The following is a 70,410-nucleotide window of genomic DNA, read 5'->3' as shown; positions in this document are numbered from 1 at the left end:
CAGGCCTGGTGAAATCTGAACTTGTGCGCGGAACATAATTTATACGGCCAATGGCTTGTACAAACTGGCAAGCTGGTGAGGCCTCACCTTTCTCCAATGGAGTTCTCCTTCACCTGGATGTTCCTATCTCCCCTGTTCCTCTCTGCTCACCTGGGCTCTGCAGTCACAGCCTGGGGGATCGGGTCCCATCCATTTGGAATGAGAGAGGCAGGATTGCGAGTGAGGGGGGGGGAGGGGGTCAAGCACCCAGACCCATTGGTTACAGAGACTTAGGACCCTGTGCCTGCACCTCCTGACTCACGGCTGGTGGCCCTCTCCCCACCCCCAGCTTTGCCCCAGCTCCAGGCTTCCCTCTCCTGGACCGCCCAGCCACCTCTTCTCCCGCTTAGCCCAGCCCCGATGTAACCCAAGGTAGGTTCCGTCTCTTTCCTGAAGTCTCCAGCCAAGTCCTGCTAAATGTCAGCCCCACACAACATGATGCCTGCTGGGCCCTCACTGCTTCTCTTGCGGGGGGGTTGGAACAATCCTAGCTCCATTCGGCTCTCCAGGGAAATGTCACTTCTTCAGAGCAGCCTGATCTCAGCCCTTCAGAGCTAGTCATCCTGTTTGACTTTTTCCCCACAGCACTTCCCAACGTCTTAACATCTTGCTTCCTTGTGTGTTTGTTCTTTTCTTGCCTCACTCTACTGGAAAGCCAGGCAAGAAGGCAACTTGATGCCTTGTTCACTACATTGGTCCCAGTGCCTAGAACGATGCCGGTTTGCCGAAGGATTAGAGATGCTCAGGGCAGCAAAGCGGGCGGAACAGATGCTGGAGCGGTGCAGATCCAGGACTTGGCTTGGGGTTCTCACCTCCACGCCATGGGTGACCCCGGGGAAGGTCCAGCAGCCTCCCTGGGGCTGGACGGCGGCAGCCCTTCTTCCTGTGATTCCAGAGCCCCGGGTGTGGTGGGTACGTTTGGGGCTCTCAGACTTGGCCAACAGACGTGCCTTGGCAGCCGGTGCCGCGCACGCAGGGCACAGGTGCGCCCGGGGCTGCAAGGCTCTTTATGGAGCCACTGGAGCAGGCTTCGTTAGTGAGGAGAGGAAAGGGAAACAAAGGGCAACCTTCCCAATTATTAATAAGGCAGCAGCCCCATCCATCTTAATGAGACAGGGCGGAAAAAACCAGCGGCTGGGCAGTCAGTACACAATGGGATACAATAGAGACCTTGCTTTCTTTTTCAAAAGGAGGACAGAAAGAGACACAGACAGAAGGGAACAAGCAGCCCAGACTGGAACGCTGATCCAAACGTGCACCTCCGCGCCCCTCGTGGAAGGAGTCCCCTGTGCTGCAGCCACAGCTGTCGGAAAAGTGCCGAGGGTGCCATGGTCCTCTGCTGGGCGGGATGAGGCAGCCTCTCTGGCAAGTGGGCGTGGAGCGGCACCCAGCCTAGCGAGGGCCTTCGATCCCTGGGTGCACGTGGCCCAGTGCGGACCAGTGGCACAGGACCTGTCACCTAACGCGGGGCTCTTTTTGATGCGTTAATCTTTTCAGTCAGTAGCCCCCCTCCTCCTACCCCTACCCCACCCCGGCCACTGTGTCGTGTCAAAGATTTTCTGAGCCCCGGACCTGGGTCCTTCTACTTGTCAGCTGAGTGACTTTGGGCAAATTGCTTAATGTCTCACCCTCAGTTTCTTCAGAACTAACTTACCTCCCAGACTTGCTGAGGTTCTACTGCGCTCATCTGTGTATAAACGATTGTCAAAGTGTCTGACACTAAGAAGGCATTGAGTAGATCTTCACCGAGTCAGAACCTGAATCTCATCTCAGCTGGCGGACAGGCAAATGAGGTCTCCAGGAGGCAGGGCTACCTTGAGAGTGGATCTGCCTCATGTTCGCCCTGATCGCTCCCCACCCAGCACGGAGTAGCTAAATGAATGACCAAAAGGCCAGAACTATAATAACTTCATCAAGACAAGATGCTGATCAAGGGTTGGTCATGCCCTGAAAGGTGGGGAATCGTCCTTCCTTCTGGAGAATGTTCCCTGGCGTCTGGAGGCCCCACCAGCCCTGGGGGTCCCTCCCCCTCTACAGCAGGTCCCCCAGGCTGTGAGGTCCAGCTTGAGCACTGGCCGTGCTATTCTCCTTCTGCTTGAAATTCTCCAGCTGTAGGAGACTGTGGGAAGGAAGAAGGAAAGCAGCACACATGGGCATCAGAACCCGGACAAGTGGGCGGCGCAGAGGCTGGCCTGGAGCCCAAAGCACTCAGGTGGGGCTGCAGAGAAGCTGGTCTCTCTAGTCACGTCTACTTAGGTCAAGGTGTCCTGGGTGGGATATGGAAAGCATTTCGATGTGGGGGGAAGGGGAGGGAAGAGGGGCAGTTGGGGGGTCTGGTGACAGGCTGCAGAGTGTCCCGGGGCTGTGCCCGGCAGGGGGCCTACAGGCAGGGCAGGAAGTTCCTGGGGAGGACGGGCCCCAGCACTCACACGCGGCCGTCCTCCAGAGGAGCCAAGGCTAGATCCCAATTAGAGCCAGGATTCCTGCAGTGATGGCTGTGCGCTGCCAGCACCCTCATTAGCTTGGCAGGAAATCCCTCCAGCCTCGCAGGATCCCACCACATGCCCAGACACACTCCCCGATGTCCGAACCCCTGGCTCTCCGCCTCCCCTCTCTTGTTGGGTGACACCCCACTGGTCCAGCATTTCCTCAGAACAAACACCCCCAGGACTCCGCAGGAAACGCAGGTCCTCCCTGTGGTGCTCAGGGCAGAGTTCTCACCAGCCCTCCCCTCCCGGGACACAGTCCAGTCCAAATGGGAAAGGAAAGGTGTGTTTCGCGTGGCAAGTTATTACAGGATGAATTCCTGCAGCCTGGAAAGGGCAGCTGTCAAGTGCTCTCCTCATATGACAGGCATATGACCTTCCAAGGCTCCCCTCTTGGCCCCTTCCCATGGGTGGGTCACCTCGGGCAGAGCTTGTGCCATGCCTGACAGTGGCCAGGAGGGTGGAGGGGACCGAGGCAAGCTTGCTGGGAGGGAGCTCAGAGGCCCCGCATCCCTCAGGGACCACTGCATGACTCCCGAGCCTGCTTCAAACCCTCCTCTGCTCCTGCCCAGAGTTAGAGCAGGTGGACGAAGCTCAGAGTCTCTTCCTTAGGGGATGCAGAACGCAACGGAAAGATATCCAGACTAGCCCTGGGATGCCCCGGAGGGCAGGCAGTCCACACAAAGCAGATGGGGGTGGCGAGAGGTCTTGGGGGGCAGTGAGGAGGCCACGTGCACAAGAGTGAGCAAGGATGCACAGCAAGAACCTTGCACGTAGTAGGAGCTCATTAAATACCTGTTGATTGATTGCTGCCCCCAGAGTTCTCACACCAGACTTCACTTCTGTGTGGTCTGGAAGATGCAGATATGACTCTATATGCATCGTGAACTGGACAATGGGGGCAATTATCCAGAAAATGTGAGCCATCACTCACCCCATCCCACACGAAATCTTTTGCAATAATTACCTGGCATTTCAAATGAAGCAGGATTTTTAAAAACCTATGTCATCGGGACTAATATTAGAGACTCACGTTGTTCCTTTTGCTGAGAAAAATAGTTATGCTGGTCTCTTTGCCTATCCTTTTTACTTTAAAGTTAATATCTATACTTTCACTTTTTATTCCCCCAAAGTGATATATGATCATTGTAGACATTTTAGAAAATGATGAAAAGCCAAAAGAAGATAGTTTAAATCACCTTTGATTCCAACAACCAGAGACAATGAACATTTCAGTGTAGTTATTTTCAGTTTTTTAGCTGTCGTTTTTCCTTCTTTCCTTCTCTCCCTCCTTTCTTTTTTTAAATTGAAGTATAGTTGATTGACAATATTATGTTAGTTTCAGGTGTACAGCAAAATGATTCGTTTTTTCTTCAGATTATATTCCATTATAGATTATTACAAGATATTGGGTATAATTCTCTGTGCTCTACAGTACATCTTTGTTGCTTATCTATTTTATATACAGTACTTTGTATCACTCCCTTCTTTCTCTTCTTTCCAGTCTTTCGGCAAAATTTGAATCATACTGTAGATAGGTTTGTATCCTATATTCTCCTCATTCATTCATTCGTTCATTCATCATTAGTTCATTTGTTCATTCAGCAAGTCTCTCTTTCTTGAGCGCTTTCTAGGGACCAAGGCACTGTTCTGTGAGATGCAGTTGTGAACAAAACTGATACAAATCTCTGCCCTTGGGAAGCGTTGGTGATGGTAGGGAGGGAGACAGACAATAAAATCAATGAGAAAAATATGTGGGTGTTAGAAGAGCATAAGAGGTGGGTAGGAAAATGAAGCAGGAAAAGGGGGTGCTCGCGGTGGAGAGGCTGGGTGCAATTTAAATAGAGAAGACCTGCCTGAGCAGGTGATTGCCTGAGCAGGTGATGTCTGGGCTGAACTGGCAGGACATATTCCCTCCTGAGATGTCCCATTTTCAATACCTAAGCTTTGGGTGCTTGGAATGACTTTTTCAGGTGCACCAAAAAATCTAGGCAAAATTCTTGTATCTTCCATATTGATAAATGCAGAAGCGAAGAAGAAAAATGCAAAGAGAAGTGCTCAAAGCTTATGGCCGAGTCGTGCATCTTTCCCAGGGGGGATCAGAGCATGTCCACGGCAGAGAAGAGAAGGAGCTGGAAGAAAGCAGGGCTGGTGAGGGCGACGCCGTAGCACCCACTCCGCACTGCCAACGAGGTGGCTCTCTCGTCTCCCCATTTGGACACAGTTGTTATAGGAATAAAAAAAAAAAATCACATCAGCGGGGACTTCCCTGGGGGTCCAGTGGCTAAGACTCCAAGCTTCCAATGCAAGGGGCACGGGTTCGATCCCTGGTCAGGGTACTAAGATGCCGCATGCCGCGCGGCAAGGCCAAAAAACTACAAAAAACAAAACAAAACAAAGTCACCTCAAAACAGCTGTATCGCTGGTGGTGGCTTTGCTTTTTTCACATTGATCTTTTCACACCGATCTTTTTCACACTGATCTTTGTTAGTTATAATCATCACTAATATTTGCCCTGGGCTTTTGGGTTTTCTGGTGTTTTCGGAGTTCCTAACGCAGTATGAGATGCAAAGTAAAGGAGGCATGGCCAGAGTTTTCTTTCTACATAAAATTTCAAGGTTTGAAGGGGTCTAGAGCCTAAATCGCCCAACTGCCTCACAAATTAAGGCCCTGCGGCTCAGAGAGACCGAGAGGTAGGTCCCTCTGCTTGGTCAGGCTGGAAAACTAGACTCCTAACATCACAGAGTTGATGTTATTACAGCACCATTCCCTTCCAGAAGCCAAGCTGGTTTTTCCTAAATAAAACTCGCAATACTTAAGATTGTTCTGGAGTTAACCACTGGTACCAGGCCTCTCAAATTAGACAGAGAATCTGCCTTGCCTGTGTTCAGGGTGGCAGCGCGGCCACCTGTCTCAGGAGCAGCGTGGCTCTGACCAGGATGGGGATGGGCCTGGCTGGCTGGCGTCAGCTGCTGGGCTCTTTCTCGGCCACTGGGATGCTTTGAGAGTGAGTCCCAGGAAGTAGCCTGGGCTGGTGCCCATTAGCCAACCCCTTCTGAAGCCCTGAATATGGACTTTGTCTGGCGGCCTCCATTCTGCTCCGAATGGACTAAAGCCAATCATTTGGCAAAAATCAGCTCAGTGGCCGCCATTGTTCTTAAAGAGGCAGAGCTGAAAGGGCTGTGGGCTAATGTATTCTATTGTGCCCCTTGGGCTGGCCTCTGAGTGTGGGGAGAGGGCTGCATTCCACAGACGCCCCTCCCCCAGCGCCGGAGCTGCTCAGGCAGCCTTTGGGGCCATGGGTGCCTCACCTCCCAGGGAAAATCAGTGGGGGGAGGCACCCCATCTGGAACCCCTCGGGTGGAAAGAAAGGGTCTTGAGAGCAGCCAGGAGCCCAGGAAGCAAGCCAGGGATGGGAGTGGAAAGGTGGGGAGTTTCCACTGAACCAGGCACATCACGCTGGTGGTCCAGCCCTGTCTCCCTCACCCCCGCTCTGCAGGGCACAGTCACCAATCAAGCAGCCCCTTCTCCTCTGCAATACATTTCCCATCAAGAACATTCCACCTCCGAGGACAAGAGGGGTCACCGGATTTGTTTTGAGCTGCCTACAGATCTCTGGTTCCAAGGTCAGTTATGCCCGAAGCAAGAGAAATATGATGTGTGAAAGATAAGGAGGGAAGGGCTCGGAGACAGAGAGCCTGGGCTGACACATTTATCATATATGCCCTTTTAAGCACAGAGAAGGGGTCTGTGTGAGTCTGGGGAGACTACCTCTGGTTCCCTGTGTTTTTGCAAAGCTGGGCCTCCATCCCAGGCTTCCCCTCACCTTGGAGGGCTAGAAAGGACCTCAGCCAGGGGAAGAAGGAGGCAAGGCAGGGTGTGGTCTGCTGGTTTAGGTCTTTCCTAACAAGACAGAGGTTTGGAAGTGTGATTCCTCTGGACTTCAGCACCACCGGGTTCTTCCTCCCTGCCGCCCCCTTTAATCTTTTACAAGTGTATCTTGTGACAGCAACCCCTCAAACTTTGGGGGTGGTATCGGGAGGCTGAGAGCCTCCTTGTTTAGGGTAGTCGGGGGTGGACAAAATGATGGGGTGGGGGGAGAGAGAGAGAGAGAGAGAGAGTTGTCTCCCAGCCTGACAGAACGATGGACCTGAGGAAGATGGGGTCTCTGTGTGCTGCAAACCACAGTGGGGGTGAGGTGGGGTTCCGGGGGGCTTGTTCTTGGGCCGAGTTCCTAGCATGTCCGCTGGTTTCCCTAAGTTGCTGGGCAATAAGTGGGCAGATGCAGCTCCAGCATAAAGCATGTTGTCCTGACGGAGTGTGACGGCCCATCACCCACGCTCTTCCTACCACCACTCCCCCCAACTTTGCTCTGCGTGCACTGGCCCCCTCAGCCGTCTCTGATGTGTGTCCTTCTTTCCCATCTCTACGGTTTTAGGAGTCTGGGGATACATCTTAGAAGACCTCTCTTCCCCACAGGACCCAGCTCAGGCAAAGCTTATGTCAGGAGAAAAGAGAGGATGGAATTAACCCCCAATCTGAAATCCCCACTGATTATGAGGAGGCAATTTCCTTGCAGTGGAGATGGAAATAAAACCCCAAATCTGGGACTGTGGGTGAGTTAAAATTATGCAGGATGCAGAGCATGTCATCCTCCAGAAAGAATATTTTATTCTCCTGTCAAGGCGCCAATGATGATGGCAATAAAAGAAAACATAAGTGATAGTGGTAAGGATTATGTGGCAATTCAGGAAGTGGTCGGTTATATATTTATGGACCGAAGTGGCTGGAAAACTTTTCACACCCAAGGAGTTCATGCAGAACTTGGAAAGCACTCCAAGGCTGAGAGGCTGTACTTGGGAAGTTGTTACTGATGGAGCTTATACTGTGTTTTAAGCAGTTTGGTTAATAGACTACAGTTAAAAATCAAGAACAAAGGGGTTTGATGGACAAATTATGCTTTCCTGGGGGTTGGGGATTATGGCTTTCTTGCAACACTATAAGTGTTAGAAGGACCCATAAAAGGCCATGCTTGTCTAGGGACAGATATTTAATATGATACAGCCTAGAGCTGCTGGAAGATTACAGAAGCCTCCAGATGCGCAGCTGCTTATATTGCAGCGCATGGGGAAGAAAGCGGGGTCTGTTTGCCCCTGGCTGCTGCAGTCAGCCTCAGAGGTGCCAAGGGGCAGCGCTTCTGTGCTGCCTGCCCTTTGCTTGGTAGCACCCCTGCAGCGCTGCGTCCTTTAGAAAAAAGAGTTGCCTGTCCACCCTTTCGGTCTGTGAACTTGATTTCATTGTTGAAGGATTGTCTGAATGCTCTGTACTTGGGGTGGCTGACGAGCCTCTCTGTGACTTAGTCTCCTCTTCTGAAAAGTGGGGATCCATAAGCCCCTTCCAGTTGATTGCTAAATCGAGGAATGCAGAGCAATGCGGGTGCCCGTGTGTGACAAATCCACTGACACCTAGAAATAGGTTGTTTTTGCAGCCATAGGAATTGAAACAGGAGAAAGGCAAAGCAACTTCCTAGCCTTGGATGAGTTTCTTAGGATGGTACTTCTCAGTCTTAAATATGCATAATATGCATATTGGAACCTTGTTAAAATGCACATTCTGATTGAATACATCCGGGGTGGGGCCTGAGATTCTGCATTTCTCACAAGATCCCAGAAGCTACTGATGCTGCTGGTCTGGGGACCACACTGTGAATAGTAATGTCCCAGGAAACAGTAAAAATTAGAATGTTCAGCCTTCGAGCTTCCTGTCTGCTGTGAGAGCCTCTAAATGAGAGACCTGTATCACTTAGGTTTGTTTCTAGCTGTATGAACGAGAAAACCCAAATGACTTTGGATTTCAACAAGTGAGGCAGAGAGATTGTAGGTCCCGCCCAACAGGAATTCCAGGGTACGCCACTCAGGTCATTGCTTATGATCCAGGTTCTTTCCGTCTTTCTGTCCCTCCACTCTAGTGTGTGGGCCTTTATCCTCATGCTTGTGGTCTCATGGTTGCAAGATGGCTGCTGTACTTCTTGGTATCACATCTGAATTCCAGGCAGGCAGAAGAGTGGAGGGAGGGTCAAGGTGCATGCCTTCTAAAGTTATCTGGGTTTTTTGGTTTTTTTTTTCCCCCACTGCCCAGCTTGTGGGATCTTAGTTCCCCAACCAGGGATCGAACCCAGGCCCCCTGCAGTGGAAGCATGGAGTCCTAACCACTGGACCACCGGGGAATTTCCTAAGGCTGTCTGTTTTAAAATGCTTTCCAGGGTGCCCCAGTTACCAACCTGCACTTACTTCTTACTGCTCAGAGCTGGGTCATAGGACCCATCTCATTCAGGGATCCCGTGTCTACATCATGGCAGGCAGTGGGCTAAGTATGGAAGATACAAGGACCAAAAGGATATAGCTTTTGTCCTCAAGAAGCTTCTGGAGGAGCTCCAGCCATGTAAACAAGTAAAGAGTATTTGAGGAGGGCTGCTTGGATAGCCATGGTGCACAGGGACAGAGGACTGCCCTGGCTACTTCTAGCAGGGGGACCCTGGGGAGTGGCCAGCCAAGAGAAGATGGGGAGCTGAGTCTTGGGTACCGACTTGGGGGACAGCTGGCCTGATGCATTCTGGGAATGGTACATCTTCTCACGCCTCTACGGGAACCATCGCAGTGCTGGGATGAAGCTGGCACGCCTGTAGGGCTGCACAGGTGGTTTCTGTCTGGCATACAATCTGATCAGTTGTGCCATACTGGGTTTTAAATATTTTTAATATCCCCCCTGGAAAGACCACGTAACTCTCAAGATGTTCAGGCCCTGAAGGGGACCATAGACAGAACTCCTGCCTTACATGCTGGACCAGCTCTCACACAGCCCTCTTTCTCTCTCTCTCCGGGGTGTAGTGAGCCCCCCTTCTTTGCATGGCTCCCAGTCTTTTCTCCCCTAGAGCATTTCTTCTGGGCATCCACATGCTGCCAGGTCGGCCACACATGCTTTGTTGGCAGCTGCCTGCACAGAGCACTGTAGTCTCCTTGGCAACCCAGGACAGGCTGGGTCACCCCTCCTTGCAGCAGTTCCAAAGCCCCCACTTCTGACCCCTGCAGGCACCCGCTACTCCATCCCACTCTTCTCTGGTTCTAGGACTCACAGGAAGACACCTCATGTACCTGCCCATGCTGCAGACCTATCTCTCCATCGCTCCCTCTTTCAAAACCGCACTGCTGGTGGCGGTCCCACCACTCTGAGCCTCCGGGTCTTCTTCCGAAAAATGGGAATAACGAACCGCTGTGCCAGCTCAGAGGCTTCTTGTGAGGTCCAAAGGCGATAATGCGGGTAGACTGCAAACTGGGAAAGACTGAAGAATAGCAGCTCACTACTGGGGCTAGGGGATAGGGGCCGGGGGGGCAGTGTGCCTGAGCTCAGGGGAGCAGGGCCTCTAGGACGCGATGTGTTATTTAGGTGGAGGGAGACTGGGAGAAGAGAGCCCCCCCAGCCGCGGATGGAGATCAGGGGGTGCGCGCCTTCAAAGCGCATGTGTGGTCACCACACCTGATGGGCGCTCGCTCATCCTCTCCCCGCACCTCGTTTATACCAAACCCATGAGAAAGGCGGCTCGCGGCTCCTTGGGGAATGTGTCCCCGTTGGCCGTCCCCACCCCATCCCCGGAAGCAATCCCAGCGATTTACGGGCCTCCGAAGCCTGTGTCACTTCACTTTCACTGCCCAGATCACCAGAGGGGGGCGTTCCTAAAGACCCATTTTCCCTGCTCTGTGATGTCCAAGCAAAGCCCGGAGCTCTGAGCCAGAACCTGGCACTAGGTCCCACCCTGCAGAGCCCTCTCCAGCTTCTCTTTGCCCCTCCTCCACTCCCAGGTGCTGTCAGAGGCTCCCAGGAACCGCGGCCTTCTGGGTACCAGACCCTGTTTTTAACAGGGTTGTGTTAGGATCAGTGTCCCTGCAGGATTTGCAGGAAGTTCTGTTCTCCTCCGGAAATCGGCCAGTACATTCACCAACTCGCCCACCTCCCATGCCCATCTGCAACTGAGCAGCCTACTTGGTGCAGGCCCTGGAGAGAGGTGAGTTGGATACGTGTCTGTCCCCAAGGCCGGATGTGAGGATCAGAAAGATGCAGGAGAAAGGCTCAACCTGCCATTGCTGGCTCTGAGGATGGAGGAGGGGACCAGAAGCCAAGGTATGTGGGTAGCCTCCAGAAGCTGGAAAAGGCAGAAAATCCCAGAGCCTCCCGAAGGGACACAGCCCTGCCACTGCCTTGATTGTAGCCCAGAGAGGCTTCTGACCTCCCAAGCTGTAAGATGATAATACATCTTACAAAAGTCCCACACTCTCTTTACAGTCTTTGTATAAGGCGCTGAGGATCAGTTCCTCTGCAGAAAGAGAGAACCATGTGAGTTATTCATTCTTACTTACTGCCTTCGTTCTCAGGAAACACAGTGTAAGATTGATGCTCAAGGGCATACCTCTCTTAGCCTGGGTCTTTCACACATCTGCCTCTCTCTACTGCATATTTATGCATTTATTGGGGTGCAGAGCCGTATTGAGCACTGTATGCCTGGCACCACGCTAGATGCTGGGGATGCAAGGATAAAGGAGACAAAATAAGATCCTGACCCTCCAAGAGCTGCCAGTTGTGTAAAAGACACCCCAAAGCAAGCAGTTATAAAAGGTCAACAGGAGGAGAGAGCAGTTAATCCGACTCGGGTGGAGGAGGGAGGTGATGGGCTGAGAGGGGGTCAGACAAGGCTGCTGGGGGGAAGCAATGCTAGAAGGATGAACAGGTGGGTTTGCCACATAAAATACAGGATGCCGATTTCAATTTAAATTTCAGATATACAAGAAATAATGTATAGTGTAAGTATATCCCATGCAATATTTGGGATATTTAGTATATTTAGTATAATTATTTATACTAAAAAAATTTTTTTTCTTGTTCATCTGAAATTCAAATTTTACGGGGGTATCCTATATTTTCATTTGCTAAATCTGGGAAGTTTATGAGCTGGAGTTTGTACGAAGGTGAAGGAGGGTGTTACTGACAAAACAACACGTGTAAGAGGGAGGGACTGGAGAGACACTGGAGGGCAAGATCCTGATATTCTGCTGGAGTCTGGGCTTTTTACTGTGGACAATCAAAAAGTCTGTGAGGGTTTTAATCAGAGAACCAGCCCATTAGAGATTTTAAGAAGTTATGTTAAAAATGTGTGTTTTAGTTCCTTCTTTTCTGGAAGGTGGTATATGAATTCTACAATGTATATATCTATAAATAAGGTAGTATATTCATAAATGAATACAAATTGCCAAGCCCAGTCTGACAATGCCTCTTCTGGGGAGTGAGAGGGCAGGTCTATCTGAGCAGTGGGGCAGGCAGGGGCTGTGTGTCCGTGGCCTTGAGGTAGATTAGGGTGGGCACTGATGCTTGGGTGGCCTAGGGAGGAGAAATTACAGGGAGCAGAATTTCCCTTCAGGAAAGGAAGAACATTCTAATGAAGTTGCCTGAACCTGGTGGCTGTGTCCCCAAGAAGTGAAAGGGTCCAGTGGTGATGGCTTGGTGCTCAGCCAGCCCCTATCAAGAATGGTGCAGAGGTTCGGGGACTTCCCTGGTGGCGCAGTGGTTAAGAATCCGCCTGCCAATGCAGGGGACATGGGTTCGAGCCCTGGTCCGGGAAGATCCCACATGCAGCGGAGCAACTAAGCCCGTGCACCACAAATACTGAGCCTGTGCTCTAGAGCCCGCGAGCCACAGCTACTGAAGCCCGCGCGCCTAGAGCCCATGCTCTGCAACAAGAGAAGCCACTGCAATGAGAAGCCCGCGCACCGCAACAAGGAGTAGCCCCCGCTCGCCGCAACTAGAGGAAGCCCGTGCGCAGCAGCGAAGACCCAGCACAGACATAGATAAATAAATAAATAAATTTATTTTTTTTTAAAAAATGGTGCAGAGGTTCACCAATACTGTATTGGACACTTAAGAATGCATTTGGAGGGTAGCTCTTATGTTAGGGGTTCTTAGCACAGTAAAAAATGAATAAAAAGAAAGATGCAGAGGGGTGCTTGCCCGGGAGGAGGTGGGCCTGGACTATGCCTTTAACTCCAAATGTTTATGATTCTTCCCAGACATTCCCAACCCCAGACAGCAGGTCAGGCCAATTCTTGAGTCAGAGGGGATTGGGAACCTCTGGGCATTTGCACCTCCACAGAGGCGGAGCGGAAAAGAAGCCTTAACCACTTGTCCAAGCTTTCTGGACAAGAAGCTTGTCCAAGTGAGAACATTTCTGTGCTTTGTGGTGTCTTGTATGGAATGCCATTTTAAACGTTGCAGACTGTAGAACACAGTTAGGACTGTGTGCCTCCCTGACACTGGATGTTGAGAATCCACATATTTTATTTCCTGAGGTAGCAGGGCAGGCATTAATAGCCCTGATTTACAGATGAGAACTCAGTGCAGAGAGTCAAGTGTGAGTCATCTGGCCTGTAAGGAGCAGAACTGGGGCCATACTCCGTATATCCAGGGTCAGAATGCAGTCCCATCACCACCCAGCCACAGGCAGGAGACCCTCCGCCCTGCACTCCCGCTCCAGGATGATGGAGAGGACGCTGAGTGTACCTCTGGAGAGTGTCATCAAAATCACTGACGATATGATAATGAAACAGAATGGGAGAAACCGGCCGGAAAGGTCCACCCCGCAACCCTTGTTTTTTTTGGAAGAGGGCAGGAAGGAGCTCTGTGTGTAGGCGCCGGGGAGGCCCCGCAGTGACCCTGCGTGGCCTGACATTCAGCTTTGGGTGACCCGGGAGACTGAAGAATGCCTCCTTAAGCTGGGGATATGAAGCAACAGGGAACACACTTCCACTTTTTTGAAACGAAAAACACACGTTTAAAGGTGTATTTTGCCCCTGTTCATTCAAGGAGGAAAGATGTGCCTGGCTCACAACTCCCATACTGGAGACCCCTGGTTTCTGAGAGCTCTGTCATGTCAATAACATGTTTAAAGAACCTTTGTTCTAGAACTTTCTCCTCCACACACACACATTCTTGCCATTAGGGCAAGGGAGACTGGGCTTTGAAGTGCAAAGTTTTGACAATATGACAAAGCACACACACAAACCCAACAGCTGCATGCACCTCTAAAATATGAAGTCTTCAGGCTGTTCTGCCTGGTGCTGTTCTGGGGGAGGGGGAGGGGGAAGGAGGAGGAGAAAGAAGAAATTGTGTTTATTCTTAAAAAGCAGTAGGGGGCTTCCCTGGTGGCGCAGTGGTTGAGAATCTGCCTGCCAATGCAGGGGACACGGGTTCGAGCCCTGGTCTGGGAAGATCCCACATGCCGCGGAGCAACTGGGCCCGTGAGCCACAATTACTGAGCCTGCGCGTCTGGAGCCTGTGCTCCGCAACAGGAGAGGCCGCGATAGTGAGAGGCCCGCGCACCGCGATGAAGAGTGGTCCCCGCTTGCCACAACTAGAGAAAGCCCTCGCACAGAAACGAAGACCCAACACAGCCATAAATAAATAAATAAATAAATAAATTAATTAATTAAAAAGACCACTTAAATTGTTTAAAAAAAAAAAAAAGCAGTAGGTCAACTTAGGGTAAATGTTCAGGTATCAAAAACAATAGCTAAGGTGTTTAAAATTTATTAGTTTAACAAACTTGCTAAATTACATTATTCAATTTAATGTAAAATTTATTAAATGATAGCTGTTCCACTTTTTTTTTAGGATTTATAATATTTGTACTGTTTCAGTAAATTTTCACCAGAGTTGTCTGCTCAGAGCTAATCATTTATTCAATTTTCCACTTACCCTCTGAATTTCTGGATTTAGAAATCATTACATCTCTTGTTATATATGAGATGACCTTATAAAAATTAGTGCTAGCTTCCTCCTCAATTTCAAGAAAATCAAGACATTTTCTTTAAAAACATTTTAAAAGATTACCTGGGCAGTCATGCTCAGTGCAGTTCCAAACTCCACGGACACTGATTGGTGGTGGGCAGTCATTCTCCAAAATCCTAGGTGTGAGTTAAAGTCTGTCAGTGGGACTGAGACTTGAGCCTTTCCTTTCCAGCTGGGCCTTGAGAGGAGCCAGAAATGTACTGAGTTTAGGATTCTGGGGTCTTACACCCACACTCCCTGTATTTCTCAGGACAATCATGTCCCTGGCTTGCCCCTAGAGGCCTCTCGCTAAGGCCATTTGCGGGTGATCAATGGGAAACAACCAGACCTAGGCTAGGCCCTCCCATGAACGGATTTGTGAGATTTACTCCTGACTCGAGATCCCCCCGCCCCAGGACTGGTGGAGGTGTAGTCACTTGGACTAGTTTCCAGAATTTTCATGGTGGGCAGACCCAAGTCCTCCCACCATTTGGGGAAACAGTGCAAACATGAGTGAGAGCTGGGCAAAGCCTGGATCCAGAGGTGACAGGATGTTATCTGCTAACACAACTCTTTGCAATGAGTGCGTAAACAGACACATTTGTCTTGGGACTGAGCGCCTGCCTGGAGGAGAGAAAAGGACCCCTACCAAACTGCATTTTTCTCTAACTGCCCCTTGAATTGAGTCACAGTTGCCTGGTTTCCTGAGGTCTATTCTCTGTCTGTGAGGAATGTCTTCCCCAGCTTCTGGGGCTAAGCATTACCAATTGTTTAGGGATTAACCCTTTGCCACCCAAAGTCTTGCTCTCCCGCCATCTCTTTGCCTCCACGCTGCCCCTCTTGTTTTCATGCACCTTTCATTAGCTTAGAAATGACAGAGAAGTTGACCATCGGCAGTTGCTTCCTGTGTGCACAGTGGAGTCACCATCTTGTTAGGGGCACCAGGGCTTTAAGAAAATAGCCTCGCCTCTTTAGAAACTCTAGTCGTTTGACTTGGAATCTGTCCATCAAGAAATTTGGTCTGCAGAATCCAAAGCAAGGTCCCCAGAGCTTTACAAACAAGCTGGCCCAGCAAGGCAGCGCCTTCTCCGGTGTCTGCCTTCAGCTCGGAGCTCTGTGGCCATCTGCCACCTGGGGTGGTGCCACACTGCTCAGATGTGGTCTGCAGCATTCTTGGCCGCCCTCCACCCCACATTTCAGGACACAAGCAGTGTGGAGACCCAGTTAACCTCAGGAACTGCTGTTGCTGTCTTCTGCCCCTGGGGTCAGTCGTGGTCACACTTCAGATCCCTGAAGTTTCAGCCTCCCTCTCAGGGTCCCGTTTGAAACATACAAAGAATCCCCAGGAACTCTGAGGTGGCAGTGGCAGAGGGACTTCATTTCCCGGGGGGCTGGATGGGAAGGGTGGGTTGTTTCTGCTAAGACTTCCCTCTTGCCTCCTGCTTTAACGGAACCCTTGGTTTTTGACTTGAGGTTCCTGGGCCAGCTCTGAATGTAGCATGTGTGCCTGAGTGATGGACTTGATATTTACACAAGCCACGCTGATAAGTGCACATGTGTTTTTAATGTTTTGGCTTTCTAGACCACAAACATGTCAATGTGCATATGCATGCACACACAGACGTGCTCTTGGGCTGGGCCTTGAGTAGGGCTCTTTTTTTTCTTCTTCTTTTTCTTTTTTTAAACTGTTCTCCCAAAGTTTACACCTTTGTTAGCACCCTTTCCTGCCACACTGCCTTCGGGTTGTCGGAGGGCCATCATCCGGTTATCCCACCTGGAAAGGCGCTGCCTTTTTAAGCCAGCAAACAGCCCGACGACACCTTCGCTTGGCCCTTGCGGGAGCCGAGCCCCACTGGCTGGGGATTAAAAAGCAGACCTCCCTCGCCGCAGCCTTCCTGAGCCCCGTCTGTCGGAAACGGCCCATCTTCGTCTGCAGCCACAGAGAACAACACCGAGGAGGTGGGCTGCTGCGTAAAGTTAGGGGAAAGTGTTTAAAAAAAAAAAGTCTTGATTATCTCATGGACTTGCAAGTACTCTTAAGGTTCCTTACTTTGCTGCCATCCGACTCAAGTTAACAGCAGCATTAAACATCGTCTTTACCCACCGCACGCTTCTCTTCGTCCCCAGTCTCTCTTCCTTTTTTTTTTTTTTTTTTCTTTCTTCTTTTTCTCGTCCCCCCCCCCCCTTCTTCCTTCCTTTATTTATTTTTTGGTTTTGTTTTTTAAGGGGTGTTGACCTGCGCTGAGTTCTAGGGAGCCGACCCCTCCCGCCCGCGAGCCGATTGGCCGGCCACGCGGGTGACTGACGGGCGGGCCCGGAGCGCTCGCGGCGGCCGGCGCTGATTGGCCGGCGCGGCTCGGAGGGCTCGGCCGCGGGAGCGCCGGACACTCGGGTCCCGCCGCCTCGGGAGCCGGGCAGCACTCGGGCCGCGCGCTCGCCTCCCCGCGCGAGCTCCCCAGGGTCGCCCCGCCAGCGCCGGGCGCGGGTGCGGACGGCGCCTTTTGTGCCCGGGGGCTCCTGGAAGTTCGCGGCGGGACGCGCGCGGGGAGGCGGCCGAGGACGCCCCGCGTCGCAGGGGCCGGGGCGCCGAGCATGGGCGGCGGGCGCTGGGCCGCGGCGGGCGCGCTGCTGGCGCTGGCCGCCGGGCTCCTGGCCGCGGGCTCGGCCAGCGAGTACGACTACGTGAGCTTCCAGTCGGACGTCGGCGCGTACCAGAGCGGGCGCTTCTACACCAAGCCGCCGCAGTGCGTGGACATCCCGGTGGACCTGCGGCTGTGCCACACCGTGGGCTACAAGAGGATGGTGCTGCCCAACCTGCTGGAGCACGAGACCATGGCCGAGGTGAAGCAGCAGGCCAGCAGCTGGGTGCCCCTGCTCAACAAGAACTGCCACATCGGCACCCAGGTCTTCCTCTGCTCGCTCTTCGCGCCCGTCTGCCTGGACCGGCCCATCTACCCGTGCCGCTGGCTCTGCGAGGCCGTGCGAGACTCGTGCGAGCCCGTCATGCAGTTCTTCGGCTTCTACTGGCCCGAGATGCTCAAGTGCGACAAGTTCCCCGAGGGCGACGTCTGCATCGCCATGACCCCGCCCAACGCCACCGAGGCCTCCAAGCCCCAAGGTGAGGCGGGGGGTTCCCGGGGCTGTCCGCGCTGCGCCCCGGGACTGGGGATGTGCTCTCGGCCGTGCCCGACCGCCTTGAGAGCTACCGGCCCTTCCGAGGTGGTGCCCGGCGGGGCGAGCCCCGCGCGCACCCGGTCCGGGTCCTGGAGCCGCTGTCCTGGGATCCAGTCAACGCTGAAACAAAGCCTTAGCTCTGGCTCCCAAGAGAGCTCTTCTGCCCCCCGCGAGGGAACCGAGTCCCTATCGGAGTTTTGAACCCCCCAGACGGGATGCGCTGGGGAAACAAAAAAAACAACCCAAACCCCAAATCTGGGAAGCTCAGAAAGGCCGAGCAAATGCTAAGGTGCAGCTTTGTTTATTTTCTTAGGCTTGAGGAGGATTTTTTTTTTTTTTTTTTTTTAAACGCTTTCCTTAGCTAGTCATTCAGCCAAGTAGCTCCAGGACTGGTGCAGAACTGGCCGAGCAAAAAAGTTTAGAAATTGCGAGGCTTTCTGTTTCTCTACCCCTTTCAGTTAACAGCTTCGGGAAGGTTTGGGCGGGGGCGGGATGGAAAGGCTCTTCTCCCTCATTCTTGCATACCCCCTGCTTCTCTCATTTACACAAATCCTCAGGTAATTAGAAAGATAAAATTGTCATTAGCTCATGGCTCAGCTCCCCTTGGGGAGCGAGACTCCGCAGATTGGAGGCTTTCCTAACAGCCCCTGGGATGAGCCGGAGTTTCTTCTCTGAAACCCCTCCCCCTTAAAGGGCAGTTCTTGTGGCGGGGGAGGAAAAACCATCCCGGGGAGGCAACAAAACGGAACAAAACAAGTTAACAAGCAAAGAAACCAAAACAAAACCCCACAGAACAAACAAGCCAACGAAAACAACCCAGCACTGTGGCCTGACTTTTAGAGGAGTGAATTCAACCCCAAATTCTTCGGAAGCGGAGTTGAGGCTCACAGAGGTGGAGGTCGTCAGGGATGGGGAGCCGTACCCAGGGCGCTGAGCAGAGCGGTCCGCATCCCAGGGGCTTTTGAGGAACGGGTTTAGGGTGGCGGGAACCTGCTAATTGCTGACTCAGCACATCTCCAAGGGATGCCAAAGCACAAATGTCCCCCGAGGGGCGTACTCCCCAGAGTGAGGGCGGGGTAGTCCCGGGAAAGGGCACCCCAAACTTTGAATGCCCTGGCTTATTGCAGGGAAGGAGGAGATGGCCCAGAGGGGCGGGTGTGGGGTGGCAGGTGGCGGGTGGGCAGGGTAGCGGCCCGCCTTCAGGGGCAAGGTCTGGGTCCCACGGCTCCCCGCTTCCTGGGGGTCCGCAGAGTTCACCTTCGGGGAGGTGCAACCCTTTGAGAACGGGAGCTGAGCCGTTACCTGGAGCGGACAAAGCGCGTTGTGTTCTGTCCGGGTGGACCCCACGGGATTTTCCTTCTTCCCGTCCTCACTGGCGGCGGGCAGACTAGCCCAGCCCTGCCCCCGGAGGCCGCGGCCAGCTCTGCTGAGGCCGAGTCCACCCTCACAGTGTCCCTTTCTGGTACCATCAGCGACAGAACCCTTCTGAGGCGGAAGCCCTTACGACGGGAAGGTAGGGGTGCTGGCTGGGCTGCCTACTTATGAAGGGACGAGAATCCTCCAGCTCGACGCCCCAAAGGCAGGGGTGGCGGAATGGTGGTAGGGAGACCAAATACGTGCTGTCTTCTTGGAGCCTTTGACTCCTTGGCTGCTGTCCCACTTGGCTGCTCCCAAAGTCTGCCCTTTGTACCATCTCCTCTCCTCCCTCCATCCCAGGAGTGCTCAGGTAGTCACCGTCCTGAGACCAGCTGCACACAGAGAACAGTTACGACGGGACCAGTCCCGTGTGGGACTTGGGACTCGGTTCTCCCCGCCGTGTTTTTGGTGACAGGCTCTGCGGGAGGCTCCGCTCCTGCCCAGGACTGCGGCCCCTCAGTGGGAGGGACCCCCTCTAGGAGTCAGTCCTCTGGGGCTGCGTGGCCACTGACTGTCAGCTGAGCCCAGAGGTGGGAGGGCTGTGTGTGTGTGCGTGTGTGTGTGCGTGTGTGTGTGCGTGTGTGTGTGTGTGTGTGTGTGTGTGTAGGGTAGGTGGAGACGGACCAAACTCCTGGTCCTCGTAACCTTACAGCTAGCTGGTGGCTCCAGAATCAGAACTGGTACTTTTGGAGGAGACGAAGTATACATGCCCTACTTTTATTCTTTATTTCTTTTTATTCTGTTAAATTAAAATGGAATTTTCAAAGCAGCGGCATATCTCTGCATGCTGCAGGCTGCTTCCTGTTCATATACTTGGACAAGCACCGTTTTGGGGTATTGGGCAGACTTTTGGGGCCGCATGTTATTAAAGATAAACTTGATAATGAGAATGAGTCAGAAGACACTCCCCTACACCCCCAAAAGGCTGATGCCCAAGCTGCTTCAGCATCTGTTATGAGAGAGGAAAAAGTGTTTGTTTGTTTGTTTTCAGGGAAGTTATTTCTAAATCTTGCACTTGCATTAGATCTGTACATTCCCAGGCCGATAAATTATCGTTCCTCCTCCCAGCCAGGTTTTACTGATTCAAGCTCTGCGAACGAGCACATACTTTTAGTTTTATTTTGTTGTTGATTAGGCATGTTGTGCGTTAAAACAGCCTGGCTGTCTTAGTCACAGATTGCAGAGGCCACGGTGCGCTCATCCTTCCCGGGAGCCTTCCTTAGGGTCCCTTCCCCGTATTGAAGAGCTGACCAGGGAAGACCTGTGTGTGTGTGTGTGTGTCCTGTGTGGGGTGTGTGCCGTGTGCATGTGTGTGCATTGAATTTTAAAAATCCACTTACTCTTGATTCCAGTGTTGGACTTTCTCCTCCCCTCCCTTAAATATTGATGAAACACAAAACCTTTTGGTTTTTGGTTCTTTTGCTTTAAACATTATTTTAAATACACCTTAAAACAGCCATTTAGTTCTGCCTCTCCGATGGATGACTGGGTGGATTTCTCCTGCTCGGGCCGCCTGCAGGGCCCCCCAGCACAATCCAGAGAGGCCACAGATTAATGTCGCCCTACACAGTCTAGAGCTGCTCCACAGTCGGCTATGAGAAAAGTCGAGGTGGGTGGGGGAAAGCCATGCGAACACACAGAGCCCACCCCAGCCAGCTCCTGCCCGCCTGGGAGACGCTGAGGGCCAAATGTAGCTGATGGGACTGAGAACAACGCCCCTGTGGTGTCCAGAGCCCGGGGCCGCCAGTCGGATCGGGGAACTCAGAGTGTCCAGACAAGGTGATGTGAGTGAGCAAGCGGGGACCCGGTGTTTGTATTCGGATAGTCCTGCCTTGCTAGTTGTTTGGTCAAGGTCACAGTCATAGAACTTTGCAACGTGATAACTTCCACTTTAAGAAAATAACCCAAACAAGGAAAGCCCCAGAGCACAGTCCACAGTCCCGAAGTAGGTACCACGGTCCTTCCCATATTGCGGGATTTCCTTTCCGTTCTTCTCCCCGTGGAAGCAAGAACCATGATGCAAAATTCTGGGTGAGTTTTTCCCTTTTGTCAGAAACACGACCTCTGGAATCCGATCTTAAGTTCTGGCTGAAAAGCAAATTTCCAGCATCCGGGCCAAAAGATAGCCCCACGGTCTCCTGCTTGGGGTGTGGCTGTGGTTCTTGCTGCAGGACTCTGGATGGAGTGCGGCCCTGGGCACAGAGTAAAGGTGGGACAGGGATCTGTCAGTAAAGACTAAGGTGTACGGCCTCTGCTGCGCCTCGCAGGGACCCTGCTTGGAAGTGGGGGGGGGGGGTCGCGCATCACCTCCCCGGCGCTGGGGACCTGCTGCGTCCTGGGGGCAGCACTGGCCCCGGAGGGCTGTACAGCTCCCTCCTCATCCACCGTGGGAGGCTCTGCCTGTTTCTCTGAGCCATAGAAGTGCTCGAAGGTGAAGGAGTTGCCACCAGAGGAGCCACGAAGAGGGAGGGGGAGGAGGAGGATGAAGAGCCTGAGTCGGAGCGAAGGTTACTCAGCGCCCCGTCCTCCCTGGGGGTGACTGGCCCCCAGCGTGGCCGGGCATGGCCTCCAGTGCTGTGCCGAGGTGGAGGGCCCTTAGAACGTGCTTGTGCTTTCCTGCATCATGGATAAAACTCCACGTGGTCTGGTAGATGATGGAGGTGACGGTGGGATGGTGGTGGTGGTGACAAGCCGCCTTCCCTTCTGGGCCGCTCTCTCCCTGCCCTTCCACGGAGCCCCCTTACCTCCCAGGGGCCCCTCCAGCATCGGCAGCATTTGGCTGGGAGGACCCACTGGCCCTGGCCTCCGAGGCCTCCCCCTCCCCCGGGGCTCAGCTGCCCCCAGTGGCCCCCATGCCTGCAGCACACACATCTCCTCTTCAAAGCCCTTCACAGTGTGAAAACGCCTCCAGAGGGTCTCTCCCATGTCCCACCAAGTCCTTCCCTTTGGCAGCAGGGCTGGTGCCGTTCCCAGCCCCCACCAGCTGCTCCTGCTTCCCGCCCCCCGGCAGGAGCTCACTGCAATAGCCCTTCTGGGGAGGGGTGTTCAGGGCCTGCGGTTGGAGTTTGTGAGTCTGGCTGATTTTCTTTCTTGGCTCCTAGAGAGCTGGTCAGATGGATCGGCCGTCTTGTGGGGAGTTTGGGAACAGGAAGGGGGCAGGAATCGGAGGGGGGTATTTCAAGGAGAGGGGAGAAAGAACAGGGGACAAACGACTGGGGTAGAAGTGTTCGGTTACAAGTCAGCTTTTCCTAGGGACCCACCACATCCCATCAAGCCATGACTCATAGGACCCACCCCATCCAGCCCCATATCATGTTGGTTTTAATAGTTGTACCATATTCAACAGCTCTAGTCCCCAAATTTTCAAGAAACTATGCATCTGTTTTGGTCTCTAGGACTCGTCTTTTCTCAAGTTGCCCCATCAGAAATTCCAGAAGACCTTTAACTCCTTTCAGCGTGGTCCCTGGGCTGATCTCGGCCCCAGGGGCGGATCCTCTCTGCGTTCCACCGCAGTCACTCAGCTCCTGTTCTCCCCTTGCCCTTCCTAGGCACGACGGTGTGTCCTCCCTGTGACAACGAGCTGAAATCTGAAGCCATAATCGAGCATCTCTGTGCCAGCGAGTTTGGTAAGAAAGCGTCCCTGGCCGCCTCCGGGAGGTTGGGCATCCTTGGTTCCTCCCGGTCTGCATCCCTGGTGCAGAGCCTGTTGGAGCATCTTTTTGGAGATGTGTATTCTCTCCCTCCATCCTCCCTGGACGGCTGCTGTTCAGGCAGATGGAAGACCAGATAGGGTGGGGAACCGGCCGGTTTTTATGAAAGTCAAACTTGGCTTCTGTTCTTCCGTGTGTGGGATCACTGGGCAGGTTTGGGGGGACCTTCTCGAGGAGTGGAGGGAGGCAGGCTTGGGGAGAGCTGTAGCGGGGCTGGGGGAAACCAGGCGGCTTGGGCTGGCCTCTCGGCACAGCTCTTCTTCCACCCGCCCCTAGGTGTCAGCACCACTCTGCCCAGGATCTGGGAGGGGAGCATCCTTGCTCTTAGGGCATTGCCGGGGAGGGCGGGTAGTGGGTGCAGTGGCTCTCAGGTCCTTCCAGGCCAGGAAACTGACAATCCCACAGTGAGGGGTTTTCCCTCCCTTCTTCGCAAATCACTCTGGGCTGAAAGGGAATTCTGGATCTGCACTTGCAGCCCTAGGAGAAGGGCTGGATGTGGCCCCGGGGGCTGATCTCAGGGAGCCTTTCAGGGACAGTCCCTGGTAGTCTGCCCCGCAGAAGACCGAGCTTCAGAAACCTTGGGAGGCTGTCCTCTGGAAAAGTAGACGTGAACTGCATCCTTTTGAAGGGCCGACTCCCTCCAGCCTGCCTCTATTTTATATGGATGCTGAGAAGTGACTGCAGCCAGACCTGCTTTGCCAAGGACAGGTTCTCACGATTCTGGCCATTGTGTCCCCGAGGCTGGATTTCTTACAGAAATTTCCCAGGGAAAGCATGATGGTAGGTAACGTGAGTCTTTATGTCCATCCAGGGCTACCTCCTCTGGGTTTTCACTAACCAAGCATAATAAAGTACCTGAAAGGGCCTCGTGCTGGCGAAGTACCGTGTTGGAGAGCCGCACACGTGTATGTGCACACATGTAAGCTGAAGGAAATGGTACATGTGACAGGTGTAGTCTCAGGGTATTTGTCATTGTGACTGAAGGCGGGAATTGGCGAATTCTGACCCTTTGCCATGGAGAGCTTCTTGAGAACGCACACGTTTTTAGTGCCCTATTTCTGTATTAAGTATCTCTCCCTGCCTTCTTGGTTCTTGGTGAATGACCTCCGGGACGATTTCGTCTGCCAAGCATTCCGCTGCTTGTGTTTGAGTCACATCCTTTGTTCTGGTTGCTATTTTAAATGAACTCAAATAAATTGTAGAGGGACCTGCAGCAATGTTCGCAAACTCGGATGACCCTTCCGTCTGGCGGCGGTGACACTTGCCTGTTGAGGCTCACACCCTTGCTCCATCAAGGGGAGCCCAACGCCCGGCGAGGCTGGCGGGTCTCCGCGGCAGAGTCTGCGCGGCCCCAGCCTGTCCGGGTCACAAGCTTTCCTTCCGCAAACAGCGTGAGATTCCTTCCCAAAGAGGCATTTGGGCATCGAGAAAAAGGCCAGAAATAAAATCTCTCAGAAGTCCTGATGAGAAGCCTTTTGCTGCATGATTGGGGGGGGTGGCAGGAAGAATCTGCTCCGGTGTGGCTGTCATCCCGAAGCATCCTTCCTTGCGGGGGGCCGGGGGCAGTGTGGCTAATACTCAGGGGCCGCCTTTAGATTTCACTGACCCTCTTCCGATAGTGTAAATCACCACACTCACTTTTAGAAGTCGACTCCCTGACGTTTCAGCAAATCCAGGGAATCGTATTAGAGCCCACTCTGAAAGGTAATATATTAGCTGATGTTTTACGTTCAGATGACTTCTCCCGGGACTGCGTGTGCAGAGGACGCGACTCAGATTGTGTGTCCAATCATTGACTGAGCCACGCGTCCAGTCGGTCACTCAACATTTTTTGAGTGCAGAGCTCTGTGCTAGATATCGTGTCCTCAAATACGGACCTAGAATAGATGAAAATTTCATTAAAGAAATTTCTTCACCCCGACCAAACACGAATCGGTGATTTCCTAGAGAATCGTGGCATCATAGAACTCACCGCCTGAAGGGGGCGCTGTGGAGACTCCAGGCGAAGGATGTTCGGCAGCCGTGAGAAGAGAACTTGCATCTTCCCGCTCAGATTCTCAGTAACCCACCAACCTGCATTTGTTGGGGGCTTTAGTGGCAACTCGTTAAACTAGAGCCATTCGTTAGACATGGGCTGAAGAAGCAAACCCTGGGAAAGAATTTGAGTGTGAAGGTTGACCTTTGGGTGAAGGGGAAAGGTCTGGAGGGGGCTGAGGTAACCCACCTGGGGAGGGACATCCTCTCCCCGCGGCAGTGGCTCCCTGCTCCCTACGTGCAGGCGCCAGGGGTGTATCTTATTTTAATAACCAGTCAGGGCCTGGGCAATCTGATTAGCGCCCGGAGATTATCTCCTTGAGTTCCTAGAACTTTTGAATTCTCCTGGATCCTCCAGGTCATCCTATCAAGTCCACTTATTTCACAAATAAGGCGTCTGACTTGCCCCACTGGAGTTCTTTTACTCGCTGCCACACTGCCTTCCCCCCTTAAGAGAAGATGAACAGCCGCTGGGCTCCATCCTGGAGGCATTTATCTCCTCCGTGCTTGGGTGTCCTGGACGCCAGCCTTCTCTATCTGGATGCAGGAGAGACTTTTATGGGTTTTCTGTGTGTCATGGTCTCATAAGGCAGTAAATAGGATTTTTTTTTCATCTCTCTCTCTCTCTCTGCAGGGGCTGAGCTCAGCTCTGCCCTTCTCGGCACCCTGGAGAATGCAGCCTTGTTGAGAAACTTGTTTCCTAGCTCAGCTCATTTCAAGTAAGGGAGGTAGTCAGCCACGCTGATGGGATTCAGTTAAGAGACAAAGAAATGCAGCAGGGCAAGCTGACACACAACAGAGAAGAAAAAGAATGCTTTACTCCCTACTCTAGGGATCAAACTTTGCTTTAAGTGGCCCTGACATCCCCTGTGGGAAGACATCAGGTTATTGGAAGGCTCCCTGGGAGCTCCAGGAACAAGAGGTGCTTTCCTTCTGGGTCAGCACACCCTCGCCCTCTCCTGCCAGTGCGTCCTTAGACCCCTGCCGCCCCCGTGGAGCTGGGCCTGCCCGGCCCATCACCGGCTCCCCGGGCGGCGCATTTTTTTAATAAATTTATTTATTTATTTATTTTTGGCCGTGTTGGGTCTTCGTTGCTGCGCGCGGGCTTTCTCCTGGTTGCGGCGAGCGGGGGCTACCCTTCTATGCGGTGCATGGGCTTTTCATTGCGGTGGCTTCTCTTGTTGCGGAGCATGGGCTCTAGGTGCACGGGATCAGTAGTTGTGGCTCGCGGGCTCTAGAGCGCAGGCTCAGTAGTTGTGGCGCATGGGCTTAGTTGCTCCGCAACATGTGGGATCTTCCCGGACCAGTGCTCGAACCCTGGTCCCCTGCATTGGCAGGTGGATTCTTAACCACTGCGCCGGGCGGTGCATTTTTAACTCTCAGGCAGGTCTGCTTGGTTCTCTCCACCCCTGCACTGTACCTCCTCAGTTCAGAGCACATATTCCCCCCCCAGCAGGGAAAAGCCTCAGTAGAAACACCTGTGGGCTGATGCTCAGGAATGCAGCTGGATCAGCCTGGATCAAGCACCAGATGTGTGACGGCCAAAAGTTAGATGGTGCAAAGTCTCTGGATTCAACATGGCGGCCAGGCGGCCTGCTGTGCTTCGATGAGGACGACCGGCCCTGCTGCTTGTTTTCTCTCTGCCTGTCCTGCTCCATGACAACACGGTGCTGCTGTTCTCCCTTCGACAGGTCCATATATTATGTGCAAGCTGCCACACTAATAATCCTGCTGTTAACAACTCAGCACCCATAACTGTCTTTCCTTCAGCTCAGCTTATCCCAGTGATGGGGGATCTGATTTATAACGGCTGTGAGGTTAGGATCCTGCCTCTGGCCACTCTCTCTAGCTTCTGGATCTGTAAACACCCTTAAGCTTTCCTGGTAGAAATGTGTGGAATAATATACTTCTGCTAAGACAGTTCAGAGCTTCCTCTTGTACTGGCTTCTCCTTTTTTTTTGAGAGTTCAGGTGGCCACTTCTTTAGCCCAGTATTTCCTGGTTGTGGAAAAAGATTTCTTGGCCCTCAGAAATTTTCCTTGCCTTCTGGAAGCATTTTTTTCCTCCATTTATATGTTTCCTCATAAAGAGTAAAACTGTACATTGCAACGCTAAACTGAGTCAAAGAGGAAAGAGAAAAAAATTGGCTCTCACCATTAGCGTTTGGGAGTATTTCCTAGAAGAAACATTCTCGGCGGTTTCTGGACCTTCACTAATTTGTTCTCGCTCTGGCTCACTCTGCTTTCAAGGTGTTTTGGCTGGGCTGCTGTTTGGAGGTGCATTGTTTGATTTCTTGCATAAAGGAGGCTCAGCCTTTCCAAACTAAACCTTGGGTTTCCTCCCACAGAGGAGGAGATGGTAGATGCCAGCACGGTAATTGCAACATCTGTAAGCTGCTGGAGAGCAGAATCTGTCTCTGATACCATATTTTACCTAACGTTAAGACACCCATTGATTGCGAGATGCACCATCCATCACGTGAGATGCCCCGCCCACAGAGAAAACATACTTCACATTAAAATGTGAAGAGAATCTGTGTCTTAGAATGAACATAACAAGGCCTGTGTGTAGTTCAATCGTCCTTGGTATGGTGTCTTATCCGTGGTAGGCATAAAATAAATGTTCGTTGGACGTGTGTGTGAATGACAGGGCATGGTAGGGAGATGGAAATTGGCCTTTTTTTTTTTTTTTTTGAGTGGTTTAATTTCCAGTTTATTTTCTGTTAAAGTAACTACAACCTGGTTTTATGTTGTATCATCTTAAAATTCACAAAGGTGAATAATATAGGAATTTTTAAATCCAAATATATTATAATAGAAAGTACACATCTGAGTACAAATCCTAGGTTTTCTACAGTGTGCCTGGAAATGCCTTTCCTTAATGTTCACAATTGTTAAATGGGAACAAGTACATTTATATCACAAGATTGGGTTGTATTTAAGTGAGAAAAACAATGTAAAAATTATTTAATATTAAAATGTTCCCAGATGACTGGAAATTGGGATAATTTAGACTTACTTTTTAACTTATTGTACGGGTAGTCTTTTTTTGACCTAACCATTGTATATCCTCTTTCTTCACTATTATCCCATTCCACTAGTACTTATGGAAAACCGGTGAATAGACAAAGGATATTATTCTGGCAGTAGATGCACCTTGTAAGCAAAAAGTAACAGAGCATTGGTTTTATTTTGTTTTCCAGTTTTCTTTTTTTTTTTTAAATGAAGTATAGTTGATTTACAATGTTGTGTTAATTTTGGCTGTACAGCAAAATGATTCAGTTATATATATACATTTTTTAATATTGTTTTCCATTATGGTTTATTATAGGATATTAAATATAGCTCTCTGTGCTATACAATAGGACCTTGTTGTTTTGGCCTTCCTTTTTTATAAAAGGAGAAAACTTCTTTCCAAATGAGTATGTGCAACTTGTTTATTAAATTCGAGGGAAACTGCATCCCTGTTTTGGGTGACTGAGTGTATATATTAAAAAAAAAAGAAAAGCCCTAATATCTAGAAATCTAGTTCAGTCGAAGTAAAATTAAATAGACATGGAAGAAGGAACTGTAATCCCGGGGTGGAGTTGGTAGGCTGAAAACAACTGGTTTTTATTGTCACTGAAGGTCTGTAAAATACACAGCCCATCCACAGATCTGGAAATAGTTGGAAGGAGCCGTATGGCATTTCACATTCAAGGAAACACCGGGTCAGAGCTTTAAGTGCCCTGGAAATGCCACTCCCAGCTCGTGGCCTGTGGCCCATCCTGCATCCTTCGCCCATGATGGGGGTGGCTTGTTCTGTGCAGAGACCACTGCTGAACCCTTGAGGGTCTTTGAAGCCCTCCAGTGGGCTGGGTGGGTCATGGTGGCGATTCCACGGCCTCCCAGTGGAGAGCTGGGGGCCTGGCTGCGGGGGAATCAAGCCCCGGGCAGTTTGGGCCGAGATCCCATGGGGACCACTCTGCACTCTGAAGCCATGTTGAGGCACCGCGAGGAAAAGCTGGGAAAAGAGCCAAATTTCCCCCTCTGCTGAGCGCTCTCTGCACATTTAATTCTCTCTTGGCTGTACCTGGCAGGAAGATTCTTAGATAAGGCAAATGTCAATAGCAACGCTTTTCTTTAGCATATTTGGCTCTGAGAAAGTATATTGAACTGAGAAAGGACCCAGAAACCCAGGATCCTCGGGTGGAGGCGGCACCCCTGGAGCTGAGTTCATTTCTCCCTCTGCCCCTATACGTACGCCGGGCAACACTGGGAAATCTCAGAACCTCTCCAGGCCTCAGTTTCCCTGCGAGGTGACACTAATACCCAGCATCAGTTTTGGTGGAGCAGATGAGCCGGTGTAAGGAACCCGGCCCTGGGCCCCGCACACCCGCTGGACTCGCTAGCTCTTCATCCCGGGGGTCTGGGCAAGCACGGGGTGGCCCAGCCCTCTGTCCCCAGCGGACGAGGCCGCCCTTCACTAAAGGAGCAGGGTGTGCAGCTCCAAGGCTCTCGGTTGGCACCTCTCTCGAGCCGAATCCTGTTTCCAGCCCTTCCCTGTCTCACATCCTGCTGGAGTCGTTGCTTTCTTTGACCCAAGACACGTGGGGGGGGATTGTGACTGCTCCCTCTTTGTCGATGAGTCCAGCTCCGGAGAGGTTATTCCTTGGGACGGTCAGTTGCCAGACTGCGTGGTTTGGGCGCCCTTTGACGCGCCCTCCAACCTGCCATCCCGTGATTCTCCTGTTGAGCGGCCCCGCCTCACTGCCTTCCCCTCCTTTTTAAAAAAAACTTATTGTGATGAAATATACATGACATAAGATGTACCCTTTTAATCCTTTTTAGGTGTACAGCTCAGTGACATTAAGTGCATTCACGCTGTTGTGCCGCCATCGGCACCATCCATCTTTGGTTATTTTTCTTCACCCCAGACTGAAACCCTGTACCCAAACGCTAACTGCCCTTCTCCCTCCCCCCAGTTCCCAGGAACTCCCACTGTACGCTCTGTCTCTAAGACTTTGACTATTCCAGGTACCGCGTGTAAGTGGAAGCCTGCACTGTTTGTCCTTTTGTGTCTGGCTTATTTCACTTAGCATCATGTCCTCCTTATCATTTGATGTGTATATAAACGGTCATGGAGAAGGGGAGCCAAGGGAAGGATTTACCCTCAAGTTCACCTCTGTTCCCTGGAGCCTTTCTGGGGGTGGGTGGAGAAGGAGGGGGGTAGAGGATGAGCTGAGACAAGGGGGGGCTGCTCACCCATTTCTTCGGGTGCTGCCTTGCTCCTCCGTACCCCTTTGTCATTCTGAAGATCTGCTGAGCTGGATGGGACCTCAAAGATCAGCCAATCCAGGGCGCTCAGCTTGCAGATGGAGGAAAATAAGATTCAGATAAAGGAGTTAGTCATCAGATTGCCCAAGGCCACTCTCTGCCTTGCATCCCTTACCATTTTTGTTCCCAGGAGCTCTTAGCTGGGTAGCCAGTCTGGATTGCACACCCTTCCTCCTTCATGTCCCCTCATGCCCATCACGTTCCCATCCTGCCAGGAATGGGAGAGGAAGCTCTCTGGGAAGGGGCACTGGGTGCTCTCAGAGTTTGCCGGGTATAAATGGACTGATGTTTGTGCCTGACACAGGGAAAGAGCTTGGCGATCATTGGTTTCTTTGTGGAGAGGCAGGCGGTGCTGTTGACTAGAAAGAACATAGGCTTCAGGCCAGACAGACTTGGATGAAATCCCATCCTTATAAGCTGAGCGACCACGAGAAAGTCTCTTAACCTCTCTGAGCCTGTCTCTATCACCTGTGGATGGTGATTCCTGTGTGACTGTGTTGGGAGGAGAATTGGGTCAGTCAAGCATGTTCAGTTCCTGGAACATGGTGCCTGCTCCAGCCATAACCATTATTATCTCTTCTTTTATTGGAAAGAATTGTTTCAGGATGGAAATTGGCCTCAGTAGGGGGATTCAAGCACTAGTAAAACCAGCTTGCTTGGCACAAAATGTTAGGAAATGGAATGGAATGTCCTGATGAATTTCTGGTTAGTAGAGGATTAAACTGGAGAAATCTTTTACAAACCCCACTGGGGAAAACTTTAAAAGGTTGATGTGGCTTCAAGGTGCTGAAGTTCACAAAACCAAAACCAAACAAAAAGCAACCCTATAAATACTAGAAGTTAGACAGTCCAGGCTTTAGTGAAATGACACCCTAAAGTCACTGTGAAAACTGGAAGTCATCGGACAATGATGACCGCAGAATATGTAGAGCTTGGATTGAGTATTTGCTCATTCTAGGACACGCCCACTGAACTTTGTTCTTTTGTTTTTGAGTGATTTTTAGAAATCTTATTCCTGATATGAGTTTTTCTGCTCATAATTTATTGGGTCTAAGAGAGACTTTAGAGTCCTCCGTGTTGTCCCCTTCTCCCAAGCACTGTCTCTGGGGCAGTTTTCACGTTTTTTCCAGCAGCTGTGATATTTGTGATACGCACGCCCGTGAGCCAAAGAAATAGGCCATATTCAGAAGCAAGTGAGCATTTAAGTATTGGCAGACTTCTTCCAGTTTTTCAGGAATGAGCCAGAAGCTCCAATCTGTATTTATTTTTCAAAGGAGAGCAAATGGCCAAAGAGATGTCAGGCCCTCGCCCTGCCCCAGCCTGCTTGGAGCAGCCAATTAAACATGCATTAGCTTTGGAAGGCTTCTCAAAGCCCTATAGATTGCACTTGAAATCTTTGTTTAGTCTTTCAGGAACACTGTCACATGGATGATTTATCAAAGAAAGTTGTTTATCTGGCAGTAAAATAAACTCCGGGCCTGTTCAGACGAAGATTTCCCGTGAATTTCTACCAAGGTAAACACTGGTAACTGGCAGATTGCAAATTCTGTGTGAAAGCCAGACGCATACAATAAATATTTGAGCTACAGATTTGCTGTGTCAGAGGCCCGGCCTGTCACCAGCACTGTCACTCCCGCCGTGCCCCGGAGGACCTGGCCCTGCAGCCGGGCCGGTGGGCTGCCAGGCCCAAGGACTGGCAGGGCCCCTGTGTGCCGGAGCTGCCCCTGCTGCGTGGGCCTCTCTGGGCTCGAGTGCCACTTAATGTGGCACCGGGAGCTTCCTGGTTCAGAGGGGGCAAGCCTCAGTCCGGCTTCCCTCTGCATCACACCGACAGCCCGTCCAGAAGTGGCCACCTTAGTTTTCTTTGCAAATAGACATTTGTTGAAGCAAATTGGCAGGAGGCTGGGGCGTGTTGAATGATTTGGGAGCCGGGGCCGGGGCATGGTGGTCGGGGGTGAAATCACCTTGAAGATTCTGCTGAGCTTGAAGGATGGGGGCAGAGGGCTGAGATGCTTTCCCAGGGTCTCTGGCTCTGCTCGTTGGGGGTTGTGAGAGCTCCATTTAGGAATAAAGGGGGCAGATCCAGCCCTGTGAGGGCGGCACAGGCATGTGTGCCCAGGACCTGTCTGAGTCAGGGAGGGAATGAACGGATGAATGGTGATGATGGAATGAGAGGAAACAGAGCCTTCTAGGTCTTTCTAAGGGAGATAGTGCAGCGGCTGTTTATAGTGACTTTTCAGGGAGGGGCTGCTGAGTTACATACTGCTTGTTCTCAGACAGCCCTGGAGTCTGGAGCTTCTGGATCACCCTGGCCTTGGGGTCCTCATGGAAGGCTGAGTTTGAAGGTGTTTGTGGGTACCACCTGTTACTTAGGCACCATCCTGGGTCCTGCTCATCCTGATTTCCTTGGTGGGTCAGGGAGGGGAAGCAAGGACCCTAGAAGAGATGATGTCACCTGCGAGGGTTTGGGGGTTGGGGTCAGGGCTCACATTTGAGGATTGAGAGGAAATGGTGTTGGTCTTTCACGGCTGGAGGAGCCGTGGGTGTGTAAGGTCCGGCTGTCCTGACAGCTCCTTAGGGATTTATGTGCGGGTAATGGATGCTTACTGGCCTGTGGGTATTTAGGGGAATAAAGGAGTATTTCTTTAGGGCAGGAATTAAGGGGAATCCTTTACAACGGATTCTGAAAGGATGTCTGTGAGTTGGAAGGAGATGCCAGAATAGTACTTTGGCAGAGGGGAAAAATTAGGAACCAGCTTCCCTAAACGATGCTCTCTCTCATTCAGGCAGGATAACCAGAGGGGTTTTCTCTCTCCTGTTTTCTCCAACCTTTCCGTCAGCATTTTCCCCGGGACGTTTCCTTCTGGGAGTTCCTCAGACTTGTTCTCTGCTCTTTGTGAGCCCTTTGAAAATGAGTTCACACTGGTGTGTCTTTCACTGCAAATCCAACTGGCTTCTGGAGACGGCTTTAGGGCTGAAGGAAGTCCCTACCTCCGTGGCTATGGCCGCAGAGCTAGAATCGGGGCCTGGAATAAACACGTGAAACCCTTCAGGCTCCACTGGGGCCTCTTGGACCCAGGTCTGTGTCTGTGGCAGGGACGGCCTGTGTTCCTTCCTGTGGTCTCAGCTCCCCATCAGGTCCTGAACAGATCTGAGGACCTGGAAGATGAGGCAGGCCGGAGCCAGGCTTGTCAGTCCCTGTTCTCTTGCTTTAGTGCTGGGTTCCAACTCTCAGGCCTGTAGGAGGTCAGGGTCTCCTGCGGGGGCTGGATACATCCAGGGCGGCTCCCTAGAGGAGATGAAGGTTAAGGGAGAAAGTCAAGGAAGGCATCCTGGTGTCAGGAGGTGAGGGCTGGGAAAGGAGTTAAGACTCGAAACAAATAGTACTTTAAAAAAAATTTTTTTTTTAATTTATTTTATTGAAGTATAGTTGATTTACAATGTTGTGTTAATTTCTGCTGTATAGCAAAGTGACTCAGTTGTACATATATATACGTTCTTTTTCATATTCTTTTCCAGTATGGTTTATCATAGGATATTGAATACAGTTCCCTGTGCTATACAGTAGGACCTTGTTGTTTATCCATTCTCTACATAATAGTTTGCATCTGCTAATCTCAAACTCCCACTCCATCCCTCCCCCACCCCCTCCCCCTTGGCAATGACAAGTCTGTTCTCTGTGTCTGTGAGTCTGTTTCTGTTTCATGGATACGTTCATTTGTGTCATATTTTAGATTACACGTATAAGTGAGATCATATGGTATCAAATAGTACTTCTTAAATTGACAAAACCTGATTCGGGTAAATCAGCACAGGTAGAGAAGGTCATCTGTTGGTTCTGGCAGCTGACTCGACGTCCTGTTAGGACTCGCTTCGGCCGAAACCCGGGGACTCAAGGGCTGAGTTGAGGTGTGAGGAAGGAGGTGGTCTTTCTGATTCCAGCTTCCCCGCCGGTAGGATGCTGGGGCCCCAGAGGGTGCAGCAGCTGGAGTGAGCAGGTGTGTTACAGGGGTGACCCAACCAGCACGGCTGTGGGTCCGAGTCAGGGATCCTGCCGGCGGGGCATGGCTGCAGGGGGAGTGTGGCAGTCTGCTCTGGGCAACTGAGCCTACAAAGACAGCCTCTAACTTCATGTCACCTACAGCTGTTTCCACGAAAGGGAGGGGGCTGACTAGAGAGAGTCATGGCCTGGCCTTTGTTCTGAGATGCGGAGGCTCAGATGCCCACAGCGTGCCAGGTGCCAGCGAGCACCCAGCCTCTAGGGTGACAGCTCCTTTACTCTTGACATGCATTCGTTTAAAAACAGGCATATGACGTGTGCGTTTTCTTTTGAAAAGTCTAACCATCGCAGAAGGTGTGCGCTCTTGCACAGATTTGATCCTACAGACCATTGTTGGGCTTCTGCTGAGGACATGGCCCTGCTTATACTTTTAAGCTACGTATGCTGACTTTGGGATCGACAGACATCCAGAGGCAGGAGTGTTTGTATTGTTTCTTCCCAGAGCCTGGGAGGAGGGGAGTCCCCACGGTCAAAGGCAAAGAGAGCGGCTGTCTCCTCTCTGCAGGTGCTCTGCCCTTGGCGAGGAAGGTCAGACCTCAGGCAGAAGATAGCTTTTACCTGTGCACATCAGGGGAGCTTTTTAGTAGGGGCAGTTCCATCCATCCTTTTGTGTGCAGCCTTTCCAACTGCATTCTCAGTGAGAAGGCCTGCACTGAGCTGCCTTGAGGAGGCGAGCGGCCCACGTTATCAGGCCTCCATCCAAACGTGGTGGAGGTGGAGGCGGGGGTGGGGTGTTCGGGGGGCGGGGTGTCTCTAGGTGACCTCATAGGAGGACCAGGGCACCTCACCCTCCCTCTTCCTGGAGCCAGCTTGAGGCCAAAGCTTCATGTGGGGGCTTCCCCATGGGGCTTCTGTTCTGCCTCTCGGGACCTGGCACCCACCAGTTCTGTGCCAGGCCATATGGTGTTCCCTGCCCTTGAGAGGGAAGCGAGTGGTTGACCCAGCGCCGCATTTGCGTTAGAGATGTCATAAATGCCGGCGGAACTGAAGGCTGTATCACGTGCACACTCAGGAGCAGTGAGTGCTCACGCCAGTGGTCGTGCAGGATGACCGGGGTGTGCTTCCTACCTTCAGAAGGCTTACCGTCTGGAGGGGACAGAGGGGAGCAAACAGGCAAGTATAAGATCACATCACCAACGCTGAAATCCCTGTTAACAGGTAAGCACTGGGGCCATGGGAGCACAGGCGAGGGAGCAGGTCTTCCCGGGGAGGGGTCGGGACAGCTCCAGACAGGAGGCGCCTTGTGCTGTCCACTGAAGGATTGGTTGGAGTTTCTCACCAAAAAGATGGACATAGGAAGAATATTCTAAGTGGTGGACCCCTCAGAGACCAGGACACATAGGCATGACGTCATCTGTATATGGGGGAGTGGTGATTCTCTTTGTGGACGGCTTATAAGGCGTATGGGGGCGGGTATCTAGAAATGAGATTGACAGCGTAGGCCAAAGTCAGCTCAGGGCCTTGAATGCCATGCTGAAGAAAGGAACATTTGTCTTATTGGCAATGAGGGGCGTCAGGAGCCTATTTTAAAGTGAAGGGCTTGGATGGAGAGCGGAGAGAGGAGGGGGAGGGGGAGGGGGAGGAGGCGGGGGGGAGGAGGGGGAGGAGGCGGGGGGAGGAGGGGGAGGAGGAAGGGGAGGAGGGGAGAAGAGGAAGGGGGAGGAGGAGGAGGAGGGAGAGGAGGGGAGGAGAAGGAGAGGGGAGGAGGAGGGAGAGGAGGGAGAGGAGGTGGGAAGGGGAGGAAGGAGGTGGGAAGGGGAGGAAGAGGAGAGGGAGGGGATGGGGAGGGGGAGGAGGGGAGGGGGAGGAGGAGGAAGAGGGGGAGGAGGGGGAGAGGAGGAAGAGGGGGAGGAGGGGAGAAGAGGAAGGGGAGGAGGGGCTGGGGTAGGGCGAGGATGAGGGGGAGGGGGAGAGGGGGGAGGAAGAGGGAGAGGAGGGAGAGGAGGGGAGAAGAAGAAGGAGGAGGGAGAGGAGGGAGGGGAGAGGGAGGAGGAGGGGGAGGGAGAGGAGGAGGGGGGGAGGAAGAGAGGAAGGAGGAAAACTGAAGGAGGAAGTGCTCATTCATCCAAAGCAATATTGTGCAGAGCCTCAGGTGTCAGGGGTGAGAGGTTTGGTGCACGAGGGCCTGTGGGCTCAGGGCAGCGCTGGCCGGTGCTGGGCCACCCACTGGAAGGCGCCGCTGTCGGCCGTTCTGATGAGGTCTGCACGCGGCTCAGGCAGCCGGGCAGGCCATCTGCTGCGGTCAGGGCCCCGGGAGACCTCCGTTGGGGCGCGCGAAGCAGGAGCCCGAGAGTGTCATCAGCCCACACGCGGGTCACCGCAGAGCCGGTCATTCCCGAGAGCGGAGGTCATTAGGAGCCGTCGTAAACTCCTGACTTGCTCTCGAGACCTCGTTAGCGGTCGGGCGGGCAGCACGCTCGGCGCCTGTGGAGCCAGGCCTGTGATGGTGGGGCTGAGGCAACCCAGGGGTCTGGGGCCTCCTGGAGGGGGAGGCAAGAGGGGCTGCGGCCACAGGGGGCGGGGGCGGGGGAGGCCTCGGCTGGGGTGCGAGTGCGGTTTGTGTGTGTGGGTAGGTCTGAGCGCGCTGATTTGTGCACAGCGTGTCTGCCTGGTGAGCATGGGTGCCAGTCACCCCTCCGGGGGCTGAGTCTCCACGGCCGAGGTCAGGGGCCTCCTCCTTTCCCCGTCGCTCCAGAGAGAGGCCTTCCAGAACCCGCTGCCAATTCCCCAGACTCGGGAAGGCTCTGGAGCCTGGCAGGGATTTCTGGGCAGCGGGCACGCCCAGGGCCACCTCTGCGGGTCGGCGAACCCTCCTCCAGTCCCCGTGTTTTGTTTATTCCTCCAGATGCCAACCAGGCTGATTTTGTTAGGTTTCAGTGTTTGCAGCAAGTCCATTTAGAACTGCTCCTCTGGGCGAGAGCCACCTCCTCGGCAGATTCCAGCGGTTCGCAGGGATTGTTGTGAAGGGCATGGTGTAATCCCTGGGATATAAAAAGTCCATCCGGAGGAACAGCCATGGCCTGAGGTGTCATACAGGCCTGAGTTCAAGGCCTGGTCCCACCACCTACTGTGTCAGCTTGGGCAAGCCGCTTCACTGCTCCGTGACTCAGTTTACCCACCTGTACACAAAACGCAACAATAAAACTTAAAAACTTCTGTGCAAGGAGATAAAGTGGGATGTGACAGACAATCGCCCTAATCCTGGAGTCCTGCGATGTGACCCAGCGCTGCCACTCGGCCAGTCAGTGACGTCTCTGAGCCTGTTTCCTTAAGCAAGTTGAAGGGGTCACCCTGGGTGACCTCTAAGGCTCCTTCCAGCTCTGAAATCTCATGGTTTTGTTCCGCAAAACTCTGTGACTTGGTTTCTTGATAAATATGTTTGCTGGCACCTCCCTGCTTGCCGGGGACCTGGGTCTCCATCTCAGGCGTGTGTGGATGAGCTGAGCAGTGAGTGGGAGGCCGTCGCGGAGGAGCTGGGTTGGGATGCAGCTGTGGGACCCCCAGCCTGGGAGCGGCACTGGTCCACGGCAGGTCCGCATCCCCTGATGGGGCCTGGCTGGCTGCTGGGTGCCCCGACCTCAGCCCCTCTCCTGGACGTGTTCCCCCGCACTTCCTCAGAAACCCAGGGACAGTGGGGACCCTCTCCACCTGTGCGGGGAAGACAGCCTGATGGGAGACCAGTTTGCAGGCACAGTGCGGGTGATTTCCAAGGAGGACTTTCCAAGCCTCAGAACCGATTTTCAATTCCAGCCCCACGATTTATCAGCCACGAGACTGGCCAACTCCAGTTCTCTGGGCCTCAGTTTTCTCACCTGCCAAATCGGGATAATTGTGTATACTTCTCAGAACTGGTGGATAGACCCCATGAGATTGTACCGATGTGTCCTGGAAGGGACACACTGCAAATCCACCCCGAGCCTGTGACCTTGGCCGCGGTCCCACGTGCCATCTTACAGTTCTGCTGGGCAACCCCGCATGGCCGCTCTTCCCCAAAGCATTTCTAACCTAAGCCACACACTTGGCTTTCCTTAAAAAAGAAAAAATAAAATGAATGCATTTTACAGATAGACCAGATCTGAACCAGGATACTTAATGGTGATGCTTTTCTCAGAGGAGCTGGAAAGTAATTTTAGAGGCTATTAAAATACACGCTGATTTCACCCCCCAGACATCTCTGGGTTTACAAGGGGAGCAAATCTTACCTGAAGACTAAAGTTCAAAGCATCAGGTGGAGAGGACACTCAGAACGTCTGGGACTGAGACTTCACGTCAGTCTTGTCCCCGAGAGGGGCCAGTGGCCATGGCAAGCCGGGTGCAGACAGGGCCCATCTGGGAGCCTCTGTCCCTCAGTGGCAAGTGACCCGGGGCTTTTACTGACACCCTCTGCACTGGTCCTCTGCACTGATGCCGGCGTGTGGAATGCGCACTCAGCATCCCTTTGGCCCGTGGTAGCCAATGGTGGATACTTTGTGCGGGCAGCAGCTGAGAAGTGTCAGCAGGCAGGCTGTGAGCATCACCCCTGGGTGCTACAGGGTCAAAGTTGGGTGTTTTGCGCTTTCTCTGGGGCCTGGTGATTCTCTTCCCACTTCCTCCTTCAAACGACAAGGCTGTGTTTGCCTCTCCGGACCACAACTGCCAGGAGGGCAGTGGTTGAGAGAGCTGGGACTGGCTTGTCCAGCCAAGGGAAATCGTGTGCTGTGTAGCTCAGGTAGAACCCGGCTTGCTGAGGAAACAAAACCTTGACCGACAAGGTGGTGGGGTCCCCCCTCCCCAGGGAGCTGTTCACAGGCGGGATGGCCTCTTGCCTGCGAACCCGAGAGGCCTGCATCTGGCAGGAAGCAGGAGGATGACTTCTCCGGTCCTTCCAGCCCCACAGAGTCTGTGGTCGGCACTCCTGCTGGTGGCTTCCCCAGGAAGGTGGCTGTGTCGGAGGGCGAACCTTCCTTCTCAGGAGGACGTCGGCTGATTTTCCGGAGGAAGGTGGAGGGACAGCCTGCGGCCTGGTCAAGTCACCCAGCAACCTGGGATGCCAGCCTCGAGTCCCCGCCCTCACGCGTAGACCCTTCAGGAGGGAAGGGCCGGCTCCGGTGTGCACAGTAGAACCTCGAAGCTGGTCCGAGTTGCGTGTCTTTGTGGCGAAGACCAGATGGCTTGGAGCTCCTGACTCCCGGGGACCGGTCCTCCGGTTGCCAGGGAGGAGGCCGACAGACCTGGAATGACGTGCAGGCCCGGGCGGGCCTCCCTCCTGCCCTTTCCTTCGTGCAGACGGGACATCTGGTCCACCCCCCGCTCCGGGTATCAGCTTTCCTGGGGACTTGGCTTTCCCAGTTGTGTAACTGTGTGTGTGAGGGTGTGTGTGTGAGGCGCTGGGGGCAGCGGAGCCCGGGACCGGCTTCTCTGGAAGGAGGGGGCTCCATGGCTGGTGTGGGTTTGCTTGTGACTGACAGCTCTTCGCCTGCAGCTTTCTTTCCTTACAGACCTAATGTGTCTTCTGGCAGGTTTCCTTGTTCTGATTACTCAGGCCCCGCAGAGCACCGGTGCTTTCCTTTTCTTTTGCTCACCATCCCCATCGTGGTTCCCCCTTTCCGAGCGGGTTGGGGGGTGGAATCCGGTCTGGACCAGCTGAGAACTCTCTGTGTTCCTGCCTGGCCCCCGGGGCCTTAGAATGAGGAACCCCAGCCAGAGTTGAGAAGCTTCCTGCTCCTCCCTGGGAGCCCTCAGCGTGGAAATTCCAGGGGGGCCCACACCCCAAAAACTCTGGCTCAGGAAACCGACGCGCAGCTACTTGTGCAGTGGCCTGAAGGGTCGCTGGCGTTCCCCCCGGGTCTGGTTGTCACGGGGGTGTGAGGCCTGGGAGCCCATTTCCTGGGCGGCTCTCTAATGAGGGAACGCATGGGAGTGCAGCCTGCTGTCCAAGCCCCTGACTCACCCCCAAAGGCCCGCAGAGGAAGGCAGGTCGGGGACTCACGAGGACAGGCCCCAGGATGGCTCAGTAAGAGTTTCCTGGACCGGAGGGGCTGGAGTGCTGGGCCGCAGCCTGCTGTTCTGCCTGATGGGTGGTCCTGGGTCAGTGTGAGGGGCCAGGTTCTCCTTGAAAGGGTGGGGGGACTGGCAGAGGGGCCTCTGGCCCCGGCTTTCCTCCTTCACTGCAGCCACGTTTCTTGCAGGAAGTGACAGATCTGAGAGCAAGCCGGGGTTGTACTTCAGCCCGGCTGCAGCTTGGTTTTCCGGTTTTGGGCATTTTGTCCTGGCCTTGGAGCAGGGGGAGGGTTACTTGCATTTGGAGAGGAGGGAAGGGGACTGTGTGATCACATGGGGTGGGAGCACGAGGGGCCGGGGGTCCTCTTTCTGAGACGGAGTGTGTGTTGAAGGACAGTGCTTGGGGATCGAGGCGGGGGGCAGCGGGGGTCCTGGTTCGAGCTCCTGATGAGCTGGGTCCTTGTTTCCTCTCAGCCCCTGTTCGCTGATCTCTGGAACAAGACTTTGGCTGGATGGCCTCTTAAATCCCATGTCGCTCTCAGAATGTGCTCTGTGTCCTAACGTAGTGTTCTTTAAACACACACATCACGAAGCAGAACATTTCTTCAAAGGAAATCTTACCCTGACCTTCATCATAGAAACTGGTCCACGGGGGCCTCTATGCTGGAGGAGGGGGGCCTGGACCTGGGTTGGCTTGGCCACTTCTTACTCGTGGCGTATGACTGACCCTTACTCTTTTAAGAGGTTCCTGGGCACGTGGAAGGGTGTCTGACCTCAAGGAAGAAAGGCTGTGATTATCCGATGAGACACTCACTGTGTACTTTCTTCCTGGATGGACATTGGGGCCTTTACTCAGTGTCCCCTGGCCTGTCCCCTGTGAGTATGGACGATGACATTGCCGCCCACAGTGTGTGGCCCTGCCAGCCTGCACTTGCTGGGGTCAACCTGCTCACCAAAGGCGGGGTGCTCTCCATGGGACGCTCTGGGGAGACTCTGCTCCAGGGCCCTCTCCTGGCTTCTGTTGGCTGCCGGCAATCCCCGGCATCCCTTGACTCATGACTCCAATCTCCACTCTGTCTCCACGTGGCTCTTCCCTGGTGTCTGTGTTCTTTCTTCACTTCTTGTAAGGACACCAGTCGTTGGGTTTGGGATCCACCAAATGCAGTGTGGCCTCATCCTAACTAATTGCATCTGCAAAGACTGCATTTCCAAATAAGGTCATATTCTGAGGGTCCAGGTGCATGTGAATTTGGGGGCACGCTACTGAACTCACTTTAGGGCTCTAGAGCCAACCTACCTGAGATTGAGTCCTGGTTCTCCGTTACTTGCTAGCTGGTGTCTTTTGGAAAACTGTAGCCTAAATCCTCTTGTCTTACAAGGTGAATGATAGTCATACCGACTTTACCAGGTCTCTGTAAGGCCCTTAAGGATGGTGCTTGACACTTGCGGTCAGTACCAGGGGTCCCTAAGGTGGACTTGGGAGGTGGCAGCAGAGGCCGGTGGTCGTCAAAGGCGTGATGGACTCGCAGACAAAGAAAGCCGGCTTCACGCGGTGAGTACCAATGTGCGAATCTTGGAAGGCATTTGTAAGGGAGAAAAAGCCTTGTTGGTTTGGAGCACCTGGCCTGGCAGAGAAAATTCTAGATGTGAGATGGTGGCCTGCTGAGTGCCGTGTCACACACAGCAGGGCCTGGTTCCTGGTGGCCCCTGGGAAGCAGGGAGCAGCTCCAAATACAGCCAGTGGCTCTGTTGTTTAGCTGCTGGGGGCAGGGGTGTTACAAGGCTGATTTCTAACATTATAGGTGAGCTTGGGAATAGAACCGCAGAAAACCAAGAGCCTCAAGGTGCAGTGTCTAGAGCCTCAGAGGTGAGAGGATGTCTCCCCTCAGCCAAGCCAGGGAAAGTCAGTTGCAGATGTGGCGCAAGGTCGGCTCCCAAGGCATCTTTGGAACGGGTTCTAAAGGGTGGCGGGAGCGATCGTGGAGCCCCCCTCTGTGCCCCTGGCCTGCAGTGCCCCAAAGGTCTCCAGTGCCCCAAAGGTCTCCAGCACATGGATGGATTTGCCCCAGCAGCTCATCTGAAGCGCTTTAGAAAATAAGGACCCTTTAAAAACCGTTTATTTGTTGAACGTGAGGCACAAGAATGTGAGGCACAAAATCTGCATTCACAGGAGGGAGGAACTTTGGAGAAATCACGACTGGGGTAGATCAGAACGCCAGAAAACGGCCAGCAGCGTGGCCCAGGGGGCCTGGATCTTGAAACCGCATCTTTCCTGACTGGCCAGCAAATGAAATTCTTCATACAGAGGGTGTGTCAGCCCCTCAGGCTACCAGTAGTAATTAGTCACGCGTGCAGGCCGTGTTAAGGATGGTTTCACTGCAAACCCTCAATTTACGACAAATTGGCACTGTAGCTGTTGGGTGTATGGTGTCTATACATCTGTCCACCAAAGATCAAAACGGGTGCTGACAGGTGACCAGGTGCCTCCTATGTAGTACCAGCTTATCTGCAGTGGCCACGTCGTGGCCGTGAGCTCGAGCATTCTGTGTCCTGAAGTGGCTGTGCTGGTGCCGGAGCTCTGATCGTAGGCTGGGTGACATTCGTCTTCCACCTTCCCTGGTCGGTGGCGGTGACATCAGTCCCCGATGCCTGGAGCGTGAGCAGGGCGGTGACCTCCGTTCTTGGGCAGATCCGGGGGGACCCGCCCAGCCTCCCGACGACTCCTGCTTCGTCCCAGCTCTGGGGGGACAACTGGGAGCAAGCAAGTGTGTGGGCTCAGAGGGTCAGCCCTCTTGACCTCTGCCAGTGAAGGGCACGCCTGGCCAGGGAGCTGGAAGCTGGGGAGCAGGACTGAGCCAGAGCCATCGCCCGGAACCCCGGGGTCCTGACTGTCTTCAGCAGGAAGGGATGCCCCGCACACGGGGCGTCCTGGGGCCCATTAACCAAAATCTGTCGGTTCCGGAGCCAGGAGCTTGGTCAACACGTAGGAGGCACTGGCCGCCTGAGTGGTGGGCGTGCCTTGGCAGCTGGCGCGCCGCCCCAGGATGTGGTCAGACACCTGCTTCCCAGGAAGCTCTGTCCCCGTCATCCGAGTCCTTGCCCATCCACCGGCTTCCCCAGGGGTCTCCTTTGGGCCAACTCGGCCCCGGGGCGCAGCGGCTTCCGCAGCCATGGGGAAGTTTGTTTGTTGATGTATTGATTTTTGTTTCTGTCTCTTTTTAATAAGTGGTTTTCCTGGAGAAGCAGAAAAGAGCCCCAAGTGGGGCACCCCATCCCATCGCTCTGTTCCCCTCGCCCGCGGTCCCCCGGGCTCTGAGGACCCAGATCTGCCCCCTTACCTGCGTGTGGGGCTCCAGGTCGGTGGAGAGAAAGAAAAGAGACTCAGTGAGGTCAGACGATCTGGAAGCAGGACTCGGGACACCCAGCTCGGGGCCGATACCACTGGCCACGTTGCGTGCCTGCTTGCTGAGCTTGGCGGGAGCAAGGACCCTAGACAGTAGAGAGGAGGCCAGCTTTCAATTTATTTTATCTGTTGTTTTATACAGTTTTGAAAGGTTCCTTTCCATTTACAAAATATTGGCTACATTCCCTGTGTTGTATAAGACATCCTTGAGCCTATCTTCCCCCCAACAGTTTGTACCACCCCCTTCCCCATCCCCCATCATGCCCCCCCATTGGTAACCACTAGTTTGTTCCTATATCTGTGAGTCTGCTTCTTTTTTGTTATATTCAGTAGTTAGTTGTATTTTTAGATTTTTAAGATCACATATAAGTGATATCATACAGTATTTGTCTTTCTCTGACTAATTTCACTTAGCATAATGCCCTCCAAGTCCATCCATGCTGCAAATGGCAAAATTTCATTCTTTTTCATGGCTGAGTAGTATTCCATTGTGTGTGTGTGTATGTGTGTGTGTGTATACCACATCTTCTTTATCCATTCATCTGGATGATTTAGGTTGCTTCCATGTCTTGGCTATTGTAAATAATGCTGCTGTGAACATTGGGGTGTATGTATATTTTCAGCATACATAGTGTTTTTGTTTTTGTGGATATATGTCCAGGAGTAGGATTGCTGGGTCATATGTTAGCTCTATTTTTAGTTTTTTGAGAAACCTCCATCCTGTTTTCCATAGCGGCTGCACCAATTTACATTCCCACTAACAGTGTAGGAGGGTTCGCTTTTCGAGAGGAGGCCAGCTCAGAGCTAGGACTGGGTGCTGACTCCCATTAACTTTTCAGATTCTTGGCTTCACCCAGACCTACCTGAGGCCAAGACAAACTTCACCTTTGGGAGACCAGCATTCCTCTCCATCCTGATTGGATTACGTTGTAATCCAAGGGGATACACGTCTGTCTCTGGTGGGGCAGTGCTGGGCGGGTGACAGGAGAACATGTGCGCTGTTGCGCCTCCCTGGGGCTTTGGGGTGAAGCCGGGTGCTACCCCATCTGATGGATGGGGAAGGTGTGCACGGTGGGCCGGGCTCGGTGCCCCCCAGGCCAGGGTCAGGCAGGCTGCTAGGGTGACTGGGCCCTCTGCCCTCCCTGCTCTTTATACAAAGCCCAGAAAGACTGAAAACAAGAAACCGAAACATTGAAGTGCAGTCAGCTGGGTAGCTACGTGGGTCAGGAACTCGGATGAGCAGGAAGAACCTTCATGTCGGGGGAGGGGTGGGCTCAGGTCTAGGACCAGCCCCTGTTTCTGCCTGTGCCATCCCGTGATGGTTAGAATGAACGATTTTGGACATGGGCTGTTTTTTTGCCCTCTTTTGAACTTGGTACTTGAGAGATATCTGTGACGAATCAGAGAGGTACTTCCCTTTCCGAATCCTTTTATACCTCGAACGTCCTTGGGAGGGAAAGGGGGAGAGTGACTCCTGAGTGAGGACGTTCCCTGCCCCCAGGCCCCATCGGCGGAGGACGCCCTAGGACACGGGTCTCCTGTTCTGCTTATTACGCCCGGCGTCACTGACATCACCGGGCCTCGCCCTCCTCACTCCACCGAGGGAACGGGACGTAGAACGTAGGGCTGTGTCAGAGGCTCCTTCCAGCCCGATGGTTCTGTGTCCACTGGACTCTGCTTCCCCAGCCAGGGCCGCGGAAGTGTGGGCAACCCTGCGGTCAGACAGGGTGCTGACCCTCTGACCTCTGCACCTGCCTGGTAGCTTTGGGAGCCAGGAGAGGGAGAAGAAGGGCCTCCGTTGCCCTCTCCTCCGCCAGGCCACTCGTCACCACCTCTACGCCAGCCACACCTGTGAAACACGCACCCACCCTTTACACACGGGCCACCTCCTTGTTAGGGTGGCTACATATCCTGTTTGCCCAGGACAGTCCCGGTTTATTCCTGTGGTCCCAGCATAAAAACGAATGGCTCTCTTTCTGTCTCTGAAGTGTCCTGGTTTGCAGGCTCAGTTGTATTCCTTTCGCTTCCCTGCCCATGACCAGGGCTTTTCCCTGCTGGCTGCCCCAGGAAACTTCAGGGGGTAGCAAGGAATTAAATTTTTTGTTTGTTTGGGAAATCTGGTCTAATGCACACAGGGTTAATCGATGTTTAATTTGGTGTCTCGTGGGCTTTCTGTGAAGACCTGCTGAACACCTGCTGGAAGAGTCACGAACTGTAAGCTGTAAACATCTTATTTGCCCAGAGTAAGATAAGACTTACTTCTCTTTGGGATAATTTTTTTTTCACTATAAAAATTATAAAACCCGGAAAACAGTGGGAAACACAATAAAGAGCTTAGACATCAGCCGTACTCAGAGTGCCCAGAGATAGCGACTGCTGATATTTTGGAGTATTTCTCTCCTCTGCGTCTTTGATGTGCACAATTTTGCATAGTGATTGCTTCCCAAATAAATTTACGTGGCAGACTTTTCCACACCTAAAATTGCTCTGCAGTTTTCCTCACCCTAGGCCTTTCAAAAGCAGAGATTTTTTTTTTTACTTACTGTTTCAACATATCAATGTCCCCCCCTTTTTTTTTTAATTGAAGTCAAGTTGACTTACAATGTTGTGTTAGTTTCTGAAATGTTCTCTTAATTAGAGGTCCCATGCAAGGGTTTCACAGGCATACCTCTGTTAGGGACAGCGATTGGGGTCGGTTTGTTGGAGAACATTCTCTGTGTGTTAGGGAAGAATTAGTGAGACCCAGCCTGCAGCGGCCACCGGTCCAGGCCTCACACGAGAGGCCGGGGTCACCTGGACCTTAGCTGAGCGCTGTCCGTGCTTCAGGTGGCGGATGGTGACGGCCTCACCTCCACTCCTCCTGGCACAGTTAGCATCCCCTCGGGATCCGTGGAACCTCGGCCCATTTCTTGAGCCATCCTGCCTTAGCCTCCTGACCAGCAAGCCAGTTATCAGGAGAGTGTCCACCCCACAGGGTTGGTTGCTAGAGAATTCGGTGAGTTAACGTGTAAAGGCACCTACACCAGGGCCTGATCTGCCAAGTCGCCGTTGGCCGTACTTGTTGCCGGTGAAGCAGAGGTTTGAGCGAATGATGCCCGTCTCACCAGTGAGGCTGTGAACTTCAGGGCAGACTGTGCTGTTTACATCTCTTCGTTCGCTTGTGTATCAGTGTTAGCTGAGCTCTGGGATGTGTGGGACACCCACTAGGCCAGGGACAGGGGTGGGTAGGTGGGCCAGGCCTGCAGGCTCACGGTGGGAGGGGGCTGAGAAGGCACACTCACGGGTAATTACCACCTGTGCTGAGTCCATATGCAGACGGCGGGGGTGGGACCTTGAAAGTCAAGGCTGGGCTGGGCTGGGGAGGCTTCAGGGAGAAGATGATCTGTAGCTTGGCCGGAAGGATGGGTAGGAAAAGCATAAATTTTGTCTGGAGCACTCCCTCTGCCTTCAGAGGGTTCAACTATGAGAACAGTGAAGGGCTGAGATCTGAGGTGTGCCTGCCGCCGCTTCTCAGAGGCGTGACTCATAGCTGCTTCGGGGATCTCCCAGCCGAGGGGTCAGGGCACTCCCAGGCCTCTTCTCCCATCGGCCAGATGGGATAGTGTGAAGACCTGCCTGCCGCCATGCTGGGAGATGCTTTTTGGGGGCTGTCTTTAAGTTTAGACAACTCCACAGTCAGGGCCAGGCTCTCGTGCCATTGTGTTCTCTGTGGGCTTGGGCTGTGACCGCTGTCAGCAGGGTCCCCGGGCGCCGTGAGCAGGCGAGGGCAGCCGGTACCATCTGAGATAGAGGATACTTTCCCTTGGATGATCTATACTGGATTTCAAGACAGAGAAAGGAAATATGAAGACTTAGACAGATTGCCCGTGCTGGAATGGAAATTGAGATTAACTGGTCCAAATGGCTACATGAAGACCCAGAGAAGTAAATTGATTTGTACCAAAGTTAGTGATGGAATCCCAACCAGGAGCTGGAGTTGGCTGATTCTGGACTTAGAGTCCTTTACTCTGAAAGGTGCTGCCCCTTGCTAACAAAGCCTCGGTGTTACTGACTTTGCAAGATTCCACCTCTGTGGGGTAGGGGCCCCAGAGACCTCAGCGATTCTGAAAATGGCACTAGACCAGCTTGCCCAAGGTCAGCTGGGTCTTGGACCTGCCCGTGCTGACTTCAGCCTGAGTTTTAATGAGTTTGGAGGGCTGCCCTGGGCTTCCAGTAAGTTTAAACACCATGCAAGAAAGCGTCCTCAGAATGCGTCACTGTGAATAACCAAGGTAACAGACCAAAAAGCCCACCCTCAAACCCTTTGGACCAGTGGTTCTCAAGTGTGGTCCCCAGACCAGCAGCATTAGCATCACTTGGGAACAGGTTAGGCATGCACATTCTCAGGCCCCGTCCCATTACTGCTGAAGCAGAAGCTCTGGGGGCAGCCCGGCACTCTGCATTTTAACAAGCCCTCCCGGAGATCCTGAGGACCCCTCTCTGGAGCATCTCTCAGAGCCAGGGCTAACTCATGGCTTTTCCGATTCTTGGTTCTGAAACCCACTCCCCATCGTCTTCCTTCCAAGAGACCATTGTGCACTCCAGCGTGCCGTGTGGGGTGAACACTGGGGGGTGGAATGGAGGGGAATGGAAAACCAGTGAGCCCTCCGGCAGGAGGACTGTTTGCCTTGGCCGGTTGGCCCAGACTTGGAGCCAAGGTTCCATTAATCCTTTTGACTGACTTTATTTAAGCAAGTCTCCTATTCTCCTCTGCCGACTGCTTGGGGAGGCATGGAGGAGGGATGCGGTCCTCACTGGAAGGAGAGGGGCCCAAGCCCCTGCTGCCTGGGCCGCGGTGCACACGTCTTCCCGAATAAACCCACACCAAGCAGCCCTTTGCTCTCAAAGCGGGGTTTCCATTTTGCACCATTAGCTTCGATCAGTGGGGATTTAACACAATCCATGAAATCAAGCACTTAGGCAGCGGGATTCCGATGGCTGACACCGCCGCCGCCGTGCCGTGCACGTGAGTACTTGTAAGTGGGTTGGGAGGGCAGAGAGCTGCAAATTCCACCCTCCTGCCTGACCATCCCCCCACCTCCCCAAGATGTCTGGGATCCAGAAAACAGGACAATTTCAATTAAATAATTTGTCTCAAATAAGTCACTCAGGAGCATTTTTTACATCTGCTGTTTTTTTGTAAATGAGAAAAAAAGAAAAGCTGCTTTCAATCTTTTTGTTTGTTTGTTTTGTTTTGATTTTTCTTTTTTTCCCTTTTCTCTCTGTAGCGTCTGTCCTGTAGCCAGTAGATGCGTGTAAGTATGCAGCACGTGGTTTGTGGTCAGGGAGAGAGTCTGAGTTATTGTACCAAGAGCAAGCCCCTTGCTTTGCTAAAGGAATTAATGATGCAAACACTGGCCCCTGCTGGGAACGGAGTTCTGTTGAGCTGCCTTTGCAGGGCCTTTGTCAGCAGGACTCATTTGGATCCCGATGCCTGCAAGCCAGCCTGCGCGGTGCCCAGACCCTCTGCTGAGTGTTGGAAGGAGCAGCAGTTTCTCCCAGCCCCGCCCTTACCCAGCGCTGTTACCAAATCTCATTTGCACAGTTGGCTTTGGGGATGGCGCTTTCTGCCTCAGAGTCGCCCACCCAAGAGATTTGTGAAAATGGGGCTGGGACGTAGGAAAGCAGGTCCTCTCTGTCTGCTTAGTGAGGTCTTGCTACCTGAACAAGCTCTTTCACCAGGAGGCAGGGTGGGAGGAGGGGTGTAAGCTGAACCCCCAGGGCTGATGCTCCAGGCGCCCACCTGTGGGCTCTTCCTGGTCCTGGGGTCTGGGAACAGGCCACTCGGTAAAGAGTTTGTCCGTCTTGTCCCCCCTGCTGCTCAGATCATCTGTTTGGGAACTTCAGCCCTGTCTGCCAGGGGAAGTAATTTAGGAAAGCAAGCAAGTCGGGAGTCAGACTGTGTGGTGGGTTACCTGCCCCAGAAGGATTTTTTATTAGCACCTATTGGAGACAGTGTATCTGACTGCTGGTCAGTTGTCCCCGGAATCTGCAGGGACCCCATGCTTTCCTGCTTCTTGCCCCGAGGAGCTGTGGCTGGGCTGAGAGGCAGGGAGCTGTGGGCACCTCCAGCCTCGGGCAGCCTATTCAGCTGAACCAGGTTTGACGTCCCTTTGCATTCAAAGTAAATAATACGAATTCTAACCTAATTGGTTTTTTATCTGAAAAATGATCGGCTTGACAAGCTCTGTAGGCTACCCCGTCTTCCCAAATAAACAGTGGAAAAAGCAGAATTCTTAAACAAAACCCTTCCTGAGAAGCCCTAAGTAACGCCAAGCTGCTCCAGCTGAATGGGGAGTGAAGGGCCAGGAAATGTAATCTTTGTGTTTCTTTTAAGAGCTCCCATTTTGTGATTCATTGACATTTTATATACATTTCAGTTCTTTACTAGACAGCAAGCTTTTTTAAAATCTAAGTTTTTTGCTTCAGAATAAATGCAATTTAAAACGTCAAATAGTATTAAAAGGCTTTTAACAAAAAACTGCAGGCCTCTGCCCCATGCCTTCCAACCACTAATTCCCACAACCCAGAGGTAATAATTTTCAGCTATTTTAGCTGTGTCTTATGATAGATAGCAAAAGGGGGTAAATAAATACCATACTTAATTTTAATTTTTAATTTTGATTTTTAGACATTGCTTATTGATTTTCTGTTGAAGACAAAGATCTGTCTCACTTTTGTTTCTTAATTTTAATTTTTACACAATCTTAATTTTTAGTTAAATGCTTCGTTTTAATTTTTAGACACTATTTATTGCTTTTCTATGATTGACAATAAAGACATCTGTCTTATACTCTATTCCCTCTTCTCCCTATTCTTTTCCATATAGTTATATCACACTTCTGATTAAATTGACATTCAGCATTTAATTTATTATAATTATGTCAATATTATCTGCAGCTGAGCCGTGTAGCGTACTGCATTTATATTTCCTTTATTATACACCATTTTGTTTTCCCTTGAGATAGTAGTTGCCTCATTTTATTTTCCTGGGTCCTCATGTTTGTGTTTTGAATTCAGCCCCAGACCTTCCTGTAGATGTACATCCATCCCTCTTTCCTCCTGTTTCAGTCTGGACTGGTTGAGCTTTACGCCGGCCACACAGTTGTTCTGGAGGAACCATTCTAAGACTTCCATTGCTTTTATCTTACGTTAGAGCTTTAGTTTCCTGATCCTGGGTCTTGTGCTGCATTTTTGGAGCAGTTTCCTAAGAATAGATACATGGAAGATTTTTTTTTTAACCATTGAATGTCTGAAGTTGTCTTTATTCTCCTCTCCCACATTGACTGTTCGGCTCAGTATTGAATTTGGAAATTGTTTTGGCTTCTAGTGTTGCTGTTGACCAATCCAGTACCACTCTGATGCCTGGTCCTTTGCAGCAGAGGTAGCCTCTCTTTGTCTCTGGAGGATTTTATAAGTTCTCTTTACCTCTGGTGTTTCTAAATGCTATGATTCATTGACCTGGGCACTGTTTAATCTGAGAACTTACATTCTTCATTTCTGGAAAATTTTTCTTGTATTATTTCTTTGGTATTTTCTCCCATTGGTTTTCTTGGTTTTCTCTTATTCAGATGTTGAACCTCCTGGTTGGATTCTCTCTTTTATCTTTCTTTCTCCTATTTCCATCTCTTTGTCATTTTGTTCCAACCTTATCTTAAAGCACATGTGTTGCATTCTTTATTTCTGCTCTTACCTTTTAAAACTTCAAATACTCTTGGTTCTCTGAACATTCCTTTTAATAGCATTCTGTTCTGGTTTCATGAATACAATATCTTCCATTACCTTTGTAAACAGTTTTCTTCTGTGCCATACCTTGTTTCTGTTATCTCTGATTTCTTTTTTTCCTGTGTGTTTTGTACGTTTTGGTCTTTTGTTCACATTTAGAGGCTTTCCTTTAAATGCCTGCTGATCCTTGGCTGGCCATTGGAGTTTAAGAGTAAAGCAGTAAATTGGAGCTCTTTGTGTGTACGCATGGCCTGTGATTTGCTGGGCCTCATTTTGGAATTTTGTTAGGGGGAGCTGTAGGTCTTTGCTTTGGGGCTACTAGTTTCTTTAGATAGAAACCCCACAATCCTCCAACTGGGGGTGTTGCTGTAGTGTTCTAAGACCTGAGGGTCTCACTTTTCACTGTGCAGACTTTCATTTAATCCTTTGGTGTCGGGGCAGCTCCTCCCCACCCCGTCCTCCTGTGAGTCTGGTGTCCACAAGCCCAGTCTGTCTGGGTTCAAACCTTCTGCACAGAATAAACGTCTTGGCTGCTGCTGGAGTTGGTGAGGGGCAGTCATCTGGATTTAGGGCCGGGCTGGTGGATCTGGGTGCCCTGATGCAGACGTCTCAGTTCTTATATTTAATACAGTCTCTGTCATTGAGTGCAGAGGCACCCAATGGCCCCAGTTCACGAGCATGTCTGGGTCCTGCCATGTGGATCTGCTGCTTTCTTACTGTCAGCTCCCTCTGTTAGCAGCTGGGTTTCAGCTTTTCTTTTCTCATCAAGCCAGGACCCACCATCCATTTGCTTTCTATTATACTAAATGTGATGTCCTTGTTTCTTTACCATTTTCTTGCATGTGTTTATAACTTTTTTAAAACTATAATTTTAGAGGGGTGGAAATGATTGTGTGCTCAATCTACTATGTTTGGCTAGAAGTGGCCAGCGGTAACTCTTCACAAACATTCCAGACGCTTGGTGGTTGTCAGGATGGAAAACCTTTTCACTTCCCATTGGTTTTGAGCTCTCTGGGAGTCTCCCTCACCCTCTGGGATCGTGGCTCCCACAGGTCGTCAGCAAACCCCCCCATTGCCAAGGCTAGCAAGCTGGTCCCACACTCATCCTTAAACTCTGCAGCATTGGGGATGAAGGAGCATTTCTTCCACTTGAAGCGCCTTCCCCCTGTGCTTTCTGAGACGCTGAGCTGCCTAGTTTTCCATCCATGACTCTGATGACTTTGCAGAAACTCCCCAGTGGAGGTCCCTCCTTCTCTTCTCGTCTCTGTACTTTATTCTTCACTGCAACTGTTATCTGTAATCAGATGAGTCACAAAGCTGGGAACTGACTCAGCCCCTTCGGCACCTTCCCCGTCTCAGGCCCTCTCTTGCACTCCTGCAGCGATTCCACACTGTCGTGTAAATGCCTGGCCCTTGGCCAACAGTGGCCTCTCGTCCAGGCTCCCTGTGTGGGTAATTGGAAGGATGGCGGCCCCATTAGCATAAGCAGGTCAGGAGAAAAAGACGGTTTTGAAGAGAGTGTGGGTTTGGGATGAGTGTAACAAGCTTCCTCTGCTCATTGCGGCCTCAGAAAATGGCCAGGCTTTGTGGGGAGGCTACCAAGGGGGTATCATTTGTGGGCAAAAAATATGGTTTCGGTGACTGCAAGTGGGATGAAACTTTCAGGGTCTAACCTGAATAGAAGGGGTTATTTATTTTAAGTTTGCGGAGAAAGACCCAGACGGCCCCTAACTGTGACCTTAAGTTTTGAGTTTTCAAAGTTTCTGGTCTCTGCATCCTCGCTGGCCGTGACCAGCAAGGTGAAAGGCAGGAGTCATATCCTACTGTTGGAGGGTGTTCAGTTGCTGCTAAGAAAAAACGCAAAGAAGGGTTTTGTTTCTTGTTTTGTTTTGTTTTAGTTCAGGGTCTGGCTGTCACGGGTAGCTGAGATCAAGGGCCTGAGGCAGGTGTAGAATCATCACCCTGTGGGAGACAGGCTCGGGAGGGGGCAGAGAAGGACGGAGACAGGGTGGGCGCGGTAGTCTGCCTGGGATTGCCCAGCACGGGCCCTCTGGATGCTCGACCGGCCAGGCCAGCAGGCAGACTGCACTCCACGCTTTACAGACTCGGGGAGCTCAGATCCAGGTTCTGTGGCCACCCAGTTGGAACCCAGGACCTGGGACTCCAGCAGCGCCCCAGTTGTGAGCCCAGCTGCTGCCTGCTGGGGCTTCTCCCCCCTGCCCACCAGCACCGGTTGCAGCGCAAACACATTCCATGGGTGAAATCCCTGGGGTCCAGGCTGTCTGCATGGTGGAGGCCGGGTGGGGGGAGAGGAAGTGGTGATCAGTGTCCCCCCACCCCGTCCCGGCAGCCCCTGGATGTATGTGGTGGGCGGCTGCACACGTACCCACGAGGCAGGGGGAAACCAACCTGGGATGGCTAATCGCCTATCCAAACATTGTTGGTAATCTGCATCCCTAAAATAAATCCCTGGAAGATGGAAAGATGTTAGTAATTTCTGGCCACATGTGCCTCCTCCTTCCCTACTCTCCCTACCTCAAAAAAAGAAAGTGAGCCAAATGGCAAGAAACGAAGAGTCTAATGCAGAACACATTTCCATCGTTTGCTTTTCCCTCTCCCCGCCATGCTCCCACCTATGTAAACTAAATTCCTTGACACGGTCATGGCAAAGGAATATTAATTTTTGATTTGAGTTGTGATTAAAAGCAACACAATCAAAAGAGGGAAATAGTTTCCACTGAAGCAATAGCATTTGAAACCCCGTCATGGTATAGTAGGAACCAGCGTGGTCTTTGGGGTCAGGGGTGGGTTCTAGTCCTGAGTCTCTTCTTACAAAGTGTGGCCTCGTGTTGTCCCTTAACCTGAGCCCTTCTCCTTGATCGTCGTCAGTAATAACAATGGTTGCTGTGCGTTAAGTCAGGAGAGCCGCACAGAGACCACCTGTCCTGTGCTTGGCACACAGTGGGTTCTCCAAAAAAATGATGGCTCACTTCTCTGCAGAAAAGAGGCTGCCCAGTTGTCACTGGAAATGCATTCGTCCCTGCCAGTGATGTAATCGATCCCAGCCTTAGACCTTGGGTCACGTGACACGTCGGGGCACTTCTCGGAGGGTGTCTTCACCGCCTCGCCTCCCTGCAGTCCCTGGCCGCCTTCCTTGGGTCAGTCGGTTCTCGCAGTGCGGAGGGCAGGCAGAGATGGAGCCCTGATCTGCCCGGGCCTGGGCAGGGAGTCTCCTCTGGCTCAACCCCCCGGACACATTTCTAGATGAGCGAACTATAGACTCGCCCAGGTGAAGTCTTTTCTCAGGTGACCCACCAGGTACAAGGATGGTAAGCCGACAAGGGGAGCTGAGCCAGGGCGGGAGAGGGAGCGCTGCTTGGGCAGGTCTGGGCGGAGGTCCCAGAGGGGTGGTCTCTGCTGATTCCTAGTCGCGGCTTTCCCACCTGCTGGTCCCCCTGCCTCTGCCCTCGGGGTGGGAGTGGGTGCAGGAATCAAGCAAAATCAGAGGTGCTGGTCAGTGGCTGGTTCTGCGGGGCAGGGGGCAGTAAAGAGAGGAGCTCACTGGGAAACTGCTCAGCGCAGTCCCATGTGCACGGGGCCTGGGCCAGCCTGTGAGGTCAGGGCTAACCATCTGCTGCTTGGGCCAGTACCCAAAACCTCCGCCACCCTTGGGAGTGAGGTCTTTCCTAAGGGCTGCGGGCCTGGGGTATTTGTTCCCCGAGGCTCAGTGGCTGCAGATCTGGAACTCCTTCTGTAAGCAAAAGGGATGGGAGTGCATTTGATTTCCTGATTTTGACACATTCACTGAAGCTTTGTACCTAGGATTTCTCCTAATTCTTGGGGTGGCCAAGGGTGTGCTTTCTAATCAGCTAAAGAGTAAATAATAAAGCCTTCACTCTTGCGGTGTTCCCTTTCAACCAGGAGGAACTCTTACCATTTCGTAAGTAAAGTCATTTTGAAATGTGGGTAAACCTGGGAAGAGAGCCCGAGCCCTTTTCCCGTATTGTCTTGGTCCGTTTAATCAGCACTTGAAATGTCAGCTTTATTATAAAGAATTTTGCAATTTGGCCTGGACAGCATGGTGATTATAAGTGCACATTCAGTCCGTGGGTTTAGTTTAGGGTCAGTGACTCTGGGCAAGTAAACGTAACCCTTACGCCTCAGTTTTCTCATCTGTTAAATGGGGGAAATAATTGCACCTTCCTCGTGGAGGTATTAGGTTTCACTGAGGAAGTGCATGGAAAATACTCAGCGCTCTTGAGGGCATCCAGATGCTTTCCTAGTCATTAGCTACTGTTCTGTAGCTGGATTCAAGTCTTTCCTCATGGAATGTGGGTGGAAGCTTTGAGTGATTCAAAAGAGAGGGCTTGGTGATTTGGAATTCAGAAGAATTCAAGGGATGGACACATCATCTGGTGACCAGAATCTAGAAATGATTTCCAACTCCTTTGGAACTCTCCAGGGCTGGCGAGGCTTCGAGGGGAGTTGACCGTTATAGGGATGCTGTGTTTGTGTTTCTGGTGCATTTCCAATGAATAGAACGCCTCCACGCTAATTTATCCTCACCAGTTAACCCCGTGAAGCCAGCACTAGAGTGTGTGGTCCACACACTAACCCTGAAACACTGTTGACTCAGGCTCTGTAGAGACAAAGAGGCCAGAAGGCAGAGTTGGCAGAGGGCTGGCTTTCCCTCTCTGCAGGGAGCCGTGCTGAGAATGGAAGAAACCCAGGTACCATGTGAGATTTAAAGAATCACCACCTGGATTTATCCATCAGGCCCTCACCAGGACTTGCTCGAACGGGTCGAGAGGTCAAAGTCGAGTTTGGTTCTGTGGGTCTACACGGTGGGTAGGATAGCCCATTAGTGGCACCATCTAGTGGTTGATGAGTGGTGGTGGACAGCACGTCAACGGTACCTGCTGTCTGAACGCCCTGGAGGCCCAGTGGTTGGAACCCTGGTTTCTCTGATGACAAAGTTGGACGCTGACGTTTGATGCAGTCAGCTTTCCCTTGCTGACTGCACACACATAGGTTCTGTCTGTCTTCTTTCCAGGACCCAACTGACAAAGAATTTTAGGTCCTTTGGATGTTAAAAAAAAAAACTAAACCAATAACTTTCTCCTTAAAACAAACAAACAAACAAAACTCGGGGTAAGTTTTTTCTTTGAGTGCTGATGTTGGTAGCATTCGATCATGTGGACTTGATTGGGTTAGATGATCCCCTTCTTCTCCTAAAGCATTGTATGATAGTCTGAGTCCTGGAGTTTTAAAAAAGAGACACATGATTTGGTTTTGAACATTTATTTGAGACTCTCACGGCATCCTGTGGCAACCATTGAGATACCATCAGATACCGCAAAACCAGGGGGCAGAATTGGTGCGTGAAGGTGAGCTGAGACCTTGGTCCTTATCTATAGAATAGACAGATAGAGCCTCCCTCCTTTAGGTGCTCTTTGCCTTTTATGTCTCCTGTTCTTCCGCCTGCAGGTGGGTTGTGGTTTCTGATGAAAAGCCGTGTGCTAAAACTCTCTCTCTCCCTTCTCTCCTCTTCCCCTGTCTGTCCTCCCCCTCTCTAGCCCTGAGGATGAAAATCAAAGAAGTGAAAAAGGAGAATGGCGACAAGAAGATTGTTCCCAAGAAGAAGAAGCCCCTGAAGCTGGGGCCCATCAAGAAGAAGGAGCTGAAGAAGCTGGTCCTGTACCTGAAGAACGGGGCCGACTGCCCCTGTCACCAGCTGGACAACCTCAGCCATCACTTCCTCATCATGGGCCGCAAGGTCAAGAGCCAGTACCTGCTGACGGCCATCCATAAGTGGGACAAGAAAAACAAAGAATTCAAGAACTTCATGAAGAAGATGAAGAATCACGAATGTCCCACTTTCCAGTCGGTCTTTAAGTGATTCTCGTGGGGTGGGTTAGGGGGGAGCGGACACCCCTGGACCCTCGGCGGTTCACACCCCCTGCTTCTTCGAGGTGGAGGGCATCGTCATCCAGCTACTTTGCCCTTGCAGCATTTCCCACCCCTCCCTCCATCCCCATGCGCCAGACCCCAGTATAGCCGATATTTAAAGCTGCATGCCCAGATGAGGAAACCCATTTAGATCAGGAAGCTTCTGAAGACCTACAGTGTGCCACACCACGTCCCCAGGGGAAGGGAGGTGCAGCACCCCCCAGCCAGAGACACAGTCACTACAAAAGAAAACGCTGCCCGTGAAGAAAGGGAGAGGCGACAGCAAACGTTAGGTTCTGCCACTCTCTTTGTGTCACAAATTGCTTACGATCTATCAGCTAATCTACGCCTTTGGAACTAGAAAATTCTAACTTGGTAAGATGCACGGCTTTCAGTTCCAGAGGAGTGTCTCTTTCTGTCCCTCGTGGACAGAAACAGACACACACCACACTCAGAGAGTGACAGTGCACAGGAGAAATAGTAAGAACAAAGGGAGGGGCCTGCATTGCTTGGCCCTGTGGCCATGTGTCATCTCTGATATGAACCAGCCAGTCTCAGATGCCCTGGAGGTGGTCACTGTCAGCCTCAGGTTTGATCTCACCTCCTGACACGTGGAGGGCGGCACGGGCCTGCCTTGGTGTGACAGAGGTGATGATTCGTAGACTGAGGAAGGCAGCGGTGGTTTTCAAAAGACAGAGTTAAAGGAGGAAAACAAAAAATTGAGAACAGTCAGCAAATTGCTAGTCTAGGGTGAATTGTCATTGGGTAAAGAGCTTAGCATTCTAATTCCCTTGTTTGTTCATTTCACATTGTTTTAAAGCAACCAACAGACCCACTTACTTTTCAAGGTTTTAAAAAAAATCTCCACTGAGCATTTGAAAGGTGTGGTAAGACTGGGGTCTCTTGGTGCCTTTGCGGCAACTTTCTAGCTGAGTGGCTGTCTCTCTGAGCGTTTCCAGTGGGAGGTGGTTTCTCCTGGTAGTGTAGCTGTGGGTCCTCTTTCCTGAGGGGTTCTGCGTTGCCTTGGCCCGAACACAACGCTAATCAAAACTCACAATACATCCCATTCCTGTCTTTCCTGTGAAGAAATGGATTCCTTTGAACTTGATTGCCTAGAGATCAGAGAAATTCAGAATTGCCTGCCTGCCTGTCCTCTGCACTTAAAAAAACGTCTGTTTGGTTTTTTTTTTTCATTTCTGCAGAGGGAAAGTTAAGCTACAAGGGTCCCCATCCAAGGAGGGAGTTTAAAAGGCAATGCAGCTCTGGTTTTCCCCCAAGGGCCCTAAGATAATTCTCAAAGCCATTGTGTTTAATAAGTGATGTACATAAACCCATTCACGGAAGCAACTTGACTCCTCTTGTTCAATGTATAGGAAGTAATTCCTCCCAAATTAATTTCTCCCTCAAGCCTGATTCTTGATTCTCTGTAACACCTCGAGGATTTAACGATTGTCCCTCTGGGCAAATGTTTATACCCAATCCAATGCTTCAGTGGGGCTGGAAGGCGTCACCTGCATGGCCCCTGCCTGACACAGAAACAGTGGAAGATTCTGTTAACTTCCCAAAGCTCCAGTCTGAAAACCAGCCTGCCAACTTCATTACGTTCCTGAGGGTTATCCTGATCTAATGAACCCCTGACAATTAGTGACCCATCATTTAATACATTTTGTTTTTTTTTTGGTTCTCTCTGACCTTTAATCATAAAGTGTTGGGGATCTTAAGTGATTTGCCTGTAATTTTGGATGATTTTTTTAAAATGTGTATATATATTAGTTAATTAGAGATATTCTACTTTCCTATTGTCAACTGAAATTCAGAGCAATTTCATGAGTGTATGGATCTGGGTCTTAGTCTTGATTGATTAACTCAAGAGTTCTGTGCTCATATGTATCTGCTTGTTTGGACAGAGTGGGTCAGGCAACAAGGCCTCTGTCCAGGGTGGAGGCCTTGGGAAAGGCTTTGTGTGGGCCATAGCAGTTACCCCGGGAAGGTTATAGATAACAGGTGGAGTCTCTAAATGGGAATTCTCAGGTAGGAAGCAGTAAGAGAGTTCAGAATAAATTGGAAATGTGAATTGCAGTTGTGGAGTCCAACCACAGAGTCCCGGGACTGCGTTTCACTGTGGACTTGGGACAGCCTTGACTATTACACATCAGCCATTGCAGGGCAAAGGGAGGCTCTGGGCCCAGAGCTGCATTTGATCACAAACCTTTGTTTTTCTCAACAAAGGAGGTAACAAAAACGATGTGCAGACTCACTGGCTTTCTCATTGGTTTCCAAAAGAGGTCTGTGTGTGATTTGGTAATTATTGCTAGTGCAAAGGTCGTATTCGTGAAGGTTTAAATTCATCATTCTGGGTGGAATCCAGTGAGGTCATGGGCAGAGCTCAGCTAAATCTTTGAAGAATATTAGTACTTATCTTAGAAGATAGAAAATGAGGTGAGAATTCCAAGAACAGTTTATTTTTAGAGCATCCTGTGTCTCACTTGGCTTTGGGTGTCGGTGAATTAGCACTGAGGGCTCCCTAAGGCATCTGGGTCTGTAAATTACAGAAACCCCATTGCCCAAACCTAGAGTCTGTCTTTCTCATCAGACTCCAAGTAACTAGTTGCTCTGCTGTAACCCCGTGGATGTGTTGGGCTCAGGCGTTCTGTTTTAGGAGAGACTCTCGTGGCATAATGTGCTGGCCCTCCTGACCTTTCACCAGCAGATACACAGGACACAGACGAGGTTCCTGTTTCCTCTAGTTCCTCCACGTAGCACTCCTCTTATAGAGTCTAAATCTCTTACAAAAGCTTTGAATACTGTGAAAATGTTTTACATTCCATTTCATTTGTGTGTTGTTTTTTTAACTGCATTTTACCAGATGTTTTGATGTTATCACTTATGTTAATAGTAATTCCCGTATGTGTTCATTTTATTTTCATGCCTTCCTGCCATGTATCAATATTCACTCGACTAAAATCACTCAATTAATCAATGGTAATGTGCATGGTGACTTTTTCCCGCCAGTGATGCACCATTCACCCTCCTCCACTGCACACATACCCCTCTCTTGATTTTTTTCGGGTCCCAGTTTAACAGCTTTCTAATGGTAACGGGGCATGGTGGGCCAGAGGAGTACCTGGGGGACCCTGCAGACACCCTCACCCCATCCCACGTACACCACCTGCTCCCATGAATCATCTCCAGAAGTTTCCCCCGGCTGTGTGTTTCAGATCAGAGAGAAAGTTAAATACTTGCTCTCCAAGAATGTATTTTTCAACGCTGCCTGCGTTTCTTTTCCATGTTTTTGGTTTCAGATGATCTTTCCCCTCCAGCCAATTCTATGTTAAAATTCCAACGGAAATTTGAAAACTCTTTGGTACCTGGAGTCTTAGACCCACATGAGCCTTAGAGGAGACCATGTCTGCCCCTTTAATTTACAGATGGGAAGCTCAGATGTGAGATGGCTAGGGTTTCCCAAGGAGGGTGGGGCTCCCAGGTCACTGGCGTTGCTGGAACCAGAACCCAGGGCTCCTAAGTCCCAGTCCCATGGGAACAAGGTCTGAATTACAGCTGAGCCTCCCTCTGAACCCAGACTGTGCCACTTGGCGAGCCCAAGCTCTCTGATATGAGGCTATAGGCTGCTATAGGCTTCTTGCCTAAGGAATTCTTCGCTGTGACTTTTAATTCTGTAAGCGATGACAGTGACAACTTCAGTTCATGTCTTTCCCAGACTAACAAGGCACTTCCAAACCTCAGACAACTGGCAGTTTTACCCAGAAGTGAGCAAATACTCCAAGTGACCCCAGACCACACCCAAGCACAGAGACACCATTTTTTTTTTAAATAAGTTTATTTATTTATTTATGGCTGTGTTGGGTCTTCGTTTCTGTGCGAGGGCTTTCTCTAGTTGCGGCAAGTGGGGGCCACTCTTCATCGCGGTGCGCGGGCAGAGACACCATTTTTAAGGCGTGGTATGAGGACTTGCAAAAATTCCACTAAGTCGTGCTCTGGTATCAAAAGATTTTCCCATACTAGTGGACCTGTACCTGGAATGCCAGCCCAGCCAAGGAAAATATTGGCATTTCCTTTTTATTCCTCTGTGGTTAATAAGAAAGAAAATCTCTTTTAGGCTGGGCGTGGATATCGTTGTCACCGCACTGGAACCCTACCACCACGACCCATATGTCCTCATTGCTCTTTTGCATTTTTAAAAATCAAATCAGTATAATTGAGTCATTTTGCTGTATCGCAGAGACTGGCACAACATTGTAAATCAACTATACTTCATTAAAAAATTAAAATTAAAAAAATTAAAATAGAATTATCAAAAAAAAAAATCAAATCACCAAAAAGATGATGAAGTGTGTTCAAAGGCATCCTGGCTTCAGCAACTGGCGTCACCCCGGAGTTTGGGGTGTTCCAAGTGTCAGGACTGCCAGAACCTCGTGACTAAGAGAGGGTGGCAGTGCTGAGAACAGCAGCCTTACCCTCAGGCTCCATAGCACTCACAGCTCTTGAAGGAATTGTACAGGTGCTCTCCAACTCAGGGCCAGAAAGAGATCAGGGTCACAATATTATCCAAGTTAGGTGGGTCTTATTTCCAAGGCAACAACAGATCCAGAAGTACTAGCAATTCACTTTCTCTCTGGAGGAAGAGAAATCCATACCAACCATCCAATAGTACTCAAAGGAAATAGGGAGGCTCATTCTTAAACTTTAGCATGTGTCACCGAGGGGAGCTTACTAACGTGCAGTTTCTGTCTTCCACTCCCAGAGATTGAGATTCGGGAGGTTTGCCATGGGGCCCTAGAATCTCAACTTTGAGCTAGTGCTCTAGGTTTTCCAGATGCCAGCAGTCCTCTGGATCTTTGCATGACATCCTAGTAGGACATACGTGGTGGCTTGGGAATGAGAGGCAGACGATTATTTTGGTATCTCTTTTCCCTACTCACACACTTCATATTGCTGCAGCCCTTTCTGAAGTTCTGTGAGTTATTCTTAACTAGGTATTAATTAACAGAGGTAAGTTAGATACACGAGGGAGGGGATGAACCTAACTCTTTACTGCCGGGTACATCCTGCTCTCCAAGGAGTAGTTCTCAACCTCTAATATGCATACAAGTCACCTGGAGACCGAGTTAAAATGCAGGTTCTGATTGGATAGATCTGAGGTCGGGCTGGAATTCTGCATTTCTGATTGGCTCCCGGGTGAGGGGCGGAGCTGGCGCTGCCGATCTTCGGAGGCTCTAAGCGGCACATAGAAGAAGAGCTGCCCGCTCAGCAGTGTCCTGACTCCCTGCGGTAATAATGACACCTCTGGGTCCCCACGCAGCGCCCATCTCCTCGGAAGTCAAAATATGAACCATGCTTTGGGGTGGAAAGAAAATCAAACTGTGGGAGAGTCGCAGTTAGAAATCCAAAGCTGGGGGCCCATCCTCTCCATCCACTCGTTAGGGCTCTTTGTCCTAGCTCTCCAGGGTTGACTCTTCTTCCCCAGACTCCTTTCCTTTTTCTTTTTCTTCCTCAGCAAACTATTAGCCATCCAGACCTGTCCTGTCCAGGTCTGCCTCTGGACCTCCCCGCCATCCCTCCCCCCAGCCCCGCCCACTGGGGGGCCTTGGAGTTCATCTCCCGATGGTGTTCCCCTCCACCGCCAAACAGAATCAGAATTTGACAACAGAACGGGGACTTTTCATGTTCCGATGTTCACATCTGGGCAGCTTCAAGCTCAGGTTATGGGAGAGGCCACGAAAAGAGGGGTGGCGGGGGGAATGAAGTATTTGGAGGGGAAATCCCACCTCTTTGATAAATTGAGGACAGCCTGCCGAGCAAGGCTGCTTTACCGGGGGAACATGCGTGAGGAATTTCTGTCAGCAAAGGCCGAGGAAAGCTGCTCTTTGTAGGTTTGGAGAAGACAGGTACCAGAACAAGCTCCGAATAGCACCCGAGAGTGCCTGTGTCTTTATAGGTCTGTGGACTATTTAGATAAGCGGGGGCTGTACTTAATCACGGAGAGAGTTGTTTGCTTAAATAAAGGGAGGGAAGGTTGCATGTGTATGTTTAAGGAGAGGCAGAGGAGGTGGGAGGTAGGAGAAAGGATCCAGCAATTTTTCCACAGCTGAAACCCCACCACGTGGCTTTAATTAGGATGACCTTCCCATCACCTGAGCACCAGAGTTGGTGGATGGGGCGGGGGCGAAGGATTCGGAATTCTCACGGTCCTGTCCTCGGCATTTCAGCTAAGCTCTGCTGTAGGCATCCATGAGATGCAAGGAATGGTTTTACCTTCTCTCTTCCCTGGATTTCCTGAGTCCTGGGCCCTGAAACTGAGCACACTGCAGAAGCCTGTCCATCAGCTAACCAGGTGGGATCCTGGACTAGGGCTGCTCTGAGATTCCTTGGATGTCAGGACTTAGAGATAAATAAAGCCATCAAACCCCAGACTGCACATTTGATTTCCTTTCAAAAAAAAGAGAGAGAGAGAGAGAGAGAATTAGAAAGAAAAGAAGAGATGCTTCTGTTTTGTACATGATCCCACCTCTGTTGCACTTTTTAATAATTCGCACCAGCATCACCGTCACTATTTGTACCTGGGAATGGATTGGGGATGGGAGGTGCTTTAAGGGCCTCGGTTTCCATTTTGCTGTTGAGTCCTCTGGAGAGTTTGTAATTACCAGATCTGGGTAATTTTGCCTCTTTGCCTAGAAGATTTAGCCCATCAGCTGAAGGAATAAAGGCATCGCATGCCAAAACCCAAGTGTGTGTTTCAGAGTGTGACCCAGAGACAGCCAGGGTGGGTTCCACAGAATTGACTGGATTCCTGGGGGGTCAGCGCTCCCTCCAGAGGCTGGCAGCTGAGGCCACGGGGAATCCAAGTCTGGCTCCCCGTCCCTGCAGGTTACTCAGTGACTTCTAGCAACAGTAGCTCCCCTCTGGCATCCAAATCAGGCCTTGACCTGGGCCAGGCCTGGGGGAGGCCCCAAGGCCCCTGCAGAGAAGGAAGAGGAGTCGGAAGACGCAGCGTGGAGCCGGCTAGAGGGAAATTGCACCCCAGTCTGTAAATGGCAATTAATGTCAGCAGGAAGCCTCTCTAGCTCTGCCCCTGATTTGCCAACCACTGTCACATCTAAACTCTCCGAGCCCTGTCCTAATTCTCTAGAGCCGACTCCTTACTTTTAGATGTCTCCTCTCTTCAGGCTGTTTAAGATGTGGAGGCTGGAGAGGGGTGATGAAGGCATCCCACGATGCAGGGACAGTTGAGATGGACAGCCGGACCCAGAGACTTACTTTTATTTCCATTTAGTGAGTTGGAAGGAAAGAACTCACCTTTAAAACCCTAAGAACTAGCTTGACTGTGCTGTGACTCTTGATGAAAAAAAGGACAGCTCGTGGTCAGTTAGGGTCCTAGCAAAATATTTGCGTCCTAGACCCTCCTCGCTGTGATCCGACCTCCAAGCCTGAGCTCTGCACTGGGGACCATTCTTCTCGGGTCTGAACGCTTCCCATCAGGGCTCCACTGAACCTACAGCAGGTCCAGAAAAATCCTCCCCTCTTTTCTGACTCACTATTTCCTCCCCGCCTGGTGGATGGAAATGTGTTTGTTCAGGAGAAGTGGTTCCAACTGCAGGGGAAAGAGATCCAGTTTTAAATCAAGTCAAATGAAATTCATGTGTTTCAGAAGCCCCCCCACCACACACACAGAGTCACACATGGCTCCGCCCCAGAAGGACCGTTTTTTCAAAGTGCAAACAGCTCCGGGTCTCAATTTGTTGCTATCGTTTTTATAATCACTGTTTTGTGTTGGGATGATTGTGAATGGTGCTGGGAATGTTTGTTCTCATGTAATTGCTTGTTTCCTACCGAAATTTCCATGTCAGACCCTTTCATTGTTCTCATTATCACTTGCCTCCTATTCTGCCTGCCTGCCCATTGGGGAGGCCATCACCGGGGCGGTGGGAATTGTTGGTATCCATCATGAAGCCGGTGTCCCCCACCCCTCCCCGGGCAGGCCTTCAGGCAGCTGTCACCCACCAGCACAGGAATTCAAGGCTGTGAGCCCCTGCTCTGTCCTGACCAGCTGGGGTCCTGGGTGCTGACCCAAACCTGGGGACAAGGGAGACGTGACAAGGGCCTGGCCTGCCACCTGATTTGGAATTAGGCTAAATGCACCCCGACCAAGTATTTCAGAGGAATGTGACCCCTGTGTTTCTCACTGTGTGCTTAACTCATTAAAATGTTGATTTACAAGGGGTGGGTGATATCCAAACAAACCTCAGGGCCTCTATTCCAAGCCAACCTTTTTTTTTCCTTATGACTTTTTGTGAGCAGGGTAGGTGGGAAAAAGGAATCAAAGATCTTCACTTTGAACTGGGAAGCGACGTTCCATTAGGAATGAAACTTGACCGAGGGGCAGGAATGCCGACCTTTGGAACCGAGCGATTCTCTAGTGGAAAAGACAGGCGTCTCTAGACCTGATCAGAACCACCTGGACTTGCTCACGGCCCAGTAACTGTCTAGGCAGCATAAAGCATTTGAACTTGACCTGTGCTGGAAACGAGCCAGAGTCCATGAAAAGAGAGGCCCGCGTCTGTTCATGGGATAAACGCTTATCCGCAAGAGCGTTCGAAATTCCAGGATGAACACTTCACACTTTTCTCTTCTTCACCTGAAATTCCAGCGACCACTGCCCATGAACACTAATTTACTCCTTCAAAAAGCCCAACCCTTCCAGGAATTTAGAGTGCATTTTCTTATGGGTTACTCATAAAGCCTGTTTGGAATGGGGCAAAAGGAGGATGACATTATACATTTAGCCAATGGAGAGGGTGTAGGAGAAAAGGGAACCCTCCTACACTGTTGGTGGGGATGTAAATTGGTGCAGCCATTATGGAAAATCGTATGGAGGTTCCTTAAAAAACTAAAAATAGAGTTACCATATGATCCAGCAATTCCACTCCTGGGCGTATATCTGGAGAAAACTCTAATTCAGAAAGATACATGCACCCCAATGTTCATAGAGGCACTATTTACAATAGCCAAGACATGGAAGCAGCTTAAATGTCCACTGACAGATGAATGGATAAAGAAGATGTGGTATATATATGTATATGGATATTACTCAGCCATAAAAAAGAATGAAATAATGCCATTTGCAGCAACATAGATGGACTTAGAGATTATCATACTAAGTGAAGTAAGTCAGACAGAGCAAGGCAAATATGAATGCTATCACTTATTTGTGGAATCTGAAATATGATACAAATTAACTTATTTACAAAATAGAAACAGACTCACGGACAGAGAAAACAAACTTATGGTTACCAAAGGGGAAAGGGGGTGGGGGAGGGATAAATTAGGAGTTTGGGATTAGCAGATGCAAACTACTGTATATAAAAGAGATAAACAACAAAAGTCCTACTGTATTCAATATCCTGTAATAAACCATAATGGAAAAGAATATGAAGAAGAATATATATGTATATGTGTGTGTGTGTATATATATATATATTATATAAAACTGAATCACTCTGTTGTACAGCAGAAACTAACATAGCATTGTAAATCAACAGTAAAAAAAATTCAGCCTGGAGTGCCTTCTTGGGTCACCCAAACTTCTTTAGGAAGCTATGTGCTTTTGTCCATTTCTCATTTCTTTCAGCAGAGGAACTTAAAAACAATTACCCGTGAACTGGTGTGCAGAGAACACATCTCTTTGCAGGGTGTGGATGTGTATGGAAGGCGTGTGTGTGTGTGAGTGTCAGAGCATGCAGGAGCTGATGTTGGGAAGTGTGTGCTTGCCTTGGTGTTGGTGTCTGTGTGTGTAACGTGGCTCCACTACCAGACTGCGGGGGGCAGGGAGATGGTCCCCTCCTCGCAGGCCCCTCTTCTTCGAGCACCCACCACGCCTGATGTATAATGGAACGTTAAGTGGTGCGGTGACAAGTCTCTCTCATATGGGTTGCTCTTGTTCCTGGGATGTCTTTAATCCCTTCAACCTGTTTGCAGCACGTGAGGTCTAATACTAGTGTAGTATACATTATACCATGCATTACACATGGTAATAAGTTATACCCGCATTATACCTGTGTGATACTAGTTCTGGGTCACCCCCCTCCGCTGCCTTGCACGTGGCCTGTACTCGGGTAACTTGTCCACATGGGTAACTTGTCTTGATGGTTAAGAAACAAGAGGGATGGGTGGAAACAGCGCGACTTCCGAATCTGCAGATGGGGGCATGTGTGAGGCCTCCCAGGAGGGAGGAAAGTGAGTGGAAGGGTGAAGAGGGTGGGCAGTGTGGCAGTAGCTTTGCTGTCCCTGCCCGGGAGCCCTTCCTCACCTCCTATGGCACCATTGGGTTGAAGATGTCTTCAATTAAACTAGCTTTGCTTTTTCCATTATGAGAGGAAAGTGGTGAGTTCATGCCAGTAGACTGGAATGTATTAAAAGTTGGTCTGGCCTCACAGAAGGTGACCTTCAGCTGCTGGCGTACCGAGGGAATTAGGGAAAGCTGGCTTTCCAGTATTTCTTTGGCAGAGGACTCGGCAACTGACACCGACCAGAGTTAGGACTCATAAAGCACAGAGCCAGGACCTGAATGCTCAACTCTTTCTTCTAAGATGCTTTCAGCTCCTTATCTTTCAGAGCAGTTAAATGTTCACATTTGGCTCACTCCCCTGGGGACCCTTTATTGATTTTTAGGATGATCCCATCTGATGCAAGTAATGAACATCTGAACTGGCCAAAAAACCTGGGATATTTTCTCCTAAATAAGTGGCTCATGTTGGATCTTGTATGTGAAGTTAATTCTTTAAGATTCCTTGCTGTACGACGGGAAAATGTGTACCCAGAAGGCAGGGACAAAAAAACACCCAGCATCGAAACAAAACCCAACCAGCAACAACAAAACGAAGAAGCCAAAACCCAAACCCCTAAGTTTAGAATAGGTCTGCCAAAAAAAAAAAAAAAAAAAGGATATCTTATAACCTCGTACAAACTCTGACTCGGAAAGTAACAGAAAGGGAAGCTTAGCTCATGTCCTGATCCATGCCTGCTCACCGTGGTCACTCTGAGATCCAGGCACCCATTATCAGCACAGGGTTTTATCTTGTTCTCTCACTTAAAGGCATCTTGAGAAGAGCCATGGTATTGAAATTGGCTAAAATACTCTTCTTACAGGAAACAAAAGAAAAAAATGGATGAATTGGATTACATCAAAATTAAAAACTTCTGTGCATCAAAGGACACAATCAGCGGAGTGAAAAGGCAACCCATGGAATGGAAGAAGTTGCAAATCATGCCTGTGATAAGGGCTTAAGACCCAGAATGTATAAAGAACCCATACAACTCAACAACAACAAAATAAAGAACTTGAGTAAGAAATGGGCAAGGGACTTGAATAAGCATGTCTCTGAAGAAGATATACAAAGAAGCACATGCAAAGATTCTCAACATCACTAATCATTAGGGAAATTCAAATCAAAAACCACAACAAGATACCACCTCACATCCATTAGAATAGCTACTATCAAAACACAGAAAATAACAAGCATTGGCGAGGATGTGGAGAAATTGGAACCCTTGTGCACCGCTGGAGGGAGGGAGCCATAGCACAGCCGCTGTGGGAAATAATATGGCAGTTCCTCAAAAAATGAAAAATAGAATTACCATGTGATCCATGCAATTTCACTTCTGGGTATGTACTCAAAAGAACAGGAGGCAAGGGCTTGAAGAGATTTGTACACCCATGCTCATAGCAGCATTATTCACAATAGCCAAAAGGTAGATGAGTGGATAAACAAAGCATGGTATATACATACAATGGAATATCATTCAACCTTAAAAAGGAAGGAAGTTCTGACACATGCTACGACATAGACGAAACTTGAGGACATTATATATGAAGTGAAATAAGCCAGTCACAAAAAGACAAGTACTGTGTGATTCCACTTAGATGAGGTCCCTAGAATAGTCAAGTTCATAGAGACAGAAAGTAGAATGGTGCTTGCCACGGGCTGGAGGCGGGGAAAATGGAGAGTTGTTTCATGGGCACGGAGTTTCAAGTCTGTGAGATGAAAAGGGAACAATGTGAATGTACTTAACACTACTGAGCTCTACACTTCAAAATGGTTAAGATGGTAAATTTTGGGCATAGACTGGTGGTTGCCAAGGGGGAGGAAGGGAGGGAAAGATTGGGAGTTTGGGATTAGCAGATACAACCTATTATGTATAGAACAGATAAACAGCAAAGTCCTACTATAAAGCACTGGGAACTATATTCAGTATCCTGTGATAAACCATAATGGAAAAGAATATGAAAAAGAATGTATGTATGTATAACAGAGTCACTTTGCTGTACAGCAGAAAGTAACACAACATTGTAAATCAACTAGACTTCAATAAAAGATAAAGTTTAAAAAAAGATGGTCAATTTTGGCATGTGTAATTACCACAATTAAAAATAATTTTAAAAAATACTGTTCCATCTCTCCTGGGCATTTCTGGGACAAAACAGGGTTTCCAGAGCCCAGGAAGATGTGAGTTGGAAGCTACGGGTACAGCAGACCCTTATTTCTGAGTTCCTTGCGCACTTCCGTGGCCTCCGTAATGGAGAAAACCTCAAGGGGTGCTTTTTCCACTTCCTCTGCTCACCACACTGGGGTTTACAAGAGGAAAACAGCTTCGCCCAAAGCAAAAGTGAGTAGAACTCTCTGAGGGGCGAGATTCTCCAACCCGGGCAGGCAAGCTCCTCCTCCGGACGGTCCCTCCACACAGGCATGCACACTCACAGGCACACACTCACGTGCACACACTTTCCAGCCAGCTCAGCAGATGTCCTGTGTGAAATGACACCATTTCCCAGTGTCCCTGCTGGGCTGGAGTGGAACCCTGAACTCGCCCCCCTGGGCCCCCAGGACTTGTATTGGGAGGAGAAAGGGGATGGGGCTGCCTTGGGCTTTGCTGAGAAGCTCATGGTTTCGCCTGTGTGGCCCTGCTCCTTGCTGGTGTGAGAAGACGGAGCTTGGACCAAAGGCCCCAACTCGGAGGGGACATGTATCCAAGCAACAGCGTCCATCAATCCACGAGGCTCTGCAAACATTATTCCCTGACAGCCTTCTCTTCCCCACCCCCCCGGCTTTTAAGATTTCTTTATTTTCCTTTCTTGCTGCTCATTCTTTTCTTTTTTCTTTTCCATTCTCTTTCTTTCATCATCTTCCATTTTTAAAATT

The 70,410-nt window shown here is 51.0% G+C and overlaps 1 protein-coding gene across 1 annotated transcript; it reads left to right on the top strand.

Annotated features, from left to right (window-relative positions):
• Positions 1–16,785: 16,785 nt before the first annotated feature.
• On the top strand, positions 16,786–60,182 carry SFRP1 (secreted frizzled related protein 1). Its single transcript, XM_061177209.1, has 3 exons — positions 16,786–17,511; positions 22,532–22,609; positions 56,824–60,182. The coding sequence occupies exons 1-3, from the start codon at positions 16,986–16,988 to the stop codon at positions 57,144–57,146; spliced, it is 927 nt and encodes a 308-aa protein (XP_061033192.1). The 5' UTR covers positions 16,786–16,985; the 3' UTR covers positions 57,147–60,182.
• The last annotated feature ends 10,228 nt before the right edge of the window (positions 60,183–70,410 follow it).

Source organism: Eubalaena glacialis, chromosome 20 (genome assembly GCF_028564815.1).
Source record: "Eubalaena glacialis isolate mEubGla1 chromosome 20, mEubGla1.1.hap2.+ XY, whole genome shotgun sequence".
In the NCBI taxonomy this organism is placed as follows: domain Eukaryota; kingdom Metazoa; phylum Chordata; class Mammalia; order Artiodactyla; family Balaenidae; genus Eubalaena; species Eubalaena glacialis.
The sequence above is the reverse complement of the archived record's forward strand: the minus strand, read 5'-3'. Positions and strand labels throughout refer to the sequence as shown.

Excerpts from the sequence above, each read along its gene's own strand:
- SFRP1 (XM_061177209.1), top strand. The coding sequence starts at position 16,986 with ATGGGCGGCGGGCGCTGGGCCGCGGCGGGCGCGCTGCTGGCGCTGGCC. Across the intron at positions 17,512-22,531 it reads CGAGGCCTCCAAGCCCCAAG|GCACGACGGTGTGTCCTCCC; the intron begins GTGAGGCGGGGG and ends TGCCCTTCCTAG. Across the intron at positions 22,610-56,823 it reads TCTCTGTGCCAGCGAGTTTG|CCCTGAGGATGAAAATCAAA; the intron begins GTAAGAAAGCGT and ends CCCCCTCTCTAG.